Source organism: Centropristis striata, chromosome 21 (genome assembly GCF_030273125.1).
Source record: "Centropristis striata isolate RG_2023a ecotype Rhode Island chromosome 21, C.striata_1.0, whole genome shotgun sequence".
NCBI lineage: Eukaryota > Metazoa > Chordata > Actinopteri > Perciformes > Serranidae > Centropristis > Centropristis striata.
The window spans coordinates 5,842,001-5,914,089 of record NC_081537.1 but is presented as its reverse complement, the minus strand read 5'-3'; the positions used below and the strand labels follow the sequence as shown (position 1 = coordinate 5,914,089).

General features: G+C 36.1%; 4 protein-coding genes across 5 annotated transcripts; 2 read left to right on the top strand and 2 right to left on the bottom strand.

Moving 5' to 3' along the window:
- Positions 1-17: 17 nt before the first annotated feature.
- phf5a (PHD finger protein 5A) lies at positions 18-4,760 on the bottom strand. The gene is made up of 4 exons (XM_059324217.1): positions 4,591-4,760; positions 4,207-4,230; positions 1,034-1,200; positions 18-210 (listed from the first exon to the last, which is right to left on the bottom strand). Exons 1-4 carry the CDS (start codon positions 4,640-4,642, stop codon positions 121-123), a joined length of 333 nt encoding a protein of 110 aa, XP_059180200.1. The 5' UTR covers positions 4,643-4,760; the 3' UTR covers positions 18-120.
- A 1,069-nt stretch (positions 4,761-5,829) lies between these two features.
- Positions 5,830-24,309, top strand: aco2 (aconitase 2, mitochondrial). The gene is made up of 17 exons (XM_059324214.1): positions 5,830-5,881; positions 9,997-10,139; positions 12,213-12,471; positions 13,114-13,206; positions 13,974-14,132; positions 14,249-14,399; positions 14,729-14,833; positions 15,252-15,343; positions 15,931-16,036; positions 16,160-16,317; positions 16,392-16,465; positions 17,453-17,564; positions 17,653-17,931; positions 19,377-19,568; positions 20,764-20,896; positions 21,054-21,175; positions 22,312-24,309. The coding sequence occupies exons 1-17, from the start codon at positions 5,846-5,848 to the stop codon at positions 22,441-22,443; spliced, it is 2,346 nt and encodes a 781-aa protein (XP_059180197.1). The 5' UTR covers positions 5,830-5,845; the 3' UTR covers positions 22,444-24,309.
- A 3,418-nt stretch (positions 24,310-27,727) lies between these two features.
- mbtd1 (mbt domain containing 1) lies at positions 27,728-46,442 on the top strand. Of its 2 annotated transcripts, none has more exons than XM_059324693.1 (17): positions 27,728-27,881; positions 30,491-30,695; positions 32,046-32,179; positions 32,274-32,388; positions 32,473-32,555; positions 32,648-32,765; positions 33,763-33,897; positions 33,987-34,075; positions 35,226-35,460; positions 35,743-35,798; positions 37,221-37,325; positions 37,466-37,613; positions 38,945-39,027; positions 39,889-40,123; positions 41,196-41,267; positions 43,601-43,702; positions 45,149-46,442. In XM_059324693.1, the coding sequence occupies exons 1-17, from the start codon at positions 27,861-27,863 to the stop codon at positions 45,328-45,330; spliced, it is 2,118 nt and encodes a 705-aa protein (XP_059180676.1). In that variant the 5' UTR covers positions 27,728-27,860; the 3' UTR covers positions 45,331-46,442. The 2 variants fall into 2 exon arrangements, with proteins under 2 accessions (XP_059180676.1, XP_059180677.1); XM_059324694.1 differs by having other exon boundaries at positions 43,601-43,756; positions 45,212-46,442.
- A 10,194-nt stretch (positions 46,443-56,636) lies between these two features.
- Positions 56,637-63,297, bottom strand: LOC131960074 (nucleoside diphosphate kinase-like). Its single transcript, XM_059325294.1, has 5 exons — positions 63,227-63,297; positions 60,269-60,401; positions 58,523-58,624; positions 57,832-57,944; positions 56,637-57,074 (listed from the first exon to the last, which is right to left on the bottom strand). Exons 2-5 carry the CDS (start codon positions 60,395-60,397, stop codon positions 56,960-56,962), a joined length of 459 nt encoding a protein of 152 aa, XP_059181277.1. The 5' UTR covers positions 60,398-60,401; positions 63,227-63,297; the 3' UTR covers positions 56,637-56,959.
- Between the last annotated feature and the right edge of the window lie 8,792 nt (positions 63,298-72,089).

Sequence of the window (72,089 nt, the reverse complement as noted above, 5' to 3'; positions counted from 1 at the left end):
GGAAATGAACACGTAAATATAAAACAGAGTTTTATTGATTAATCAAAAAATGGTTCTTGAGGTTTGAAAACAATCTTCAAAAGCTGTAAAAACTAAAGCAGGATGGTGGCCGTGGTGTCTTCACCTTTTCTTGAAGCCGTACTTCTTCCTTTCATAGAACAGATCTGTTTTAGAGCTGCCCAAGTTCACAATCTTAGGACAGCCGTCTCGCTGTGGAGGAAACAGAAAATGCAAGATAAATAACATCTCCATGTCAAAGAAGTTAGACCAGGGGTCTCAAACTCTAATTACCTGATTTTAGTCAGGACCAAGACAATGCCCAAAACACTAAATTACTTAAAAAAAACACACAAACTTACTGGAAAAAACACTAAAATCACTTAAAAAAGACACATTAAATAAGACAAAATTATAAAAAAAGACACAATGACTGAAAAAAAACCACTTAATCACTTAAAAAAGACACAAAATGACCAAAAAAGTCACATTAAAAAAGACCAAAATTACTGAAAAAACACAATAAATTACTTTTAAAAAGACATAAAATTACAAAAAGACACAAAATTACTGAAAAAACACAAAATGACTTTAAAAAAAAAGACACAAAATGACAAAAAAGACAAAATTACTGAAAAAACACTAAATTACTTACAAAAGACACATTAAAAAAGACAAAATTATAAGAAAAGACACAAAATGACAAAAAAGACACTAAATTACTGAAAAAACACTAAATTACTTAAAGAAAAAAAACATAAAATTACCAAAAAAAGTAATTAAAGGGACCTTCCACACACAACACGGTAAAGTGCCATTCATATAAAACTCACATTAAACTTTCATATCAAGGTGGGGGCCACAAAATATCGTCATGAGGGCCGCAATTGGCCCGCAGGCAGCGAGTTTGAGACCCATGAGTTAGACAGATTATTATTTACAGTGAGGTTGAGTTGAAATTGAAGTGCTGTTAGTCTCACATACATTCAATCATCAGTGACAGATTGAATGAAGTGTTAAGTGTGAGGAGACTCACGTCTTTCTCCTGGATGGTGCACTCTTTGCAGTAGTAGGCATCAGACACTCCGGGCCCTCCGCAGATCACACAGCGGCCCTGATAGGAGCCGTAGTTACACTCATCACAGATACGCACCAGAGTACAAGGCCTCACGTAGGAGTCACAGATCACACATTTTCCATCACCTGAAAGGAGCAGGAACCAACGTTATTATAGTTAAAGAAACAAAACTAACGAAATAACAAAAACTAGAACTGAAAAAACATTTTTGTTAACTGAAATAAAAATAAAAACAAGTTTTTAAAAAACGATAACTATCTGAAACTGTATTTTCAGGTTACAAAACTAACTAAAATTATAGTGAAAATGTCCTTCGTTTTCGTCTTCGTCAACTTTTTTCATACGTTAACATTTGTAGTTGATATGAAATCTATTTCATCTATCTGGTTTTATGACCTAATAAACTTATTGGGGCTGAGATGAATCAGACAAAGGAAATAAAGGAAACATTTTATTGGCTTTTTTATACCCCATTACAAAAAAACTAAAACTAATAAAAACTAAACTAAGCATTTTCCCAAAAATAACAACTAATTAAAACTTACAAACACAATCTAAAAACTCATTAAAACTAACTGAATTTGAAAACAAAAATTGACAACGAAAACTAAAAAAAATAAAAATAAAACTAATCAGATGCCGGTTTCCTTAAACGCATATGTAAAGGTGAAATCTCTATTTCCTAATTTGTCGTTTAATAATAACAACATCATTTTAGTTACCCAGCTACTCAATGATAATGGAAAGCTGCTAAATGACACTGAATTCCTTCAAACATATGGTGTTCCTGTTACCCCAAAATAATTTTCCATTATAATTTAGTTAGGTTCTTTATTGTCCCCAAAGGGATAATTGTTCATTAATGGATGCCATTCCCTCTGGTATCCTATCTCTATTTAACTGGAAAACCAGTTTGTCCTCTGTTAGACCACTTTAACACCAGTGGGTCTTATATGCTTCTCAGTGAAATCTATTAAAAATAATAATAAGCTCATCAGGTCATTGTTTCAGACAGATATCACTACTAACTCCATCTGTTACTCAGTACTGGTCTAATACGGTTGATGATTTGAACTGGATCCATATATGGAATCTCCCAAACAAACACTTAATTAAATTAAATAATTAAAATAGTGAGAGAAATATCTTTCAAATTGATTAATAAAAACTACCCTGACAACATTATTTGTCAAAATTCAAGAAAGATTTTTGTGCTAACTGCTCTCTGTGTGAGTCTGAGCCTGAAACGGTGATACACCTCTTCTGGTAATGTAACTCTACCGCCACCTTCTGGAGAGAGGTTATAGATTTTATCAAATTGAGGATTGACTCTGTCTTTTCTTTGGAGTAGAGCAATGTGCCTTTTTGGTGTTCATGATGTAGGCGGCAGGAAACAGAAAGAATTTTAGATCATAAATTTAATAATTATTTTAGAAAACATCATATATATAAAACAAAGTTCAGTCAATCAAAACCCTGTTGTTTTTTTTAGCATTCTGAAGAGAATTTAAACATTACCTCCAAAGCATCGTGACTCAGATAACATCAAAGCTATTAAAACTTATAATTTGTGACCTGATTCTATTCCTTAAGTTGGAAAAGATAAAGTATTACATTAGAGGGTCGACCCAAAAGTTCTATGAAGCATGGGCCCCCTATTATCTTATTTTGAAAATCTTACAGCCCTCCCACAAGATTAAAAATTAAAAGAAGGCAAATAGCCTATTTGTACTTTCTTGATGTCCACTTTTTTTCTCTTATTGATTTATTTTTTATTTGCTTTTTATTTTGATTACATTTATTTTAGTTTATATTACAGTATTTTTTTTACCCTTTTTACCTTTTTATATATTTTCATGCCTGTAACTTTTTTCGTATAACATTTGAGGTGTGCTTCTCACTCACGAGTTTATTTTCATTATTTAATTTATTTTTTTCGTATTTACAGCATGATGGGGATGGGTGGGGAGGAAAGAAAATAAGAAAAACGATGTATGTTGAATATCTGTGATCAATGTTCATTTCTCCAAATAAAAAACATGTTTAAAAACGTATAATTTGTGCTCGTTATTTAATGTATTTGTTTAAATAAACCCCCTGGCTGTTGTTTGTTTTATTGTTTGTACGTTAATAACTGCCTTTGTACCCAACATTATTGACAATAAAGATTGAAAAAACAAAATGCAAAGGTGAGGAAAATTTGTCTATAAGAACAAGACTTTATTCTATGATAGATGGTTTAATAATGGTGTTATTTTGGTGAGTCAGCTCTTTAATAAAGAAGGACTTTTATACAGTTGTTTCAAGACGAACTCGTCTCTACTCCCCCTGCAATTTTCTACTGGAGTAAATTTGTCCCAAACATAGATTGGAAAAAAGTTTGGTCCCTACCCCAAAAGTTTATTTTAACTATTAAAACTAAGAAAGTGTAATTTAAACTGCTACATAGATTTTACCCCACGAAAGTGCTGTTACATAAGTTTAAAGTTGACACTGAGGTGGAATATGGTTTTTGTGATCTGCACCCTGAAACTATCTCACATTTATTTTGGTCTTGTGAATTCACAGACACACTCTGGAAGGACATGGCCTCGTTTTTTTTTAAACACAAATATTCTCACTGGTTTCACTTTGCATTATAAAGATGTCATATTTGGCTGTTTTGATCACAAAAAGAAGGATGATGATGCATATTTTCTTATAAATGTATTTTTTCTTTTTGCCAAATACCACAAACACAAATGTAAGTTTTCAAGTAAAAAAAAATCTTTTTAGTGAAGTTAGAGTTTGAACAGTATATTTCAACTCTCTCCTGTCTACAAAACAAAAAAGCTGTGAAGACTGCCAAAATATGTAATAAATATATTTAATGTCTTTAACATGTAATCTTGCGTCTGTTTATTTTATTTTTTATTTGTTTCATTCTTTCCCATTTAATCTTTCTTCTATTTTATTTTTTAAAATAGTATTTCCTTCTATTTTATTTTTTGCATTGTTTATCTTTCTATAACTCGTTTCTTCTTCTTTGTAACTGTGCATTGTATTGCTGTTTGGTATAAATAAAAAATAAATAAAATATCTGATAGTATATAGATATAATAGTGATATTAATCATAGAAGTGAATACTTGCATTTCTCGCAGAGTCTCCCGATAGCTGCAGAATAAAAACAAAGCAGTCAGTCAGTGTTGCACGGCTAGCTAACAGCTAACAGCTAACAGCTAATTCATATCACCTTGCTAGACAAAGGTAAATCACCCATTCATTCCTCATATTTTCAGTGAAACTAACTTTACACTAAAGGGATGATCTGTGAAACTGTAGCGGACTTTAAAACTTTTTTAAGCTAACACTCAACACCGCGGCTAACATCAATTCAATGAAATCCATGCTGTAACCGTTAGCTTAGCGTTAGCAGCTAACGTTTTATCGAGCTAAACAACAATAAAAGACACATGGCTGCGACAGAAATAACAGTGTTAGATTATGTGTGGAATAAAATAGTTTAGGACTTACCGACACCGGCTTGTTTTCGGCAAAAGATCAAATCAGGATGATGTTTAGCCATTGTCGGCTAACTAACGTAAGGCGAGCGCTGCTGGTTTGGGTCAACTTTCACCTTTGACCCCTAAACTTTGTTTGAGTAGTTTTATTACCGCCACCTAGCGTTCTTCGGGGAAAGAAGAAAAAAAATGATATTGCACCGTTTGACCTTTGCTCTATATATTATCTTTTTTATATACTACCGAAATACAATTTATAATTATTGATCTTCATTAAAACTGTGACAGTGCAGGAATTATATCTATATTAAAATAAGCAGAAATGAAATAAAATTGTTCTCATCCTTTTAAGTTTATAAACGTCAATGATATATTAAAATTTAATCTTGCATGGGTGGAATTTCAATTTAGGTTAAATAAAATAAAATAAAAACACAATATATAACAGTACTGATTAATCAAAATTTAAATTACATGTTGTGAAGCAGTCTAAATAAAAGTCAAACTACCATAAATACTTTGTCCTTAAAGGACCTTATCTGTATTAAAAAAAGCAGAAATAAAATAAAAATGTTCTCATCCTTTTAAGTGTATAAAAGTCAATGATATATTAAAATTTTAGTTATATCTGTATTTAAAAAAAAGCAGAAATAAGATCAAATTGTTCTCATCCTTTTAAGTTTATAAAAGTCAATGATATATTAAAATTTTTATCTTGCATGGGTTGAATTTCAATTTAATTTAAATAAAAAAAAAACCCCAATATATAACAGTACGGATGAATCAAAGTTTAAATTACATGTTGTGAAGCAGTCTAAGTAAAAGTCAAACTACCGTAAATAATATGTCCTTAAAGGACCTTATCTGTATTTAAAAAAGCAGAAAAAAGCAGGAATAAAATAAAATTGTTCTCATCCTTTGAAGTTTATAAAAGTCAATGATATATTAAAATTTTATCTTGCATGGGTTGAATTTCAATTTAATTTAAATTAAAAAAAACCCAATATCTAACAGTACGGATTAATCAAAGTTTAAATTAAATTTAAATTAAATTAAATTAAATTAAATTAAATTAAATTAAATTAAATTAAATTAAATTAAATATGTATAACAGTACTGATGAATCAAAATTTAAATTACACGTTGGTTGTGAAGCAGTCTAAAAGTCAAACTACCGTAAATACTTTGTCCTTATAGGACCTGCGAGAGCCGCGGCTATATTAACCGTGACGTCACCGCTGACGGGCACATCTTTGTCAGTGAACAAAATGGCAACCTACTGTCTCACTGTCGCCCGGCTGCAGGTAAGAGACGAAAAATGGCGAATTTTATCGTATTTATAAACCAGTTAGGGATGCCACTTGGTGGCTTACATTCTATAGATCAACTGAAATGTTATTCTGACCCTAATTAAAGCCGTTAGAGTGGTTGTCGGGGACATATAAGGCATGTAACGGTCACAGAGCGGCGGCCAGGTCATCGTGTCCTGACGGCCCTGAACGCATCCAGTGAGAAACAACTAGTTGATCTCTGGCTTAATTAAACACGACTAATGTCTCTGTTTACAGCAACTCGTTGCCTTTATAATCAGACTTTAACTGGGCATTGCCAGGTTAGCTTTATAAATGGAGTTGGGTGTTTGAAAGCAAGGTTAACCACAAGGTTAGAGCTCCCAGCAGCCACTCAGGCCAGCAGCGTGCAAAACACCTAAACCGGTCAACTAAATCACAGATAATAATACAGAAAACACACCATAACCCATTATTTTGCGGGTTGTTTCAAGAGAAAGGAAACACATCTATTGTAAAGTAAACTCAGGGTGTGTGGCATATGCCCAATAACAGCAATGTGACGTGGATATTTTAGCTAACCTCTTATTAAAATCCACGGTGTTTAAATCCAAACCCAAAGAGCTCTAATTAAGGTGCGTTCAAGTTCACTTTGACGGCTACATCAAGCTTGATGATGTGGGAGAAAAGGAGCAGAGAGGAACTCCTTCATCTAATATAGACTTTATCAACAATTAGGGCTGGGCGATATATCGATATAAAAGATATAGCGATATATTTTAAGTGTGATATGAAATTGGACTATCGATATTATTCAAATTGTGCACTTTGATCCTTGCTCCAGGCAAGCTGCAGCTTTTATTTAAGATATTTTGATTCTTAAAAAAGGTCCTCATGTTGTTATACAGTATTTATGATCACTTAAATAAACGGGTTTCAATAAAAACTAGTTGTGACATGTCATATTTGACTTTGACTGAACATTTGTTCTCACTTTGCGATAAAAATATCGGGATATATATCGTATATCAATATTTAGATATTCAGACCATTTTGGTCCATATCGCCCAGCCCTAATTCTAGTTCACTTTGACAGCTACATCGAGCTTGATGATGTGGGAGAAAAGGAGCAGAGAGGAACTCCTTCATCTAATATAGACTCTATTAACAATTAGGGCTGGGCGATATATCGATATAAAAGATATATCGATATATTTTTAAGTGTGATATGGAATTAGACTATATCTATATAGTTCAAATTGTGATCCTTGCTCCAGGCAAGCTGCAGCTTTTATTTAAGATTTTTTTTATTTATTTAAATGTGTCCTCCTGTTGTTATACAGTATTTATGATCACTTAAATTAACGGTTTCAATAAAAATACTTGTGACATGTCATATTTGGCTTTAAGTGAACAATTGCTCTTACTTTGTGATTAAAAATACCGTGATATATATTGTATATCGATATTCAGCCTAAATATATCAGGATATGAGTTTTGGTCCATATTGCCCAGCCCTAATTCAAGTTCACTTTGACGGCTACATCGAGCTTGATGATGTGGGAGAAAAGGAGCAGAGAGGAACTCCTTCATCTAATATAGACTTTATTAACAATATCTTTGCTGGCTTGGAAAATCACATCTCGTCCACGACATAGCACTGAATAACTCACTTTCATCTGACGTTATTATTGAGAAACTTGAGCCAGTAAAAGCTCCGTATTATTACTTAGGGCTGGGCGATATGGACCAAAAGTCATATTCCAATATATTTAGGCTGAATATCGATATACAATATATATCACAATATATTTATGCATTTATTACTATTACAATACAATAAATCTTTATTATCCACCATGATGGAAATTTGCCTTCGGCACACCGTAAAGATACAGAGTTTCATTAAAAACATACAGCAGTTGAGAATGCAGTTAAGACATACAATAAGAGAAGAAAAAAAAAAAAAATATATATATATATATATATATATATATATATATGCTTTTTTAGTGGCGGTAATAAAAAGGTTATATCTATTTATTGTCTTTTAAAAATGTTCTTGAAAAAGAGCTGGAAGTGCAGAATAAAAAAATAATTTGCTTTGATATGGAAAGATTTCTTCCATAACAAGAAGGTACCTTGTGAATAACAACACTGTTTTCCAGTCCACACTGACTCAAGTGTCAGATATCAGGGTGATACCAGGTTAGCATGACGCAACATCAGAGCATTCTCCAGCTGTGGGAACACTGGCTCCAGTCCTCTAGTTTAAATGTCTTTGTTGCCGATTTATAAATAGCCAGACGTGTTAGAGAAGCTAAGTTATAATTAAGCCGTCTGAGAGTTGTGTTTGCAGTAGATGACATCACAACAGGAAGAGGGACAACGACTGTAAAGGTGCCCTTGAGCTTGGCACTAAACCTATATACTCACTCCAATGAAACAGCTCGTAACTAACTGTGTTGAAATGGTTTCAATATGCACCAATAGGTGATTTATAAAGTAAGGACTTCACTGGACTTTCTCCAAATAGACAGCTTGTTCTGTTCTTTTTTTCTTTTATACGTTAACTGGCTGTCAGACAACTGAAGGTCTTCAATGAGCAGACAATGAGTGATAAAGATTAGTTGTTGTTGTTCAGTGAGAGAAGTGACAGTGAGCAGCTGAACCTACAACCATTCATCTCTTGGCTTTCTGGTGTCAGGTAGCTACTAACAAAGAGTTGCTGTCAATCAGCTAAACACCTAAGCTGAGTTAATGCATCAAATGGAAAACTAATTATGGGCTAAGACGTGAATAACAACTTAAAAATACCTACTATGGTATTTTTCTCATACAATTAAATTAAAAAAACTTTATTTGTCCCCGGGTGACAGCTTGCAAAGGGAAGTAGAGTAGAACAGTATCCCAATAAATATTTTAATTTTTATAAAGTAACTTTTATTATATTTTAGGATTGTTATTAATATGGCACATGCACTGAGAATAATAATCAAGTACTGAGCATCAATATAATATATATCTATATAAAAAAATCTCAATGTATCTCAATTTCTGCATTATAAAGTTCTAAAAAGTTTTTTAAAATCATAAAGTAATAGTTATTAAAATTCAAGGAAATGCTGTGCATATTATAATGCATAAATAATAATGATGATAATTCTTATACATGTGTACAAATATACTATAATTATTATTAGTGTAAAAATAGCTGCACAAATTATGATGATAAAATAAAAATAACAATACTTAATTTATCCCAGAGGGGAAATTCAGTTAGTCTGTTAGCTCTCCTGTAAATTATTGAAAAATAATGATAATGGTATTAGACATAATGATTTAAGAGTTAGATTGTTTTGTTTGTTTTTGTACTAAAGTAATAATAGGGCTGGGCGATATATCGATATAAAAGATATATTGATATATTTTTAAATGTGATATGGAATTAGACCATATCGTAAATATCGATATAGTTTTACATTTGTTTTCTTTTATATATAAATGCTGCCTTTACTAGGGTTTGTCATATTTAGTTCTTTTGTAATGTTCATTATTCTTTTCCCATATAAATATATCTATTTCAGAAATAGATTGGCCTATTTTATTTCGTAAACAAATTTTATTTTAAGATTTTTTTTATTTAAATGTGCACTTTATGGAGCTTTGATTTTTTTAAAAGGTACTCCTGTTATACAGTATTTATGTCCACTTAAATAAAAAGTTTCAATAAAACTACTTGTGACTTTGACTGAACATTTGCTCTCACTTTGCGATAAAAAAATATCTGGATATATATCGTATATCGATATTCAGCCTGAATATATCAGGATATGACTTTTGGTCCATATCGCCCAGCCCTATTACATCGTCAATGAAAGTTATCAAAGAATGAATGGAAATAAAATAAATTGCTATATTAATGTCAGTACTGATTGTTCAGAGTCCGTCAATTTCTGATCAATTAATTAAAACTAAAATAAATGTCTATATGACACCATTTCTAAATCACCCCCACTGTTTTCAGCATTATATGCTCAGTGAAAAAGGTTTTCAGTCTGCTCTAGATTGGTCAACAACAGCTGTGTGTCTGTGCTCATATTGTATGTTTTTGTTGCTGTCGTCTCCAGCTGGCTCTGGGCCATGGTGCACGCCGTCTGCACGTATCGGCAGCGTACAGAGCCAAGGCCAGCGTGTCTATGAGCAAATTTGAACCCACTTCCTTCGTCAACTATGAGAGGCTCCAATCCAACGTCGACATTGTGCGGAAAAGGTCAGCGTCCTCCTAATCTACTCTATGTTTACTGTGGCTCACGTCAGTGTTTTCTTCCAAACACTCTCTTATCTGTGTGACTGTTTTTGACCTTTAACACAGTTTTCATCATAGTTGGAGCCAAAACCAACTCTCATCAGTCAGCCTGACCCACATTGTCTTCTCACTAGGGAATCACATAGTTGGATTTTTTGCCGATATCCGATATGCTGATTCATTTAGCCGATTACCAATATTTTTTTCCCGCACAACTAATACCCACAATAAGGGCAAATTTGGCCAATTTCCCAATTGACATAATGGGTGATTCTCATAAACATGGTACAGCTCATAGCAAAAATCCAAGAGCATTGAATATATCTTTTCTTTGACCCTTTACAACATATACAATCTAAATTAACTGTTTAATATGAATTTATAATCTATTTAAAGAATTTTAAGGTATTTTCTGACATTTTTTGAGACACTGAGCAAAATTCATTACTGTAACACATTTTTAAATGTGAAAACAACAACAAGGTTTTTTTTTTCTTTTTCTTTGGCTAGCACTTAAATATGCTCAAGGGTAGCTGGTATCACCAAAATGTATTTTATTAAAATATACACATTTTAATGCAAACAATTCTATCATTACCGTAACATTTAACCATTTTTTCTCATCAATTTTCATTCAGACTTTGTTCTCTATACATTGTTTAAAACCATTATGTTTGATTATATTCTGTTAAATTATACATTTTTAAACAAATGTATATTTATTTTTATAAAGTTTATTAAATGTTTAAGTGTGAGGAAACCATGACATTTTTATCTGGATGCATTACGGTAATGAATTTGTGAATCAAAAATATATTTAAAAATATAGAAAATATTATTTTAACACAAAACAATGAATTGTGCCTCATTATGGCTATATTTTTCATTCATATAAAAGTGAAATATATTTAGTTTAATAAAGTATGTCCTTATAATCTTAACAGACATAACTTAGACTGGCTTCATGAGAATCACCCTAATAAGTAAACATAACCTGTGTTCACTGGGAACATGAGAAACGTGCAGCTGTACAGCAATTAAACCCAAATTGAATAAAACTACATGTACCTTACAGACTGCTGCTTAAATTCAAATTCAACTTAAAACAGGAGCCCCCTGCCTCTTCATGGATGACTGATTTAATGTCTTTTCTGTCCTTGGAAAAAATTATATATTCCTTAAGAGGCTCAGCAACCAAATTTTATAAAAGATGGCAACCTCTCATCACATATGTGAGTACCCTCACCTCCCTGGACCCCAACTGAGTCTATTTGATGCATCCAATTTTCATTTATTTTATTAAGGTGTTTTATTTATTTAATAATTTATTTTTTAATGAGCACACTCAGCATCCTGTGTTTATTTATGTATTGCTATTGTTAGTATAATTGTTAATATTTCTGTTTCTCTGCTCTTTTGCCTGCCTTTATATTATAATAACACTATGTTTTTTTTATTGAATTGTATTTATTTCTCTTTTTTTGAGGGGGTTGTCTTTTTTTGTGGTTCTTTGTTCTAATGTACCCTTTAAAAAACAAAAATGTGGAAAACAGCTGTGGAGTAACTTATGTTTTGAACTGATGCTTATGAATGCTAATTTCCAATAAAGAATATTATAAAAAAAAAAAAAACAGGAGCCCAATATGTGATGACTCAATCTGCACTGTGCAAACGAAATCACAAAAAGTAATAGCAAAAAATATAAGCAGCTTCAGTCCCTAATCAGAACATAAATCAATAGGTGGGCTCAGACTACACTGCACAATTCTCTGAGCTACAAACAACAGAGAGTTGATGTCACCCCATTATTTAATCACTTTATTATATCGGCGTGTTGGCCGATAGTTCATTTTCAAGCCAATATCGGCCGATACCGATAACGTGCCGATAATATCGTGCATCTCTACTTCTCACTTGTTTTATTGTTTAGCTACTTTTTATTGGTCATTTTTACATTGTAGCTGTATTCTCATCATCTCTTCTGTTCCCTGTTTGAAAACTTTGTCAAAAATGAAATGAATAAATGTTTTCCTCCAGACTCAACCGGCCCCTCACCCTGTCAGAGAAGATCGTGTACGGCCACCTCGATGACCCCCACTCGCAGGAGATCGACCGCGGCCGTACCTACCTGCGGCTGCGTCCCGACCGCGTGGCCATGCAGGACGCCACGGCCCAGATGGCGATGCTCCAGTTCATCAGCAGCGGCCTGCCCAAGGTGGCCGTGCCTTCAACCATCCACTGTGACCACCTGATCGAGGCCCAGACCGGAGGAGTCAAGGATCTGGCCAGAGCAAAGGTGATGGATCTTATTTCTAATTTTGCAAATGTATCAAAAAAAAAAAATGTAAACTTAAATTTTATTTCAAATTTTTGCAGCTTATACAGACATATATATATATATATATACACAAATTCATATTTAGTCTGCTGTTTTTCATTTGTGATCTGCTTAATATAGCATTAGAGTATATACATCAGGTCAAATATAAATTATATGGTTAAACAAAAGTAACACAAACAAACAATAAGTGATTAAATAATAAACTGTGTAAATGGAATTAAATCAAATTAAATGAAGTGAAATAAAGTAAAATAAAATAAAGGTAACATGAGATTAGGTTTAACAAATATATCTTTTTGAAGCCTCAAAGAGTAAGTTATTTGTTCCATGTGATAGATTTCCCAGACCTTCTCAATCCACATATTGTATGTTGGAGGGTTTTAACCATTTAACAGTAAAACATTTAATAGCTGAAATCAGTAATATTTGTAAAATATATTTTTCTCCCTTCCAGTTATGTAATTTGGTATTAGTCCAAACATTACCATCTTGGGATCTTTATTAAAACTTTTCTAGATTACTTCTCCAAGTGCATCAAAAAATGTATCAAATTTAATAACTTATTAACGCGTGTTCTTATCGCGTTTCTCATGCTAGGAAATCAACCAAGAAGTCTACAATTTCCTGTCCAGCGCTGGGGCAAAATATGGAGTTGGCTTCTGGAAACCAGGATCTGGAATCATCCATCAGGTATAATTTCTTGGAAATGACGGTTGTAAGAGCCATTTTGCTTTGATTTGTTTGTTTGCGCCTCTCACTACCGGGTGGAGAAGAACGCTCATTCTGGGTTCTGATGTCATGAGTTAATATAACCGGTGTATGACTGATTGTGGTGAGATGCCCGAGAGGCACACAGGTTTTTGACCGCAGAAATGTGATGTATTAGTTGGAAGTAGGGGTGCACCGATTGCAATTTTCTGGCCAATCGTCATTCTTTACCATTTTTTAAAAAGCCTGACCTGCCGATACCGATTTTTTTTATAACTCACAGCATACACCTTCAATGTTTGAATCTTATATTATTGAAAAACAATAACACAGCAGTATTTTTCTTTAACAAGTAAAGGAAATCACAATGGTTGAGGTAGTTAATAAAATATTGACCTTAAAATAAATACTTTCAGACCTTTGCGGAGGTAGATAAGATTGCTAGATAAAATCCGTTTCACGTAAAATAATTGGCCGATCGCAGATCCCGCAAAATTAAGGAAATCGGTGCCTAGTTGGAAGATATAACTTTATTTGTTTAAGAAGGAAGTAAACCTTTGTTTGCTATACTAAACTGAGTTAATTGATATACGGAAACTGGACATTTCATTCATGCGCGTAAAACCCGTTGAACGGGATCTCATCATACTAGCGGCATCTTGTTTGAGTAGCAATCAGGTCACTACAACGGTTATAAAAGCCTTTTGTAATTTGAGCACACCTAACGTTCAGATTTAATTCCCAAACAGATCATCCTGGAGAACTACGCCTACCCAGGAGTGATGCTGATCGGCACAGACTCCCACACACCAAACGGCGGAGGGCTCGGCGCCATCTGCATCGGCGTTGGAGGAGCCGACGCTGTGGACGTCATGGCAGGAATCGCCTGGGAGCTCAAGTGCCCCAAGGTCAGCAGAATCCATATTATTATATATATATTTTTCATTCATCCTGTTATCTGCGTCGCCTTTTGATAATTGTTTGGACTTCTTTACCACAATTAACTCCCCAATCTCTCTCGAAGGTGATTGGTGTGAAGTTGACCGGGTCCCTCTCAGGCTGGACGTCTCCTAAAGACGTCATCTTGAAGGTGGCCGGCATCCTGACAGTGAAGGGAGGCACCGGAGCCATCGTAGAGTACCACGGACCAGGGGTTGACTCCATTTCCTGCACTGGTAAGTAAAAAAAAAATTACATTTAAAACATAGGGGCCCTCATTTATCAAACGAGCATACGACAGAAAGTGAGCGTAAAGTGGGCGTACGATCACGTGGTATTTAAATTATGCATGTTTCAAGCCGCCACATTTATGAACAAACAATCATTTTTACGCTGTGATTAGCGTTTGATAAATCCCACGTGAACCCTGTCGTAAGACGAAATATACGCTCAGATCTGCGCTCGTTTCTGCGCTCGTTTGATAAATGAGGGCCACTGTGTTGCTTCCCAGCTGCTTGCACATGTGTGATCGTTGTTCAGTTGTGTGATGTTTTATTGTGTGCAGGAATGGCCACCATCTGTAACATGGGAGCAGAGATTGGAGCCACGACCTCAGTGTTCCCCTACAACCACCGCATGAGGACCTACCTGCAGAAGACCGGCCGTGGACGTATGTTTAGGGCTTTGCTCATTCAATTTTTTTATTTCTATCACTTTGCTTGATAAAGAAAGACAACCCATAACAAATAACATCAGACCGAGGACTAATCCCAATCTCCACTCTTTTAGTGTTTATCATGCATGATTTGTAATTAACAGTATATCTATACATAGATTCACATAAATGAATCCAGAACTATTTAATCTCAGAAAAAGAATATATTTACAGGTGTTTGCTTTAGATTTGAATATATAAAGCATTTCACTTTCTAACAATCAAGATGATGGAAATTAAATCCCAGAGTCCGTAGAAATGTCTGGAACGACATTCTAATGGAAATCTTTAAAGCTTTGGTGTCCTGTTAGTATCTCTTCATATCATATTAGTATCTCTATCTCTTAACACTCTTCCCTTTGTGTCTTTCCAGAGATTGCTGCCCTCTCTGATCATTACTCAGACTTGTTGGTACCAGATGAAGGCTGCGAGTACGACGAGCTCATCGAGCTCAATCTGGACGAGGTCTGTCCTTTTTACGTTTTTCAAAAGATCTTTTCATGCTTCGTTCATTGGATACTTAAAAGTGTATTGCATGAGGAAATGCATAGAGGGGGTGACATGAAGCAAAGATCATTTAACAACACTCTTGATTTATGAGATGTAGCCCAGAAACCAGCATCGCTAATCGTGCACAAAGTGTCTGGTGCTTGTTGTAAACAAACGGAGGTAGCTAAGTGAACACCTCCTGCAGCACATACACACTGTACTGCTCCAGAGCTAACTGTGTAGCCTGTTAGCACTGTGCTACTGTCCAACGCTGCTGCTGCTCTGTCACACGCCACTCTCGTCCCCTCCCACTGACCGGACTGCAATATGAAAGGGCATGAATATCACGCCTTCGCGGATCACTATGAACGCCCTAGGGCGAAAAGCCGGGACAAATCTTTCTGGCAATATAGCGGGACATTTCCGGGACGGCACTATGAAAGGAGCTATAAAAAGAACCTTTCTCAAAAAGAAAAAAGCAGAAATCAGCTTCCATAGGTAAATTATGGTTTAATCCAGCTCGTCATTAAGTAACTTGAACGTCGTGTTGTTTCTTACTCCAGCTGAAGCCCCACATTAACGGACCCTTCACCCCTGACCTGGCTCACCCAGTGTCTGAAGTAGGTGCTGTTGCTGAGAAGAACGGCTGGCCGCTGGAGGTCAAAGTTGGTAAGAACTGACGAGGATCTACAGGCTGCACACCTTCCATCATCCTCCTGCTGTGTGTGAAAACAACCAGAGTTTAGTTCTGCTGCTCTCTGAGGTTCCACCTGGCTCCTTCTCCCTCTGCAGGTCTGATCGGCAGCTGCACCAACTCCAGCTACGAGGACATGGGCCGCGCCGCCTCTGTGGCCAAGCAGGCTTTGGATAAAGGTCTGAAGTGCAAAGCTCATTTCACAGTCACCCCCGGCTCTGAGCAGATCCGTGCCACCATTGAAAGAGACGGATATGTGAGTGTTGGTGCACTGATTATTTATCTCTGGTTGATGTGATGAAGCTCTAATGTGTTTGTGTCTGCCTGCAGTCAAAGATCCTTGGTGATGTTGGAGGTGTGGTCATGGCTAACGCATGTGGACCCTGCATCGGACAGTGGGACAGGTGAGTGTTTGTCACATGACTAGCTGTGTTTCCGTTAACTTTGATCTAATTTTGAGGCAAAATTTCCAAATGTCACATTAAAGTGAATGCGAATTAGGGACGTTTCCATTAACTGGTGTAGATCGAATTAACATGCTTTGGTCAGAAGATGGCAGTGTAGTGGATTGCTAACATAGCATTAGCGACCTGTCAATCAAAGGTAGCCCCGCCCCAAATCATACGATTCTTTATCTTCTATTTTCTTCTAAATGGGGCCATTATTTACACTATTAACATCAAATTGTTTGAAGAAGATTTTTTACTAGTGATTGAGACCATAGTGTTGTCCTAAAAAAAATTCTGAGGTAATAAATCAAGTGAGAAGTTTTCTCATTTTGCATTGGAATGGATGGACAGAAATCGTTCTGCAGCCAAACTTAGCGCCCCCTGCTGGAATTTTTGGTAGAATGCAGCTTAAGGCACTTCCTGGTTTGCCTCCCTGCTCAGACCCGGAGGTTGCCGCCTGATTGCTAATCCATTGGTAAACAGTAAAAAAAAAAAAAAAAAAAAAAAAAAAAGAATTGAGCAAAAAGAGAGAAACCTATTTTAAAAAAAATAATCTGACAAGTTTGGCCACCAATGAGAGGATATGTCATCAGTAACTAGATTCAGTTGGGCAACTAATTATTTTTTATTAGTTATTTCTTGTCAGCTCGTCTTGACCAGCAGAGTGGAAACAGCTGATCAGTCATGATTTAAATGTTTATTACATCAGAAGTTATTCGACAAAAAAAAAAAAAAAACCTCAAGCGAGTGTAAAAACTTTAATGCGCATTTCAAATTTTGTTGTTTTTTTTTTGTTCAAATTTTGGTTTCCATAAAGCTTTTCTAATGCCAGTCTTTTTAAAATGCATCAAAAATTGTTGATGGAAACAGTGCTACTCCACAGAGTCCAGTTCAATTTGTGTAATCTTTAAGTTAATAATATTGTGTATGTTTTGCATTCAGGCAAGACGTGAAAAAGGGAGAGAAGAACACAATCGTCACGTCCTTCAACAGAAACTTCACTGCCAGGAATGATGCTAACCCTGCAACACACGCCTTCGTTACCTCCCCTGAGGTCAGAGCCAACGAAATCAACACTATAATGTAAAGACAGGCTTTTATTTTGAAAATTTAAACGCCATCCATCTCCTCTTCTTCCTCAGATTGTCACTGCCATGGCAATCGCAGGCACATTAAACTTCAACCCGGAGACGGATTACCTCACAGCCCCCAACGGAGAGAAGTTCATGCTGGACCCCCCCAACGGAGACGAGCTGCCTTCCAAAGACTTTGACCCGGGCCAGGACACCTACCAGCACCCGCCCCCCGACGGCAGCAGCCTCCGGGTGGACGTCAGCCCTCAGAGCAACCGGCTGCAGCTGCTGGAGCCCTTCGACAAGTGGAGCGGAGGAGATCTGGAGAATCTGAACGTCCTCATCAAGGTCAGCTGAGAGATTACACCAAAGGGCGCAATACAGCCAAAAAGAGGTTTCCCCCCCCCTAAAGTCGATTTATTAGCAAAGTGCACCGTTACAAATGACAGGAGCCAAATACACGTTTTACTTCGTGCTGACTCAAATTTGCGTACACGAGCTGAGAGCAGACTGAGATTTGATCGTTTCCCGCTCACGTCCAAATTGAAAAATGCTGAGCCTTGTGTAAAAATGACCGTACGCCCACTTTACGCTCACTTTCTGTCGTACACTCGTTTGATAAATGAGGGCCCCTATGTTTTAAAATGTAATTTTTTTTTACTTACCAGTGCAGGAATTGGCTGCTCCTTTTGTAGCAGCTGTTGGAAATAATGCAGGTTTAAGGCTGTGTTGTGTTGGGAAATAGGATTGAAGGAAACCTTTAAAATGAATTAACCCTTTGATGCACAACATATGAACACCTTTGTTTGAATAGCTTCTTTTTTATTACAGCGGATCATTATGTCCATTTTTGCTTTCATATTTTATGAAGAAAAATAGTTTTTGTACTATTACATCAAGTTTACACACATGGGTCAAAAATGAGCTTGAGCATTAAAAGCGTAGTGATAAAAAAAAAAGGGTTTTATTCAAAAAGTAAGACATGAAAACAAAAAAAGAGGACGTATGATGATCAAAAACAAGTTAATTGAGGAAAAACCTGGAATACTGAATGATGAAATTAATTTATTGCTAAGATATAAAATATAAAAACTTAGTCGGGTCACTTTAGACCCATGTTGTGCATCAAAGGGTTAATCCAACATAAAAACCTCTCACCTATTTCTCCGCGCCGATCGTTTGATGGAGAAAGCTGAGCAGGAGACGTCCGAGTTCTCAGTTTAACTTCACTTTATTACAATATGTCAAGAAATGTGCAGTTACAGAGTCTCTGGGTTCAATTTACGTTTCCCTGACAACACATAGGCTGGTCAGTTTGTTAAGTCTGAACACAGTATATTTTCCCTAAACCCTGTTTTATATCCAACAAAAGTTTACTAAGAATGTAGGTTGATCCTTATGCAGACGTTGCCTTGTTTTCTGTCTGTCTGTCTGTCAGTCATGATAACTTGTCTCTGTAGTGGCTGAAAATGTAAAAAATATTATCAGGTGGTAATAGAATCTTACTCTAAATAAGGCAGAGGAATTTTCTTACACATTGTTTGCATGCAGTAAGCAGATGGAGAAAATATATTTCGTTTTACAACTCATTTTAATATTGGCACATGAGCGATGTAGCAAAGCAGCTAACATGATTAATCAATGCACAGAGAGAGGAGTACACACACACACACACACACACACACACACACACACACACACACACACACACACACAGACAGAGACACACACACGTGATTATTCTAACAGTTAAGAATGGAAACGGTTATAATTTTCCTCTTTCCGTCTCACAGGTAAAAGGTAAATGCACCACAGATCACATCAGCGCTGCCGGGCCTTGGCTGAAGTTCCGCGGCCACCTGGACAACATCTCCAACAACATGCTGATCGGAGCAGTCAACAGCGAGAACGACGCCATCAACAAGGTGAAGAACTACCTGACGGGCGAGTACGGAGGAGTCCCTGACGTGGCCCGGCACTACAAGGTGAGACTGACCAGGAGGACGGCTGCAGCACACTGTGACTTTTAGTATCACATCTGTCTCTTTACTTTGCTCATATTTCTGTCATTGTCATTTACTCATTATAATAATCAAAGTGTTTCTATTGATTTTCATATTCAAACATCAAACATCCTATTCAAGACAAAATAGTAGGATTCAAAATATACATCACAAATACAGGTCGAAACTACAGACAAAACAACAAGACAGATCCTACTAATACCAGACATCAGACGTACTAATTAAATATATAGATAAACAAAAAGGACAACAATAGTAATAATATTTTTTCATTCATTCATTCATTCATTTATACAAAACAAAAAGGGCCAATTATGCCAATTTTGTTGGAGCAGATGAAAAGTTATGTTCAAAATAAGAAATAAAAGGCTGCCAGACCTTAGAGTATCTCTTAGTGTTGCCCTGCAAAGTAATCTAAGATGTTCTAATTGAAGGTGTGCCATCACCTCCTCTAGCCATCGTTTGTGAGTTGGCAGTGCTGCCTTTATCCAGTTAAATAAGATCAATCTCCTGGCCAACAGTGAAGAGAATGCTATTGCTTTCCTTTGTGCAATCGTTAGTTGTGTTTCATCCGGTGCCACACCAAAAATGGCTGCCAGAGAACAGGGCTCTATGTCTGCAACGTTTAAAAAATGTAGCTTCAAAATTAACTTAAACTTAAATGGAAACACGGCTAATGTATATTATTCAGGCACAACTTGCTCTTACTGAATAAACTTCTTTTATATATATTATATATAAACTTGTTTTTATGGTTAATTTAATTCATTCAGACCTGCAACAAGTAGTTGAATATTCTGTCAGTCAATCGGCAGAAAAACAATCAGCAAAACCTCTGATCACCAATTTATCATTTTATTTTTGAGCTTTCATCAAGAAATTCTGTCTTTTCTCCATTTGTTTGTTCTTATCATTATAAATTGAATATGCTTGGGTTTTGAACCTACAATTCAAAGTAAATGGAAAAACTGAACACAGTTGCTGAAGGGGATAATTAAAACAAGATACATCCAGATCTCACATGATACATCCACCTAGTGTTGAATTGTGCAGCTAAAGACTACATCAGTAGCTACACTATATGTATCTACTCCCATTAACTCCTTGCATCAAGTATAAATCTGCCTTAACACTCTCTCCATGGTGATGTGTGCAGGCCAACGGTGTGTCCTGGGTCGTGGTCGGAGACGACAACTACGGCGAGGGCTCCAGCAGAGAGCACGCTGCGCTGGAGCCCAGACATCTGGGAGGAAGAGCCATCATCGTCAAGAGCTTTGCCAGAATTCACGGTACTGCACGTTAACTGCTAAAGATGCTGTCATAACATTCAGTATGTAAAGAGAAGTCTGGCTGCCTTAAAAAAATGTTTTCCCTGAAGTAAGGACTGTGAAATCTTCTCCTTCACCATTCATTTTCTCACTTCCCACGTCTCTCTCCTGTGGTCAGAAACTAACCTGAAGAAGCAGGGCGTCCTGCCACTGACCTTCAGCAAGCCTTCAGACTACGACAAGATCCGCCCCGATGACAAGATCTCCATCAGGGGACTCAAGACCTTCGCTCCAGGAAAGGTAAAACAGCAGAGACAAATGGCTGCTTGTATTATTGTTGTCATGTGCTAACTTTTCTACAGCTACTAATAAAACGTTTCGGAAACACATGTTGAACATTAATTAGTTTCTTATTAGCATGAAAATAAGTAACATATTGGCTCTTAATTAGTCATTATTAAGTAGTTATTAATGCCTTATTCTGCATGGCCTTATCATACAACCAGTAAGACATTAACTAAGAGTTTTCCCTCAATAACCTCAGAATTAGTAGTAAGTAAGGAAGCTTTTGTATATGAGTTACACTCTTAATATGCTTTACTTTGTATGGACTTTATAAGTCTCTACATAGCAGTGAACGAAACCATGGAAACGGCAAATAGCCACCTTCTCCAGACCTTTGACGTGACTGGTGGCTCCTTTTGGATGAGAATTGGTAGATTGTCATGTCAATCATTACTCTACAAAGTGGCTCACTGGTAGACTAACATTGGTGCAATGTTACTGTATGCAAATGTAACTACTTAATGACTAATTAAGAGCCAATATGATACTTATTTGCATGCTAATAAGCAACCAATTAATGTTGAATGTGTACCCTAATATAGAGCTGGGCGATATGGACCAAAAGTCATATCTCGAGATATTTAGGCTGAATATCGATATACGATATACATCACGATATATTTATCGCCAAGTGAGAGCAAATGTTCAATCAAAGTCAAATATGACATGTGACAAGTAGTTTTATTTAAGTGAACATAAATACTGTATAACAACACGAGTACCTTTTTTAAAAAAAAAAAAAAAGCTCCATAAAGTGCACATTTAAATAAAAAAATATCGTAAATAAAAATAGCCTATGAAATAAAATAGGCCAATCTTTTTCTGAAATAAATATATTTATGTGAGCAAAGAATAATGAACATTACAAAAGAACAAAATATGAAAAACCCTAGTAAGAGCAGCATTTATATATAAAGAGAGAAAAAAATTGAACTATATTGATAAATGCGATATGTTCGAATTCCATATCACATTTAAAAATATATCGATATATCTTTTATATTGATATATCGCCCAGCCTACCCTGATATAAAGTGTTACCATAGTTTCTGTAATGAGAACCTCTTCTTCTTCCTGTCACTTCCCTGCAGCCTCTCAGCGCGCTCCTGAAGCACAGCGACGGCAGCGAGGAGGTCCTGGAGCTGCTCCACACCTTCAACGAGACGCAGATCGAATGGTTCCAGGCAGGCTCGGCCCTCAACAGGATGAAAGAGCTGCAGTGAGGAAGAGGAGCCAAGAACAAACGTGTGGAGGAGGATTTTCACAGGGGGGAAATCAGGGGGGGTGGTGAGGATCGTTTGGAAGATTGGGGGATGAAGAATGTAGATGCTGTGGATGATTGTTCCATCATCTGCATTAGCACACAGTTTGGACTGAGGAAACCTCAAAAGTTATTATATAGACTAGTTCAGATTAATGCACATGTTGATGATGGAACAGTAGCAACTGGTCTGCGGTCAGATATTTCTTCCTGTGTCAGTGCATAGCGTTCATGAAGGTACTGTAAGCTGCTATGGTTCAAAGTCGGACAGTAATAACCAGTTAGAAATCTGTTGTATAAACAAAGCTTCACCACACACACACACACATTACGCTTTGACCCGAGCCGTGACATCATACCCCACCTGCTGATGTGCTGCTGGTGTTTTTTTGCAGCTGTTCAAACACGCTGCAGAGCGGGAAGCCGCTACGCTCTGGAGCTCAGCCACATGATCACACACTTGCTTGAGGATTGTGTTGCACTCTGCATGGCATTCGTCAGTCCACCATTGTCATTCAACCCACCCCGGGGTTATTTACACTCCACCTAGAGCTGGTAAACAACTGCTGTTGGCTTCCACTCTGGGTCCATTTGTTGTTTAGTGTATTTTTTATAAGCACATGGCTTTAAAAGAACTACTCATATACTTGTAGGCAGCCTGCCTGCCCCCTAGTGGACATGAGGTGTGTCTACAAGCCACAGCAGCTACATTATTCACATTGACACCATAGACTGGATATAAAAAGGACCATACAAACACAGACTGCACAGTATGTGATTGGGCATTGGAGCCTGTTTTATAGCATCAAATAACAAATTCAAACCAAAAAACAGTTCATCATCAACATAGAGGTTTATACATCAGCCACCAGGTGGTGATCAAGATGTTTTGCTCTAATGTGTCATCTTTATATGCAGTCTATGGTTGACACAGCTAATTTTATTTGGGGTGGGTTGTTAAAGGGAAATGTATGAAACCATAAAGGGCAGTTTGGGAGCAAGTGGATTAAACACGGGTAAATCAGAGCGTGTGAAATAATATGACAAGTTGATTACTGTCTATCTAACAGAGCATTAAAGGGTCACTAAAACTGCTAAAAAACAAAATTTGTTTTTATCCGTCACTGTACATGTGTTACAACAGGTTACAGAAAACCAATGCTGACATTTCCTAACATTTCCTTTCCTAACAGAAAGTCTTGCTTTAATGCTGTCTAAGAATCGAGAAAAATCTTTAATCTGCCCTCCCAATCAATCCTTAACCTCCTTACAGGGTCAAACATTTAGTTTCCCCTCTTGTTTATTTATTTATATATTTTGTTGCAAAATGTTCAGTTCCTGCATGCCTTTCCATAAACTTCATAAACCGGTTAAACATGGACCTGTGACCTCTTCCAGCCCATGTTTTCAGTGCCCTTTTTTGTAGGGTAACGTGTCACTTTTTGTGTTACTTTAACCTCAACAAAAATAAAACTGTATAAAAGAAACAGTCAGTTTTGGAATAAAAACTGATGTTGGCTTGTAAATGACCACTTTGCTTTGATTAAGTAATGTGGCGGCTCATAAGAACCACTTACTACTATGTCAGCTGGTTTTGGATATAATTAACCAATCCTCAGCTCCCTGTACAGTCCTGTCTAACTAAATGCATCAAAAGGGTTAATCAGATGAAGGCCGAAACCACTCTCTTCCCCTCATCGACTGTATGTGAAGTGTCTGATTCCATGTACATTTTAGTGTTGTGTTATTTTTCTCCCAGATTATCTTTTCTGTATTACAGAAATGCCAATGGGTTGTAAAATAAAAATCCACAGATCTCATTTATTTACATCGGCTCCCGTGGTGTGACTTGTTGTGGCTGAAAGAAAGATTCAAGGGTTTAGTGTTTACTTATGGAATGCCGTTAAAGTCAATTCATAGACTATATAAATTATGAATGTAGTCACAAGCATCGAGTTCAGCGTTACACTCGTCGCCATCTTGTTTCCGATACGGGAAGCATGACCATATTTGGACTGTGGAGGAGGAGAGGGATCTGATCACTGAGAGAAGCCGCTAATACATGCTAGCATTAACTGGGATGTTCATTTTGGCTAGCAAAAAAAACATTAACTAAATGTATGTTACTTACCTCAGAAAAATGAGCAGCGACTCCTTGGAGTGTCTGTTAGTCCAACCAAATGCTTAACAAGACATTTTTACTGGAAGAAAAACGTTCAAATAAACTGTTATTAAGAGAAAATACAGTGAAAGGGTCAAAGTTATGAGACCAAACTGCTAAACGTCCTTTTTATATATCTATATAACGTTATATATATAACTTTATTGACACGTTGCCGTGGATACGCATTGTTCTGCTTCTCTCCTGATGACGGCTCACCTTGTTAGTGACCTGTCAATCAAAGGTAGCCACGCCCCAAATCATATGATTCTTTATCTTCTATTTTCTTCTAAATGGGGCCATTATTTACACTATTAACATCAAATTGTCTTGAAGAAGATTTTTTACTAGGTATTGAGACCATAGTGTTGTCCTAAAAAAAATTCTGAGGTAATGAATCAAGTGAGAAGTTTTTCTCATTTTGCAGCCGCCGTCAGCGCCCCCTGCTGGAATTTTTGGTAGAATGCAGCTTTAGGCACTTCCTGGTTTGCCTCCCTGCTCAGACCAGGAGGATGCTGCCGCAGACACTTATTACTCTTTCTCAAGAGTAATATTTGGTTTGGTGCAAAGATTGGTTGTCTGAACAGCCTTCATCAGTTTCGTCTACAAGTTTTCCTACATTTCCTTACATCTGTGGAGCAACATAATACCACTATGAAACACACATACTTTTTGCCTACTCAGGCCTAGGCAAATTGATTCATATTGTTGAGTCATCACTCACACTAACCCATGCCACAAGCTGCCCTAATTAGGGCAACAGGGCAATCGCACTGAGCACTGGTCCCTACAGCAATGGTGGCCCCGAGCATTATTATTTAATTCCGCTACTACAAGTTATATATCAAAACGTGCAGTTTGACTGGGATCGGTGTGCTATTACTTTTCTCTAAAGAATATGGATTTTTTGTGACGTAAGTTGCAAAAAACTGCACAAAATTTTGCAATGAAGTGAATGGGACGGCCAAAAAAAATGAGCGAAAAAGAACAATAATTTGAGATTTTCCAACGTCTACTTCTCCGGCATAATTTCACCTAGAGACTCCATTTTAACTTTAAACAGTAGACACTAGGCTTGTGTATCGGTGTATTAATTCACGTTTCGATAGGTCATATAGTTTTTTATCAATCCCTGTTCAATGACCATCATCATTTTTGGAGAAATTCTGAGATTATAATGAGTGTGTATTGCATGGAATGTTCGTGTCACAGTTTGTGACATCATCGCGTAGAGGGAGAGAAAAAGCTGTCAGAGTTATAGTTTGGGCGAAGGATGCACAGATGCACCACCAACACGCACCAACAGCCCCATTGACCCCCATATTAAAAAGGCAGGAAGATTTCTGTAGAAAAGCATATTTAACAGTTCTTCAGATCGCTCTTACAAATCTATTTCTTCATTTTTCTTCACAAAAAACATACGTAGCTGTTGAGGAAGAACTCAGGACGCTCAAAATGAAGTCAGATCAATGATGGGTATTATAGTTTTGCCAAAAATGCTTTCTGTCTGATTCCAGTCTGTCCACCTCTGGCTGCTGTCACTGTGTCGGAACATTCTACAGCTGCAGTTAATTCTGTTGATTGCTCTGCCCTGATTGGTCGACCCCAAAGCTTTTTTTTATCCTTTGATGTATCTCTCACAGAAAGAGAGAACCACACACACACACACACACGGACGGATGGACGCAAGCACGTACACACGCACACACACACACACACACACACACACACACACACACACACACAGGTCACTTTATGTGACTACAGTTACAGATACAAGCACACACACACGGTGAAGCAATTCACATGGAACCAAAAGAGGAAACAGACTGTTGAGCAGAGCATGATGTGATGTCCAACCAAGAATCACACAGAGAAGTATTACAGAAATGTAGAACTAACTCCTTCACAGACAAGAGGAAAAAAGGACACACGATAGATTTCAGCATTTTCAACTTTGTGCTGGTAACAACCTGGATAGTCTTTTTCCTGTTAAACCAGGAGGACATGACGTCCATGATTACCAAAAACAATTGGAAATGTGGCCTCATCAGACCATCAGTCCATCTCAGATGAGTTCAGGGCCCAAAGTCTGTGGGGTTTTTTAAGATGTTTTTTAAACAATATTTTTATTAAGTAAAGGATGGTTACATAAAATGTGTTACAGAAATAAAAAGCAAAACAAGTTAACAAAACAAGACAAACAAATCATAAACAAACAAAAAACAAAACATCAGCTCAGATCCATATGAATAATAATAAGACTTGGGGTTACAGTAATAATGTGTAGTATGAGCAACCAAGAAAATCCCCGCAGCATAAAAAGAGAAAATCATAACATCAATGTAAAACAGTTATTGTAGTATATTTTATGTTACAAGTGGTATATTTTATGTTACGTTTAATACAAGTGTTCTGCTTTACTAAAGAAGCTACAGTCTGGCCTTTTGTTCAGAACAGAACTGTAACAACTGGTTCAAACCAGAATAATGAACTGTAAAGATCTGGGAGTTGTCAGACAGTAGAGGCGTTGGGATTTGAATATAAACAAATATAGGTTGTATCCTGTTAAGGTTAAAAAGTAGACTTAGCAGCGTGCTCGTTCCCGTTATGTTTCGAATGGGCTGGAAAATTCAAATTAAATGATCTTACACACAGACAGAAAAGCCAGAGAGAACACGGGCATCATTGGACTCGGGACACCTTTTTTCAGCCGCCTTGAAATTGACAAAGTTCTCCTCCGCTGTACCTAGGCAGTGTAGTCTGATGTTTGATAATAAAGAAAACTAAAAAGGAACTTCGACTTGGTCTTTAATCCACTTTTCTCACTAAGAGAGGTAGTAAATTTACACCACATTATTTTTAAGTAAAATATTCCTTCTATTTATATGGGTTTGAGTTTGACAGAAGACTGATATGGGGACGTTTTACTATATCCTGTTCTAGTCAGTTTAGATGAATTCATTCATTCATTTTCTTATTGCCCAGTCCACTGTTTTGTTTCTGTGGGTCGATGACCTCCATTCTGGATCGACCAATCACAGGAAAGTAGGTTACACTCGCGCATGCGCAGACGCAGCAGAGTAATTTGTTGATATCCTGCTTGGTAGTATTCATTTTAGACTTTGGTATTTCAAAGCCAAATTTACCCCCAGCATAGGGGTTTGGTTTGCCCTGGGAAGCACAGTTAACTAGAAGATTATCTATATGAAGGGCTGATGGAAGACACAAGGGATTTGGTGAGTGGATTTGAAACATTTTAGGGCCGCTAGCCTCTGATTAGTGAGGATTAGCTTCTGCTAGCGCTGCTCCTTTGTTGTTATGTGTTTATGGTAGCTAGCTAGTGGCTCAGCTAAAAATAAATATAAGCAAGCTGTCAAAGGCAAGTATAGAAACAAAATAGCATCGCGCTTATTTTAACTACATGTGTGTAGGTGCAGGTTTGCAGCGCAAATGAGAAGCGTGGTATGCTTTAGTGGATAAAAACAGGTTTCCGCTAGCCAGCTGTGCTAACTTTAGTTAGCATTAGGCGGCCGCTGTTGTGTCTTCACTGGTTTCCAAACTAACTGGTTGCAGATTCGTCACATGTTTAATTAACAAACAGTCATGGAAAAAATAATTAGACCCTTTTTTTCTTCATTGCATTTGTTAATTTCAATGCCTGGTACAACTAAAGGTATATTTGTTTGGATAAATATAACGATATCAACCAAAAATAGCTGATCAGTTTATTAAAGAACTGATAATTAGACATTTTCCATGTTTTTATTGATTATAATCAAAGTCATTATCAAGTCAACCATGGTAAATGTCTAGATATCAGCTGTTAAATTAATCTCTTATCAGCTATTTTTGTTGTTATAATTATATTTGTCCAAACAAATGTACCTTTAGTTGTACCAGGCATTAAAATGAACAAATGCAATGAAGAAAACAAGGGTGATCTAATATTTTTTTCCATGGCTGTATTTCCAGATCGCATCTCCCATCTATTGTGGATAATACTGTTGTATAAGTGAACACTACACCACCAACCACCTATAAATAAAAATAAAGCATGAAAATATAATGTTTGCAAGATCTGTTAGAGCTGGATTCAAATTCACTAAGATAAAGTATAATTGTTCATGAACCATCACCTCTATATGTACATCTATATGTATATCTATTTTATATGTTTATTAAATATGTGGCAAAACTGCTTACTGAGGCAGAACACAGCTGCACACACCAGTGCGCCAACCAGTCAGTTTGAAACCAGTAAGGACACAAGACCGCGCTTATTTTATCTTATGAATTAGCCTTACTATTTTGCACGTTACATTCAATTTACTATGTCTTTACTGGCTAGTACACTGTGTTTTTTTTCTTAAAGCAATCTTAATGGCTCAATGATTGTGTTATTGCAGCCAGTTAGGATGTGATGCATAGAGGAGGAAGTAGACACTCTTGTTAATAGTAAACATTACAGCATTATTTTTCGGATTATGTCAATTTACAACCAATGAGTAAGACGTTACGGCACTAATTCTAATTTTAGATTTTTCTTCTAATTTTTTAGATTTCTTGCTTATTTATTTAGCTTTTTTTTCTCATCTGCTTCACACAGCCAGCTTCCTGTTTAATTTAGGGACTATTTTAATTAGACTGTAAAATATCATCTAGGAAGAAAAATGTAAATGTACAATAAGAAGAAAAAAACTTGAAAACTATATTGCCCTATAAAGTCTAACTGCAGTAACTACGCAAAGGGTAAAACTGAGAAAAACTGCTTTAAAGTTGTTGTTTTTTAACGTTTTTTTTAACTGGCCAGCCAAATTGGTTATAGGTTGGTAAGTGTAATGACGCTTATTTCTACATGTGTTGATGATATATTTTTTATGATAAAAAAAAAAATCATGAAGATGTATTTGACCTTTGACCCCAAAAATGTAGTTACTGTTCTAATAGTAATGCAAAAACAGAGTACAGTAACTACGATGTTGTCGTCTTCTTTCAGCTTTTATATTTTGTTTTCAGTTAATAAACATTTTCAAATTGACTTTATCAGTGTATTTAAAAGTGTTTTCTCTATTCAAAGATTTGCAAATTTTGGACTTAATATTATAAATTAATGGTGTTATATTATAGTCTTAGTACAATTTTATCTCACTGTTTTACTAACTCACTATGTAGATAATATTTTCTCTTTCAAAAAAACTTATAATTTCTATTATTTTTGTCTTCACTATTTAACACAGTGAGGAAATACAAGGCTACACTGTATCACATTCAAAGCAGACCATCTGCTTTGGTTTTATGTTTAAATCTGGTAAGTGAACCTACTGCTGTCTGCTTTGGTTTTACATTGGATTTTGTAGTTGCTGCAATTTTTATATCAATATTTATCTGAAATCAAGCAAATTTGAAATTTGTCACATGATAAAACAGACATCAAGGAGTTCGTTTTTAGTTGTAACATCGACCAAAAATGTAGTTACTGCAGTTATGCTTGGTAGAGCAGTATACTGGATCTGAAACAAACAAACGTGTTTGTACATTTTTTTGAGCAAAAATGACAAAAGTCACTGGTCCCCACTTCCCTCCAATGCAAATATGTGATTTCCTTTGAGTTTCTAAGTTAGTAAACTGAATGTGTTTGAGCTTTGGATGGTCACAGACACAGCAAGACCGAGATGTTACTATCGATTTTAGGAAACTGTTATAGATATTTTCTGTAGTTGCTGAAAATGTACTGACTTAACAATACATAATACAAAATTAATTGTTGAGGCACTAGTTGCTGCCCTTATATATTCCTTTCATTCAGACTCTAATGGATTTTTTTTGTAATTTTCCTCAATTCTAGGCGGAACGAACTGCACGTTCAGAGCGTAAGCGGAGAGACTCGTTCGGGATGTTTGATGGTTACGACAGCTGCAGCGAGGAGTCGACCAGCAGCTCCAGCTCAGAGGACAGTGAGGATGAGGTGGTGCCCTCCATCCCTGCCAGCCTGCCCATCATCAAGAACAATGGACAGGTCTACACTTATCCCGATGGCAAGGCTGGGATGGGTCAGTACATTGAAAAATATGTTTAAAATGTATTACATTGCACATATGTATGTGTATGTATATACAGGGTTCGTACGGGTGCTTGAAATCCTTAAAAAGTGCTTGGATTTTGGATAAAGTGCTTGTAAATGCTTGAAATTCTTACTGTATTTCTCTTGCAATCTGACTATATCCATCTATAGACTATAGATAATCACATGTCCAATGTAAAAAATAATGAGTAGCCTATCTGAAATGAAGACTGTTCCTCCTAAAAGTGTAACACCATCACTGTTGGTATGGTTCAGTGAAATCTCCCCCTTTTAGTATGTAAGTACTCATCTAAAACATGCAACTTACAACAGGTGTAAGATACTGGAAAAGCTTGAAAATTTACCTTGAAAGTCCTTAAAAAAGGCTTGAATTTGACCACTGCTAAAGTGTACGAACCCTGTACATACTGCATTTTGTCAATGCCCAGATGTATATTTACTAGGACTGGGCGATATGGACCAAAAGTCATATCCTGATATATTTAGGCTGAATATCGATATACGATATATATTTCAATATTTTTATTGCTAAGTGAGAGCAAATGTTCAGTCAAAGTCAAATATGACATGTCACAAATAGTATTATTGACACCGTTTATTTAAGTGAACATAAATACTGTATAACAATAGGAGAACCATAAATAGAATAGAATAGAATAGAATAGCCTTTATTGTCATTGTATATAATACAACGAAAACTCTGTGCACATTTAAATTAAAAAAATATCCTAAATAAAAATGGCCTATGAAATAAAATAGGCCAATCTTTTTCAGAAATAAATACATTTAAATGTGCAAAGAATAACAAACATTACATAAGAACAAAATATCACAAACCCTAGTAAGGACAGCATTTATATATAAAGAAAGACATTTAAAAAAAAAAAAATCAATATATACGATATGGTCTAATTCCATATCACATTTAAAAAATGTATATACCGGTATATATCGATATATCGCCCAGCCCTAATATATACTGTATATTTTTGTCCTTATTTAAGTTTTACTACTTGTTACCTTACTTCACTGCCACTTTCATATGGCTTCCACCACTAGTGGATGTAGTGTCTCTGGTGTTTGTTGCTGTCTTATAGTTCTATCTTTATTTTGTTCTATTCTATTTATATTCACTATCTGAATCTGTTTTACTCTGTACTTGAGCTGCTGCTACTCCCACATTTTCTCCATGGGGATCAATGAAAGAATATCTTATCTTCAGAATATCTAATCTGATTTTATGCTTTGTGTTGTGCTCTGGGATATAATATTCATGCATCCCATCAAATGTCACTGTTTTGTGATCTCTGTTTCACAGCCACCTGTGAGATGTGTGGAATGGTCGGAGTACGAGATGCTTTTTACTCAAAAACCAAGCGCTTTTGCAGTGTGTCCTGTTCTAGGAGTTATTCCTCAAATTCCAAAAAAGCTAGCATCTTGGCAAGACTCCAGGTAAGTGTTTTTTTAAGTCTACTGCAACAAATGATTTAAGATTAAAACCTTTATTATCACACAAATATTGATGTGTGCTTTTATTTTTTGCAAGGGCAAACCACCGACAAAAAAGGCAAAAGTCTTACAGAAACAGCCCCTCATGGCAAAGTTGGCTGCTTACGCCCAGTACCAAGCAAGTCAGCAGAACCAGGCCAAATCAAAAGCTGGTATGATCTCAGAAAGTAATAATTAATAAGGTGTGGATTTGTTTATATGTGATCCAGCTTTACACTGTTTCTTGTCCCTGTCAGTGGTCCCTGCAGAGAGCTTTGACTGGGGTCGGTATATCTGTAGCAATAACACAACTGGAGCTCCAGTCAGCTGTTTCAAGCATGTAAGTAAAAAAACGGGACTCGAGTTTGACGCAACCGCTAATTTGTTGCTTTCTTGATTTAATTGCTTCACTGCTTCGTTTGTGCTCTATAGGCCCCTATGGGGAAATGTTGGGGGGACATAGAAGAAGGAGTGAGAATCGAAGTGATCAACTCCGATACTAACCTCTCCACTAAGGTGTACTGGATAGCAGAAATCATTAAGCTAGCAGGTAAGAGTGTGTCGTCAGTTAGCTAAAGGCTAAAAGCTCAAATTTAGTTTAAGGACAAATCCAACCAAAAAGCCTATTCAGCTATGTTGGTAAATCTTACTTTTTCACCCTTTTTGCTTGTGAATGTCTTTTTTTAAAAGGAATATTATTAAGAATATTTTTGTGTGTTATGTATATCACAATAGTGTCGAGCTACGGCAGCTAAGCTGCAAAAAGGACAGCTTTAAGAATACTTTTTTACCTACTGCAGTTGCACTTTATAATGACTCCCCTTTTAGTAAGGACAGAAGAATATTTATTTTAACTTTAGCTTAAGCTGCTTATACTGTATGTATACATCAAACTGTATTTTTGCACCTGTATATTTGCACACTTGCTGTAACTGTTATCTATGAGTAACAGCTACTAATGCACATGGACCATCCATTCCACTTTTTCTATCCTAGGCTATGTATTGTGGGCTCATGTTCTGTATAGGTGGAATATGTATGTATAAGTGTTGTGTTGTGTGTATGTTGGCTGCTGGAACACCTAAATTTCTCTGCTGGGATGAATAAATCTTATCTTATCTTATCTTATCTTATCTTATCTTATCTTATCTTATCCTGGCTGAGTGATTTCATCCGACTTTTGTTACTGTTAGTTAGCTAACTAAAAGTAGCAAGCTGAGCAGCATGCTGGCTAACCAAGGTGCCCAAATTAGCTTTGAAGCGAGATATTTCATCCAACTTTTGTGCACTCAGTTAAACCTTATCATGCATAGTAACACACAGCATATGCACATACACACTTCATGCATCTTCATTTATGACGTCTCGTCCATATTCAGTTAAAAGTTGATGCCTAATTTATGACATGACATCTACACTTGTACAACCAAGCAAACCTTATATGATGATGAAGACCATGTGACAGAGTATAAAGTCAAGAAGAAACATATATATGGACCAGGGTCAAGGATGAGCTCTCACTGAATCATGTTTTTCTGACTTTGCAGGGTTCAAGGCTCTCTTACGGTACGAGGGCTTCGACAACGACAGCAGTAAGGACTTCTGGCGTAATCTCTGCATCCCTGAAGTGCACCCAGTGGGATGGTGCGCTTCAAGTGGCAAACCCCTTGTACCTCCAAAAAGTGAGTCTGGTGGCAAATTTGTTTTACAGTCTTGTTCTTGAATGCCTTGATGGTAAATTTCACTGTTGTTTTCATAATCTTCCTGACAGGCATTCATCACAAATACTCTAACTGGAAAGCCTTTCTTGTGAAGCGTCTCACTGGAGCTAAAACACTGCCGCCTGACTTCAATGCCAAGGTGAGAACCACTAATTCCTCACAATTTTATTGATACTGTGCCATCTTTAAAAGCAGAGCAAGCTGGTTTCTGATATTCTTTATGCTAATTAAACATCTCTAAATTTAAGAATGGTTTTGGAAATGATTTAATAGAAGTACTTGTGTCGACTCTAAAACCTTCTAGAAATCAAAACAACCGCAGTGCTTTTATTTTGAAGGCGGTTTACGTATATCTGCCTGCAAAGAAACGCGTTCCACTAAATACACTGAGTTACCTCGGTACCTTGTCAAAAACAAGTATTGCTTTTTGCATAAAGTTAATAAATTACTGGTTTACTGCATAATAATATACTATTAATATAATATTACTGCTCCATGAAAATAAAAATAAGACATTCCTTGGTCACCTTGTGAATCCACCATAAGAGCTAACAAACATTAGCATTAGCACTTGAGCTAACAAGCACTTTTACTATAGTTAAGACAACAAATATAGCCACTAATATGTATGACAGAAGAAAATAAACTTTAACAAACCTTGTTCCTGTCAGCCAGCCACTATAGAAACCTTTTTAATACTTTATATCAACTTTATATGAATTATGATGCACTCCTTATTTTTTACCGTTCGTTTTTTCATTTAACCCTTCCACCTGTTATTTCCTGTCACTACCTTTCAAAATTAAAGCACCCGTTTCACACTGGACGGCACCTTTGCAAAATAAAAGCATCACAACATTGTAAAACACCTAGAAAATTTACAAACATGAAAAACAAGCTTTATAACACAAAAACACCAATAGGAACCTTGCTAAAGGTCATTTACAGTTGTGTTTAAAATAAATGGAAAAGTGATATAGTGATTGGAGTATTTACTACTTTTTACTGCTATATTTGATTTACTCCACATTAACAGTCTTATCATATCATGTATTCTTATCAGTAGCAGCTCAAAACCAGATAATTTACTGTATTTTATAAAGCGATTAAATTAATATTGAGCAGAATTTAGTTCAGAGTTTTGCCCCTGCAAACTTCATGGTATTGGTCATGTGGCCCCTTGGGAAAATTAATTGCCCACCCCTGCTCTATAAACTACAATGAATATGGTGAATTGTTCAGAACCTCTAGTGTTGCTTTTGTTAAACCCATGTGTGATTCTACACCAGGTACAAGAAAACATGCAGTTTCCCTTTAAGAAGCTGATGCGGGTAGAGGTGGTGGATAAGAACTACCTGTGCCGGACACGGGTGGCGCTGGTGGAGCAGGTAATTGGAGGTCGCCTTAGGCTCGTCTACGAGGAGAGCCAGGACGGGTCGGATGACTTCTGGTGCCACATGTACAGCCCCCTCATCCATAATATAGGCTGGTCGCGCAGCATCGGACACCGTTTCAAACGATCTGGTTAGTTTCGAAGGATCCAGTAAGACTTCACTTTGAAGGGAACATTCACCATTTTTTATGTGGAATTCCAATCAGTGTTAATGGTATTTTGAGACCACAAAAATAAAAAATTTAAATAAATTGCCCAGTGCGTGCTATATTAACCAAGAAAGTTGAGTTCCCCTGCTTGCAGAGCTCTACTCGCTGTGCCTACATGTACCAAACCATTTCAATCTCATAGAGCTCTTTATTTTTTTTTTAGGTCAAGCAAGTAATTTTTTTTTCTGTCAATTTATTTTTCAGATGTTACAAAGAAAACTGAGGGTCAAGCTGATGCTCCAGCACCGTTCTTCCATAAGGTAATGCAGGTTTTTATTATACTGTCCTATAAAGTCTAACTGCAGTAACGACATTTTTGGTCAAAATTGAGTTATAACTAAAAATGAACTCCTTGATGTCTGTTTTATCTTGTGACAAAGTTTGATTTTTGCTTTATTTCAGAGAAATAATGACATGAAATTGTGGTAAAAACTTTAAAGCAGTTTTTCTCAGTTTTAACCTTTGGTTAGTTACTGCCGTTAGGCTTTGTAGGGCAGTATAGGTAGAGGTTTTTATATTTTTTTATATTTGCCTTTATCTTATTTATTTTCTGCCTCTTCATACCTGGATAAGACAATGAGACATGTCCCTAAATCTATTGCCCCAATGCATGCTTGGAGGGTATGTATTGAAATCACATGCTGCTATTATTTCGAAATAAGAGCACATTATTCAAGATAACTTTATCCAGCATTAACAAGTCAACTCTCAAACTGTGTTTAGAGAAATAAGATAAAATGGATGAGAATCATCAGGATTATTTTAGCCCGAACAGCATGCTAACCTGGATGAGTTACTAGCAGGGCCCTGGTATTCAATTATTGCTGTGTGTTGCTTTTCATTCTCATTTATTTGTAATTCCAGGTGGGCTTTAAGATACTAATACTGAGTGATTATTGAACCATCTATATGACTGGTTTCTACAGCCCCTTTAAAAACTTCAGACTTCCCGAGTGTCACAATTTTTAAAACATGTCCAACTGATTGCGGTTTTCTTTTTTTTTCTTTTTTAACTTTATTGCCTTTATGCACATTAACAGGCAATTGACATCACAAAGGAAAACAAATCTAAACATCTTGAGATTAAGTCTCATCTGTCACACAAATAGCACTGTAAAGGGTATTGCACATATTTTATCTGGTTCTGTATTCCGAAAAAAAAAGGGATGTTTTAGATAAAAATAGTGTATAAGAGTCTTAAGCGATATAGTCTGTAACTGGGGTCCACCTTCTCATAAAAACAGCTACTTTTAGCTGTAATTGGGCAGTCATATATTCCATCATGTAGACATGTTTTACTTTCTGTAACCACTGAGTGAGCATGAGGGGGTCTCTCTTCATCCAATTTATAGTAATAATTTTTCTTGCAATCATCAACAAAATGTGTCATATATCACATTGTTCTGTGGTAAACAGGTGGTCAGGAAACACATCTAATAAAGATAACAAAGAGTCCATTGGAAGTTACACTGCCACATTTTTTTCCAGTTCTTCTTTGACATTTTTCCAAAATGTTTGTACTTTTGTGCAGTCCCAAAATATAGGAGTATGGTCGCCGACCATGCCACAGCTCCTCCAACATTTGTTGCTGGGGTTGCAGTTTTCTAATGTACTTCCAGATTCATCTTTCTGGCTAATAAATATCCTCAATTTGCCTTTTTTTCTATCTGAATGTGTACCAGGTAAAAGACGTGGACCAGAGCGGGGAATGGTTTAAAGACGGGATGAAATTAGAAGCCATTGACCCTCTCAACCTCTCAGCTATATGTGTAGCCACTGTAAGGAAGGTAAGTCTGTTTCTGGACTCTGTGTTAATGTCGTGTATTGAAGTGTTGTTTGTCAGGAGAAACCTAAGGATTAGTTCTCATTGTTAGAGTTAAATGCTTTTCTCTAAGCTGCTCCATACTGACTCTGTGGTTCTGTGTAGGTGTTGGCAGACGGGTACCTCATGATTGGGATCGATGGATCAGAAGCAGTGGATGGATCAGACTGGTTCTGCTACCACGGCACCTCCCCCTCAATCTACCCTGTCGGCTTCTGTGAAATCAACAACATTGAACTCACACCCCCCAGAGGTACTGTTCACTGGTGTTTTTGTTTATTTGAGCCTTTTTTATAAATGTAAATTGGGATTTGATCTCACTGAAAGAACCACATATGTATGGAAGATTTAAATTGCCCAAATACAGAACATTAAACAAAGAAATAAAGTTATGTACGTCTCAAAAATCTGCTCACTCAGCGTGTCTCCATTACAAATTAGCCCCCAGAGGGATTTAGAGACTCTGGAGGTGACGTATGGTTTTCGATCGTCGCGTAATCGCTTATCGACTGTGATCCCATATGTGACAGATTAAACACGGGAGACGCAACTGTGGCCGCCGTCGCTAACTGTGCACAACATCAGCAGGTGATCATAAACAAAGCCGCATGGCTAATTATGCACAGCATCTCCGCTGATCATAAACATAGCGATCGTGAATTAACCGGCATCGCTAACTGTGCACAGAGTGTCCGGTGCTTATTGTAAACAAACAGAGATCGCTAAGTGAACACCTCCTGCAGCAGCAGCACATACACACTGTACTGCTACAGAGCTAACTGTTGGCCTGTTAGCAATTTGCAGACTGCACGCTAAGGGGTTAACATCCCCTCCGGCTCTGCAGCTGGGAGAGACTGCTGCAGGAGGACTGTGCCGCTTCGACTCTTTCTTACTCTTCATAAGTTAAGAAGAGTAAGAACGAGTCTCCAAAAGTCTCCAATAACACCAGAAAAAGTCGCTAGTTTTGTTGCTAGTCGCTTTTTTGAAAAATAGTCACTAGTGGGGACTGAAAAGTGTGTATATATATATATATAGATATATAGATATATATATATATATATATATTAGGGCTTGGTATTTAAATTACGCTTGTTTCGAGCCGCCACGTTTATCAACAGCCGATCATTTTTATGATGTGATTGGAGAGAAACAATCGTTTGATAAATCCCACGTGAACCCTGTTGTAAGACGAAATATACGCTCAGATCTGCGCTGGTTTCTACGCTCGTTTGACAAATGAGGGCCAGTATGTTCCATTTAGGATTGGTGAGTGAACTGTGACATCTACTGGTTTTGAATTTGGTTTGAGGAATGTTCTGGTGTTTGGAAAATTTGAACACAAGCCCATGAATGCGGCCCAACTTTTTCTTTTGTCTCCATCTCAAAAAAGGTGTTCCTTTGCACCTTCCCATGAAAACTAATGACTGAGTATTGTACTTTTATTTAGGTATTTCAGATCTTCCATACATTGCCTTTATACTGTACAACATTTTAATGCAGTTTATCTTTCTGTGAAGTTTTAGAAGCATTTTGTTAGTATATTCTTGTATAAAGTGAATGAATGTTCTGGTCTCTGTTCCCCAGGGTACACTAAACTGCCATTTAAATGGTTCGACTACCTCAGAGAATCGGGTTCAATAGCTGCTCCTGTCAAGCTCTTTAACAAGGTAATTTATTGAGGAATTCTTCTTTGTATTTGTGTCAAAGGTCTTATTATTCTGTGTTTTAATGTCTTGGTAATATTTTTGTTTTGTTGCAAAGGGTTTTATATGTCTCAAAAACAGAAAGCACAGCAAGTAAAAACAGCAAAAGTTTGATTAGTGATTTCAGTTGACATCTTCAAAAATGTATTTCTGTAGCTCAGGATTTTGCAGTAGCATCAACAGTATGTTTGTGAGAAAATGTGTCTTTTTTTATGTTTTCATGCAGATGTCAGTTAGGGCTGTCAGTCACCAAAACCCAAAGGATATGTTTGCCGGTTTGAAAAACAACTAGGTTGTGCTATAGAACCGAGAAAATGTGAAAACCTTTTTGGTAAAAAAAAAAAAAAAAAAAAAAAAAAATTCAGTTGATTTGAGCTTAACCCATTAGAACCCAGACCAATTTATCCTTAAAGGAAAATTATGGGGGATACACCACATAGAACACATTTATGATGTTTTTAAAAAAATACTCCCCTTAAATGTCAAAGATCTGTGATGTGACATATGTGACATATCACATTGGGCGTCTATGGTATTTATGTTTATGATATTTCTTATTTTAAAATGAATAAACTAGACACATTTTCTGCTTGCAGAAACAAATTTGCCTTTTTCTTTGCATCTCCACAACATATTTTTTCACAAAATTGTGACTTTAATAGTGCTGTTAGACAACAAATTCCATTTTAGATTTGTTTTTAAGTAACAAAATAATAATAAATCAATAATAAACCTACGCCTACGGCCTATTAATGTGTGTGTGCTTTTATTTAATGTAAATTATTAAAATATTTTTTTTGCACGGCATCTTCTTGCATCTTCCAGGAGGTTCCTAATCACGGTTTCCGGCAAGGCATGAAGCTGGAAGCTGTTGATCTCATGGAGCCACGGCTGGTGTGTGTTGCCACGGTGACAAGGATTGTGCACCGGCTACTGAGGATCCACTTCGATGGTTGGGAAGATGAGTATGACCAATGGGTGGACTGCGAGTCACCTGACCTCTACCCTGTGGGCTGGTGCCAGCTGACAGACTACCAGCTCCAACCCCCCGCCTCACAGAGTAAGAACACGATGCCGCTGAGGCTCTCATCCAAAACGTAAACTTGGCATACACAATATCTCATATTGTAGATGGAAGAATCCTACTGAAAAAAAAAATATATATATATATATGTATATGTGTGTAAGAATATCGTCACCCTGTTAAAATAATCGCCTAACTCTTTTTTTCAAGTTTTGCAGGAAACACAAAAAACTTCACGAAAAGTGTAACATATGACATTTATTGATCATTTCACTCAAAAAGGATGTAACAAAGGATGACTATTGGCATAGTAATAACACTAAATTATGTAACTTAAGAGAAATAAATGACTTAGGCAATTTTTTGTACATGCCTTTGTGACTTAAGCACGATATGGTAACACTTTATTTTGAAGGTGTCTACATAAGAGTCACACAAGCCTGTCAGAAACATGACATAACAAGTATCATGAGCATTAATGTTACTTCAAAGTGTCATTAATGTTCATGACACATCCCATGTCATGTTTATGACACGCTCATGTCACTCTTATGTAGACACCTTCAAAATAAAGTGTTACCATATCTTGCTGAAGTCGCAAAGGCATGTTCAAAAAATTACCTAAGTCACATTTTATTTTGACTTAGGCATAATAAATCAACTTAAGTCACACTTGACATAGGCCATTATCTTAAAGGGGTAAAATCACATGATCTGATCAACTGAGGATGTAGGCGATTTTACCATAGGTGGCAATGAGGAGATGATTTAGGCAACAAAAAAACAATTTTGACAAAAAATTACTTAGGTGATTATTTTAACAGTGTGACGATGTAGAATCTGTATAGGTGTGTACCGCCCTACAAAGCCTAACTGCAGTAACTACATTTTTGATCGAAATTGAGTTATAACTAAAAATGAACTCCTTGATGTCTGTTTTATCTTGTGACAAAGTTTTAGATTTTTAGATGGGAAACATTTAAGTTGCTTCCAAACTTTTGGCCTTTAGTTTATTTGTCATTAGCTTTCTTGGTTTGTTCCTCACCTTACTATATAGCTCACTGTTCACAAATGTCCCATAACTTCCTGTCTTATGATCTTCTTTCAGGTAACAGAGAAATGCCACAATCTGTACCCAAGCAGAAGAAGAAGGCCCAGCAGTACAAAGGCCAAAAGAAAAGTGAGTAATCCATCTTTCACTGTTGATTCGTTTCGCTCCGCTTCTTCCTCCGCCTTCTCCTTTTCCTCTTCCTCTTACTGTCGGTGGCTACACTAGTGCTAGAAACTCTGCTGCTGTCAGATCGGTCATCTGCCTGGTGTGTCAGGGATACTTTCATGTACCTCTGTGTCACAATCTTGGTTGTTGTTATAAGTATTTATTTTCCCTTTTGAGTGGGAGAGTTATTAACACATAGCCTGTGTGTTTGAGATACTTCAGGTATCAGGTAGCAGAAGGTGTTTTAGTGTTGCTTTCCCATCAGATCCACATTTTTTAAACGCAAAGCAGATGTAAATACTAAACTGGCACAAGTTTTGCTGAACACAAGCAGCTTATATGGAAGTCTATGGCTGCCAATATGAAAATTGAGTAATTTAATCAAATTGAAATGTATATTTCTTCCATTTGTGTGCACAATATGTATGACAAGATCCAAGTTAAATGGGTAAAATCTAATTTGCACTTTCATGTTAAAAAAAAATCATAATTACTGCCAAAATGTAATTGAAAGCTTAATTGATATAAAGTTTTGGCTTTGTCAAAGAGGTGTCTGCCCCCTGAACTGAAACTGGAAGATGGTTTCACAGGAGCTTGATAAGTGAAGGCTCTGGCTTTCAATCTACTGAGTATCTTAGTGTTTTGGGAGTGCAGTGCTCTAGTATGGTAATATGGTATTATGAGTTCTTTAAGAAATGATGGTGCCTGACCTTTAAGGGCTTTGTAAGTAAGGAGAAGGATTTTAAATAAAATTCTGGAGCGAGGCTAGAACAGGAGAAATATGATCTCCTATCTTGGTTCTTGTCAGTAAACGAGCCGCAGCATTCTGGACCAATTGAAGAATTTTAAGGGATTTTTACCTCGAAGTAACAAAAGCATAAACTACTTTTTCTGCATCCTTTTAAGACAGGATGTGTCTTATTTTTCCGTAGGTGAAAAACAGTCCTTTATGCAGTTTGTTTTATATGGGAGTTAAAGGACAAATCCTGATAAAGATACCTTATGTTAGTGCTAGGGCCAGGGTAATGCCATCAAGGGTAGTTACATTTTTAGATATTGTGTTTCAGAGGTGTTCTGGCACAATAACTTCAGTTTTATGTGAGTCTAACATCAGGAAATTGTGGATCATCCAGGGGTTTTTTAATGACTTGCATGAAATGTAGCTAGCTGAGCAGTTTCATCCGGCTTGGTTGATATAAATAATTGGGTGTCGTCAACATAACAATGAAATTTGATCAAATGTTTTCTAATGATATTTTGCTTGTATAGTGTGAATACAATTGTTCCAAGGACAGAATCCTGTGGAACACTTTGACTTGACATGATCAAACTGGGATCGATCTGATGAATAGGATTTAAAGCAGCTTAGAGCGGTTCCTTTAATGCCAATTAAATGTTCCGGTCGCTGTAACAGGATGTGATGATTAATGGTATTAAATGCAGCACTCGGATCGAAAAAGACCAGAACAGAGACAAAGTCCTTTGCCTGAAGCAATTGTAAGGTTGTTTGTGATTTTTACTAGTGCTGCTTCTGTGCTGTTATGATGCACACGAGAGATGATGTGGGGACGGGACTGATACTGAAAGGGTTGGTGCTTGTTTTGTGGTGTTTTGTTGTTTTTGAAGTGCAGTGGGGAGGGCAGCTCAATAAATTCAGTGCGTGAATGCGCGTGCATGTCTCGGAGGAGGACATGGGGGTGGGTTTTTTTACCCATAAAAAACATATACCGGTATAATCATGAATGATTTGATATGGAACACCCCTAGTTGCAATCCTGACTTTATTATAGTTAATGCCCTGATTTTGCCTGGTTTAAATTTCTTTTTAATTTAGGTTTTTCTTGTGACAACGATACGCAGAGGTATACACACACAACATTTTTTTTGTTTTTTTGCAGCAATTATGTTTTTTAAACATGAAAATCTGTTTTTAAAACTGTAGTTTTATTTTTGCCATACCACATGGGCATGCAAATGGAAAAATGAAAATTGAATGAATGTGAAATTATTCAAAATTGGCAGTCAAGACTTTTATGCATTTGTTATAGTTGCTGTAGCCTTGTTCTTGGTAGCTAACAGTGTATCTGCTTACTAGGGTCTGGCAGTCTGTTAGCTTACCAGGGGCTTATTCAGGTAACAACATGCGAGGTTAAATAAAAAAAAAAAGGTCACCTAAATCTGTAGCCTTTAAACTTTCCTTCACAATACTAAATCTAAAACTGAACTGAAGCGGTTGAACTGAACCCCTGTGTGTAATAAGCCCCTGGTAGCTTACCCGAGTCTGGCTTGGTGTTTAGAGAGGAAGATTCCGGTTGGTCGACGGCCCTTCAGTCAGGCAGGCAGGAGGAGGAGCAGCTTCTCGGGGGATGAAGAGCAGAGTCCGCCCCCTTACCCTGCCCAGGGGCCCTCTCGGCCCCGACCCCGAACCCACCTCCACCAAGCCCACAAATCAGGTAACATCACACTAACGATAAAATCAGCACAAAAGCGAGCCTCCTGAGGCTCCGAGGCATTTCTAACAGAAGACAGTCCTGCTGAGTGGCTCGCTGTGAAGCTGGATGCTGCTGATGCTTTATGTTCTGCTCTCAAACCAACCACATTGTCATTGTTCTCACATGAATATTTCCTCATGTCAGTCAAGTCTGTTTTTTGTTGTTGTTTTTCACTTTGAAGCAGTCACGAGGCATGTTTGTTTGACTTGATATTTCAGTTGTGTTGATGCTCATCATGCATGTGAAGTAGGGCTGCACGATTCTGGAAAAAAAATGTGAATCACGATTTTTTTGCGTAGAATTGAGATCACGATTCTCTGGCACAATTTTTTTCACAAAATGTAAAACAAAAAAAACAGTGCTTTGGCAAGGGCATAGTAGTAATTGTATCATTGGAAGATGAATTATTTTAACAAAACTAAAAATTGAGACATGCGGCTGATAACAACTCCCCCCTTTCATCATATGCACAACAAACTGATTTCCTTAGAACGTAGAGGCCCTGAACACAGCACTTCACAATTAGCTTAAAGATTCTTGGCCAGAAACGCAACAAGTCTGTCAACATGTTGATAATTCAGTGACGAACGGTGACATGTCACAATGTTCCCACCTGTACTGAACAGCCGTTCAGAAGGTGAGCTTGTTGCAGGAATACACAGGTATTTCCTCGCTAGCACAGACAGTCGTGGAGGTTAGTTCTGGTGGGTGAGTCTCGCCACTACCGATTGGGTTTTCGTCGCCATCCATTCAACCCTCCTTACCGCCGACTTCCTCCACTTTAACTCACTCTTTTCAAACCAGTGTTGCCAACTCCTCAGTAAGGAAAGTAGCGATTGGCCGTTCTATCCAATCAGCAACCAGGCTTTTTTCAGGGACGAAAAACAATCCTGTCAAAAGACCTCTCCGGACGTCTCATATTCAAATTAGGGGCGTTTCTGCGAGACCTACCTCATTTCGGGTATTGGGCGGTAGTGGAAACACCCTTAATAACACCAGAAAAAGTCACTAGATTTGTCGCTAGTTGCTTGTTTGAAAAAATAGTCGCTGGGGGGTTCTGAAAAGTCGCTCAGTTGGCAACACTGTTCCAAACACTCAACAGGCTTCCTTCACTGAATCACGTGTTGACGTTAAGACAGCAGCAGCAGTGCTGCGTTTGGGGGCACTTGAAAAAAATCCGTGAGGAAATAGAAGCATGTGTCAGAATCGACGTGTGTAGAAATAAGCTCACGTGTACGTGCAAATCGAGATCGCAATTTTTTACCGATTTATCGTGCAGCCCTAATGTAAAGTCAACATTAACACCTGGAACAAAGACAAAGGCTCCTCCATGATTTCCCTCAAAGTAACTGAACACAACTGGCTCATGTGTGCCGCCATTCTCTCTCTTTTATCTGTCTCTGCCCACGTCTGTAGAGTCTCTCTTGCGAATGAAGGAGGAGACGGCTGAGGTGGATGAGTTTACCTTCTCACAGGGCACCTCCGACCAGGAGAGCAACGGCTCAGGCAGCTACTACATTAAACAGGAGCCCTGAGGTCAGGACAGAGCAGGACAAGTGGGAGAGGACACACCTCTGGAAAAAACCCCCAGCAAGGATCAGGAACTAGCCTCCAGTCACACTCAGACCAACGCCACGGGCCTTCTATGGAGTCAGTACAGGAGATGTCGATGACGAGGAAAAAGGGAGTCGGTTTAAAGCTTCTGAACGATCCTGAAGGGAAGGTGAACACATTTCTAACCTTGTAGCTGTGTGCACAAAACCTGGGTTCCATAAAAGGGCATTCCCCTTCATACCAGCTACGGATGACGTCATCATCTCCCGTCTGAGACGTCCAATCAGACAAGATATTTGAACGGATATACAACAACCCTTTTTCCACAGAAATGGGAGTCCTGCAAGTCGACACCAGCCCACCCTGCCTCTGCCTCGACGTGGGCCGCACACAGAGACCTGTACAAACTGTGACAACCATTTATTGAGCCAGGTCTAGTTTTTTTTTTTTTTGTTTTTGTTTTTGTTTTCAGGTCAGAGAGTCAGCCACTGAACGGCCTGAGAAGAGAAGAAGAGGGCTGGCAGTGAAAGGAACAGAGTTGTGTATATTTTGATTTAATTTCTTCCGAACAATATTGCCAGGTGGACTTATATTTTGTTAATAGTACTTGAAGTTTTTTTTTTTTTTTTTTTTTTTTTTTTTTTTGTAATGATTTTGGAGTTGTTTTTGTCTTAATGTACCTATTTTGCATTTACATTTTTGGTGGCTGTGTGGCAAACTTAATGTGCATCGTTTCATAAATATAATTATATTCATATAGAATGTGGAGACCTATTCAAACAGAACTACAGAGTATAGATATAAAGGATTGTGATTTGAAGAGAGATCTTAGTACAGTGCTGCTCAGCATTACTGATTTTGGTCTTTTCTTTTTTTTTTTTTGATTTTGTTCCCTCTAATATTGCCCAGAAGATTTCCACAGCTGCAGTCATTTCTGATTCAACCATTACACGACCAAGATGTCTTCAAGTTCAACAATATCATTCATATTAGTGGTTCTTCAGCTCCATCAGGTCGCCAAAATAGATGCTGTAAATCCTCTAGGGCTGCATTAAAAAAAAAAATTAATACTTAATATAACAGCATTGTTATAGGTTGACATATGTGCCACCAGAAACTGAATTTGAATTATTTATCTTTGAATTTGAATTGCTTAACTTGAGTAATTGCATTAAAAAACTGAATTTGAATCACATAATTTGAATTTGTACTGTTCAATTTGAATCATTGCATTGAAAAAGTGAATCTGAATTGGAATTTGAAATTGAATTTATTAGTTTGGAACTGAACACTCAGTTCTTACAATTCAAATTCAGTTCGCAAAATTTAATTTCAATCTTCTGCGACAAACATCCGGGTAGTCGAGGCAGAGCAATCAAGCACAGATACACAGAGCGCCTCTTCGGCCAATCAGCACCTCTGTTTTCTTTTGTAACATTTGTTGGCAACTGGTTGCCATAGCGCCTCTTCGGCCAATCAGCACCTCCCTTTTTTTTTTTTTTGTAACATTTGTTGCCACCCGGTTGCCATGCCGCTTCTTCGGCCAATCAGCACATCCATTTTCTGCGTTTGATTGCTCTGCCTCAACTACCCAGATGTTCGTAGTAGAAAATTGAAATTGAATTTGGCGAACTGAATTTGAATTGTGAGAACTGAATGTTCAGTTACAAACTAATAAATTCAATTTCAAATTACAATTCAGATTCGGTTTTTCAATGCAATGATTCACATTGAACAATACAAATTCAAATTATGTGATTCAAATTCAGTTTTTTAATGCGATTATTCAAGTTAAACAAGTCAAATTCAAATATAAATAATTCAAATTCAGTTTCTGGTGGCACATATTTCAGCCCATACATTGTCTTGAAGACTGAAATTGTGCTGTAATGTTGAACAGAAATGATGAAACTGTGGAGCTAATAGCCCCCTCCCCCACCCCCAGTTACCTTGTTTAAAAGACATATTAAATGAGAAACATATTTACATAGTGTGACTGTCAGTGAGCTGCAGGGTATGTTGTATAAAAGACAAACCTTACTGGTATAATGGGCTACACTTTGATTGTCCAACCCTCTACAATATGTACTTTGACCTATACAGTTGGCTGTCCGGGACTAAACACACTGCAAAAAAAGGTCTAAGTGTCTAAAAACAAGATAAAAACACTAAATCTGAGAGAAATGATCTTGCTGCATGGACAGATAATTTCACTTGATAAGATTTCTTGAATTAAGATTGTTAAATCTAGAAAAAAAAGAATGTTGAACGCTTAAAATAAGAAATTAAGTAATAATTTAACAAATAATTTGCATTGCACTCTGCTGGGGCCAGTTCTTCACTTCTTGCAGCTTTAATTTATCTTGTTTTAAGATAATGAATGAATTTAATTTGAAAATATTCTTATTTCTTACTTCCTTCTATTGCTTGTAATCTGGACTTTTTTACAGTTATGCTCTGATTTTGCCTGGTTTTGAATTTCTTGTTAATTTAGATTTTTCTTGTGACGATATGCAGAGGTGTACACTGCAAATTATTTGTTTCTTATCAAGATAAAAAAAACTTAGATTTAAAAGTGTTAGATTATTTATCTCGGTTTAAGAGTTCATTTCTTATTTTAAGCATACAACATGCTTATTTCTAGATTTAATAATCTTAATTTAATAAATCTTCATCCATCCATCCATTCTCGTCCGCTTATCCGGGGTCGGGTTGCGGGGGCAGCAGGCTAAGTGAAATTATCTGTCCATGCAGCAAGATAATTCCCCTCAGATTTAGTGTTTTTATCTTGTTTTTATCACCTTTTTTGCAGTGCAGTCTTATCGTAGAGACAGACAGACAGCACAACTGACCAATGTCAATGTTTGGCCTCATGTTTCAGCCAAACTGTACAGCAGATTCACACATTGGTAGATGGTGACCGATGCATCACTCCCGTGATTCAGATTGCAGATGTCTATGTTGTCTTTTGGACTATGTCTGCTGTATTTATACCCTGAGGAGGGCAAAACTCCTCTCGGTCCATATGGAGTGTGGAGTATGCCATCACATTTATAGACTTATTCACTATTAGATTATAGTCAATTAATACATTTTAGGGAGAAAAAAAACAATTACATTTTCCAATTGATTTTTCTATTTCTTATTCTGCCTGTTAATGGTGAATTAATGATTGGATTTGGTAACACTTTATATTAGGGAACACATATTCAACATTAATTTGTTGCTTATTAGCATGCAAATAAGTAACATATTGGCTCTTAATTAGTCATTATTAAGTAGTTATTAATGCTTTATTCTGCATGGCTTATTATTATACAACCAGTTAGCCATTAACTAAGAGTTTTCCCTCAATAACTTCACATTTATTGCTTATTAGTAGTAAAAAGTTAACTCTTAGTTAATGTCTTACTGGTTGTATAATAAGGCCATGCAGAATAAGGCATTAATAACTACTTAATAATGACTAATTAAGAGCCAGTATTTTACTTATTTGCATGCTAATAAGCAACTTATTAATGTTGAATATGTGTTCCCTAGTATAAAGTGTTACCTTGGATTTTTAAATGCATTTTTATTTAAATAAATACAAATCCACATAGTGCCTTTATCTACTGGAGCTCGACTGGCCTGTTGCCTCTTTGTGGATTGGATCAATATTAGCTATATGTAGTTGGCACACTGGTATTCTAGTTACTTATCAGAATTAGTTATTTTAAAGATGTATAAGCAAATTAAATTCAGAAATTATTTTGCAATTTTTTTTTCATGCAATTTTACATTGATTGAATGCAAATTTAATCAATGTGTGATTGCTTTAACTCTTTGATGCACAACATATAAACACCTTTGCTTGAATATCTTTTTTTATTACAACATTATTATCATTATATCCATTTTTTCTTTCATACTTTATGAAGAAAAATAGTTTTTGTATTATTACATCAAGTTTAAACACATTGGTTAAAAAATTACCTTGTGCATTAGAAGCATAGCGATTAAAAAAAAGTGTTTTTATTCAAAAAGTAAGACATGAAAACAAAAAATTAGGACGTATGATGATCAAAAACAAGTTAATTGAGGAAAACCTGGAATAATGGATGATAAAATAAATTCATTGCAAAGATATAGAATATAAAAAGTAAGTCGGGTCACTTTAGACCCACGTTGTGCATCAAAGGGTTATAATATAGTATGTAGTATGTATTAATTGAATATAATTAAGCACTGATAATGTGGCACACTCAAGACTCCAGACTTCAGCAATTGTAGCATCAACTTTGGTTTCCGTCATTGAAAAAAAAAAAAAAAAAAAGAGGTTGGGCTCATTATCATTATCCGCTTTGTTGTCCAAATGCAAAAAAAAAAAAAAAAAAAGAATATGTTCAATATTTTATTGGGGTAATATGCAAAGCATTTGTGTGTGTTTGTTGTTTTTGTTTGGGTTATTCTCATGTCAGAGCCATATGTATGCAAGCTGTTTTATGATTCACCTGAGCCACAGAATAACAGGTTTGTTGTGAATAATGCTGAATAATGAATAATGCACTGCTTTTTCAATAGTCAATGAGGGCAGCATTCACATAACACGACAGGATCTCAAAGTTGCATAAATAAATAAATACATAGATTCTATAGATATATTCTTCAAAGCTATGATGGTATGGAGTTACAAATCCTGATTAGTCAGAAATCCATGCTTGACTCCTTTCATTCTTCTTCTTCTTCGAGCTAGATTTTTGCAGCTGTTATCTACTACCTCCTGATCTAGCCATGTTTAACTAAAACAAGAGTGGTTAAATAGACTATGGCAGTGTGTTAGCATATGCAAATGAAAATGATTACCTAAAAAAAATGATCCACTTGAAGACTAGACACCAAACATGGAAGAATTTTATCACAGCACATGAGGTAGTCTTCTAATTTGATATGCAATAATAGATCCCATATTATTTTGCTATGTTAAATAAAGGTTATAGCACCCTCAAATGTCATAATCACTACATTAATATAATTAACATATGAGATAATTTAACAAAAATGGTATTGTGTAACTGTGACTTGTGAGCAAAAGGGTTCACATACAGTATACTCACTGTATGGTCAATGGCTGTAGTGAAATGCAGAGCAGATTTAAACTTCTCAGTGACAGTAAAAGATCCATAATTTCTCTTTCTACCAGTAAGGTTCATGATTAGATTCTCAGGAAGTTTGTGTTTCTTTTTTTTTTTTTCTTTTTTTTGTTTGTTATAAGGGTAGTAAGTACAAGCTGGGTTTGAAAAGCTTGTGCATCTCTTCTGTGGAAGCAAATAAGTGCCATAATAACTGTAAACCTTTGTTTTTTTTACCGTTTGTCTGACTGTAGGAGATTTCAAGTGGTGCAATATTAAAAAAAGCAAGCGTGCCCATTCATTATTATTATTAGTGTTGGGACAATGAAGCTTCGTGAAACGTTTGCTTTATTTACGGAGCCCAATAAATGGAGCTCTTTGTTCAACAAAGGGCTGAAAACACACTCAATTACCATTTTTCACCCTTTTTTTAAAGCCAAGACCGCCATCTAGTGGTGTCCAAAAAATAAAGAAAATGCTTCATGAGGCTTCGCTTTCCCAACACTAATTATCATCTTGAACTAGATAATTATCTTGTGCCCACCAAGTGTTATGTTTAACAAAGTAGAACATGACTTTAAATAAAAGTTAATATATTCCGCCACAAGTTAAATTTCATCTTTAGGGATGCTGTTCAAAGTTCAAAAGGATTAAATTAAATTAAATTAAAATATTCTCATCCGGACTATTTCCTGTAATTTGAAAACATGAATTTTTGTTTTTTTTTGCATTTGTGACGCTTGAATTTGGACTCAAAACAACTTGAAATCATTTTTGTTTTAATTTCATCGTTTGAAATTAACCTAAAATACATTTTAAATACAAGAATTCAAATGGACGATTTTCATTTTCAGTAAAATACATTAATACTAAGTAGTGTTGGGACAACGAAGCTTCATGAGCCCAAGAGATGGCGCTCTTTTTTCAACAAAGGGCTGAAAACACACTCAATTACCATTTTTCACCTTTTTTTTTAAGCCAAGACCGCCATCTAGTGGCGTCAAATAATAAAGCAAATGCTTTGCGAAGCTTCGTTGTCCCGACACTAATTATCATCTTGAACTAGATAATTATCTTGTTATGTTTAACAAGGTAGAATTCATCTTGTTGAACATAACTTTAAACAAAAGTTTCAAAAGGAGTAAATTAAAACATTCTCATCCGGACAATTTCCTGTATTATTTCCTGTAATTTGGGGTAAACTTTGAAAGTTTAATTTAAAAAACATGAAATATATTTTTTTTGCATTTGCGACGCTTCAATTTTGACTCAAAACAACTTGAAATCACTTTTTTTTTTTAAATTGCATCATTTGAAATTAACCTAAAATAAATTTTAAATGCAAGAATTTAAATGGACGATTTTCATAGTAAAATGCATTAATACTAAGTATTTAGTAGTGGTTAAATTTCACATGTTTGCTTTCAAGATTTGACTTATTAGGGCTCTTATTAGCTTCCACACGATTCAAACAATAGAGGTCTTATCTCACTAACCATTTCATGTATTTGTGTCCATGTGTAGCTTTATAATCTATTTTCATGTAAAACATTTGAGTGATGACAAAAAACTTGTGAATGTTTTTGCTTTTTTGTAGTTTGATTTGCTTTTTGTGGCTTCCTGTTTTCTTTTGATTTTTTTTTTTCACAGGATGTTTTTTTTTTTTTTTTTTTGACCAGTTTCCTTTTTAATTCGTCTCCTGATCAGATTGGATACAAAGCTTAAGCAGAAAAGCCGAGCTTCTAAGACCAAATGAGCAATAAAACACAGTGTCTCACAATCATTTGAAGCAGACAGGTTTCAGGTTTAGATCTGTCACAGGAGTTGGAGGCAGAAAGACGCATTAAAGTACTTCATGACCAAACTGCATTAATATCTTAGTACAAAAAGAGAAAAAAACGACTGTTCTACGGACTAACTGCTGCTACCCTCCTCTAGATTAACCCCAAATAATCTAATGCACAATCAACACTGTTTTGGATCTTCTGTTTCTCTCTTTTTACCTGTAGATATCCAACTTTTTTTGTTTGAAATCTAAAAAAAAAATGGAACAAGTTTGACCTCTATCCATGGGTAGCCGTTAGTGGTGGGGCAACGAAGCTTCGGGAAGCATTTTCTTTATTTACGGAGCCCAAAAGATGGCGCTTTTTGTTCAACAAAGGGCTAAAAAACACACTCAATCAGCATTACTGAAGCCTTTTTTTAAAGCCAAGACCGCCATCTAGTGGCGTCAAATAATAAAGGAAATGCTTCATGAAGCTTCGTTGTCCCAACACTAGCCGTTAGTGGTGGGATTACGAAGCTTCGTGAAGAATTTGATTTATTTACGGAGCCCATTAGATGCCGCTTTTTGTTCAACAAAGGGCTAAAAAAACACTCAATCAGCATTACTGAAGCCTTTTTTTAAAGCCAAGACCGCCATCTAGTGGCGTCAAAAAATAAAGGAAATGGTTCGTGAAGCTTCGTTGTCCCGACAATAGTAGCCGTGCATTTTAAGTGTTTGGGCAGTAGTTGATGGAAGCAACGAGAGGGTTTATTGGGTGCACTGATCCACTGAATGCATGTAGAACAGAGCGCGTTGTGCCGATGTCGTACTGAGCTTGTTTTTTATTGTTGATGTTGTAAACGTCATTGGTTGTCTTTCAGTCCGTCTATATATTTTTTTTTTCCTCTTCCGCTGTGATCACAAAATGTATAGAAGTACATTTCTGCCAAGAAAAGAAAGTCATTTTTGGGCATGATAAAACAAAAAAAAATACTAAAAAAAAAAAAAGTTTGGTTACGCTTTATATTAAGGTCCTTGTAATAACCATTAATTAACAAGTAATAAGGCCCTTGTAAGTCCTTACAAGATGCTTATTAACATTATTGTGTGTTTATAAGCTTATATAAGTGTTAATAATGGCATTACAAACACCCATGACCCACCCATTATGTCTCTGCCATGCCTTTATTAATCTTATTTTGTTTGCTTATTGATATTAAAATATACTTTATTGCTCATCTATTATAAGTTAACTATAAGTTAACTATGCTTTTTGCAACTACCGGATCTAAAGCGAGAACAATGCCTTATTACTTGTTAATTAATGGTTATTAAGGACCTTATTATAAAGCGTTACCCAAAGTTTTAATTGGGATTTAGCAACATTTTGTCTACTTAAATTTGACTTTTGCTATTTTTTTTCACATTTCGCAATTTTGACCAAATTTTCTACCTTAACTTTGGCTTAGTAATTTTCACATAGTACCTCAGTGTTGACTCTTATTATATATCCCATAAGAGAAAACTACATTTTTGACCTATTTCATAGTACTTTTCTTTCCCTGGTGGTAATGGGCTTCCATTAAAAGGACTCTGTTGTGGTCGCAGAGTTCTTCCTTCACATGAACTGGTTCTGCCAGATGTGGGCAGTAGTGAGAACAAGCTGGATTTGGATATTTGTTTGTTTTCTTTTTTTCTTGGATACTAACACGGGTCTTTTGTATGTGATCCCCTCCCCCTCTCTGATTATATTAAACCATTATATCGTGGTGCTATACATATATATTTGATAAAAATGACTTAACGTGTTGGAGTTATTATTGTCTGAAAATAATTGTGAGTTGAGAGGGTTATGGTGCAAAATTTATTTTGGATACAAATGAGAAAAAAAAATTCTATGTTAATGATTATAAATCTATTGATATTAACACAGACCCCTGAGGTACATTATTAGATTGCAGTTTAAAAGTTTGTACATCTTTTTGATAGTGTATACCATTTTTCCTTTCATATGGTAAATTTGTGCTGTGATCAAGCTTTGATAGACTTTGTAAATAAAGCCAAATGTTTGGATCATAATATTGGTTGTTATGGATGGCTTCTTTGTTTACAAGCGTTGCAAATTGTTTCCGCATGGCTGTGAAAATTTATCTGGTGGTTTTTTGTAAGATCTGACTTTTACACTGAATAAAAAAAGGCTTATGACTTCAAACAAGTTGGAAATCCTTTGTCCTTTCAAGGGCATGCTGGCCTTTGCACAGGCAGCTCCACTAATCCAGGAAGTCACGGCCGAGGCATTAAAGGTCCAGAGGACGTCTGAGCTCTTTCATAACATCAGTTACCGGGACAACCACATCCAACATCACCCTACAGCAGTACTGACATACAAAGTCTAACTGGGTGATTCTCATGAACATGGTGCAGCTCATAGCAATAATCCAAGAGCATTGAATACATATTTTATTTGACCCTTTATAACATATACAATGTAAAGTCACTGTTTAATATGAATTTATAATCTATTTGAAAAATGTTAAGGTATTTTCTGACATTTTTAGAGACACTGAGCAAAATTCATTACCGTAACACATTTTTAAAAAAAGGGTAGCTGGTATCACCAACGTGTATTTTATTAAAATATACACATTATACATCACATTATATTACATTAAAATGTATATACACAATATACATTTTAATGCAAACAATTCTATCATTACCGTAACATTTAACCATTTATTCTCATCAATTTTCATTCAGATTTTGTTCTTTATACATTGTCAAAAACCATTATGTTTGATAATATTGTGTTAAATTATACATTTTTAAACAAATATATTTATTTTTATAAAGTTTATTAAATATTTAATGTGGGGAAACCATGATATTTTTATCTGGACGCATTACGGTAATGAATTTGTGAATTAAAAATATAGAAAATATTTTAACACAAGACAATGAATTGTGCCTCATTATGGCTATATTGGCTTCATGAGAATCACCCAGCTGCAGTAACTACACAAAGGGTAAAACTGAGAAAAGCTGCTTTAATGTTTTTTAACTGGCCAGCCAAATGGGATATAGGTAGGTCAGTGATATGACACTTATTTCTACATGTATTAATGTAATTTTTATGCTCAAAAATGACTGTTTGACCTTTAACACCAAAAATGTAGTTACTGCACTCTGGTTTTGCTGTTAAAGGTTCTAATAAATAATGCAAAACCAGAGCAGTAACTACATTGTTGTCTTCTTTCAGCTTTTATATTTTGTTTTCAATGAATAAACATTTCCAAATTGATTTTGTTATAAGTGTATTTAAAAGTGTCTATTCAAAGATTTGTGTATTTTAGACTTATTATAAAGTAATGCTTTATTTTAGTCTGAATATAATTTTACCTCACTTTTTTACTTAATTACTATCTAGATCAGGGGTCTCAAACTCGCGGCCCGCGGGCCAATTGCGGCCCTCTTAACGATATTTTGTGGCCCTCACCTTGATATGAAAGTTTAATGTCAGTTTTATATGAATGTCTCTTTACCGTGTTGTGTGTGGAAGGTCCCTTTATTGCTCCAGCTGGAGCTTTGTTTCACTTGTTTCCAGGACGTTAACAAAAAGAAAGGCAGCTGCTTTTGTAATTTTGTGTCTTTTAGTAATTTTGTTTTTCTGTCATTTTGATACTGCCTCCAGGTAATTTGAATTCAAGACCATAGACCCCTGATCTAGATACTTTCCCTATCAAATAAACTTATATTCTTGTTTTCACTATTCAACACAAGAAATACAAGGTCACACTGCTTTTGTTTTATGTTTAAATGCAAATCAGACTGTGGCAAGTAAACTGTGCTTTGGTTTTAAGTTGGATTTTGCAGTTTTTTTCTGCAATTTTATGATTTATCTGAAAACCTTTAAACTTTGTCACAAGACATCAAGGAGTTATTTAGTTATAACTCAATTTCGACCTGAAATGTAGATACTGCAGTTGGTCTTTGTAGGGCAGAGTACTCTAGCTGTAATAATCACACTGAGAATTTTTACAACACATTGCTCTGAATTTCAAGCATTTTTTTTTGTTTGGTGTCATTAGTTTGTGGTTTATTTCTTTTCTTAGAGATCCTCATTTGGGGAATACCAGTTTGCCTTGTATATATGTTTGCCCGTTTACCCTATGTTTGTTATTTACTTTGTGAATATATACCTTGAAGAAAAAAAAAAAAAAAAAAATGCAAGGTACAATATTGTAGAGAAAACGAAATTACTCATTATGTTTGTGAAAGTAAGAAGCCTTGCAATAAAGTATTAAAAAAAGAATTTCAAGCATTTACAAGCACTTTATCCAAAATCCAAGCACTTTTAAAGCAGGTCAGCAACCCATCAGGTGTACAGCAGTGTTGCAGAATAAAGAAACAGTTTGAATTGTGTGCATTTTATTGGAAAGCAGATCTTTTAACAAAACAGACAGTCAAGACAAGTCAATAACTGTACATTCAAGGAATGAAATGGAATGTTTCCAAAAGGATTTGGAGCCGAGGAATGAATTGGGACTAGACGTGGACCGGAGACCAGATCCAGATACAGTATGAGGAGGACAGAGGGAATGTGAGCACTGAGACATGAAGAACTTCACGTCGGTCCTTCTCCCTCTAGGCTATGGACAAAAACAGGAAATCTGAGGCAAAAGTTTCACTGGAATACCAAGTGGTGAGAGGACTGCTGCTGAAGGACCAGAGCGCTCAGTAGAGCCAGCTGAAGGCACAGCTAGTGTAGCTGACCAGCTCTTCTGGTTTGAACCACAGTGAAATCTCCTTTTTGGCACTTTCCACAGAGTCACTGCCGTGGATGATGTTTCTGTCAGAAGGAGAAGGACAACTTGTGAGACAAGAGCAATGAAGATTCAGAGAATTCAGTCCAAAGAAACAAACTTTAACCCATAAGAACCCACGGAAGTCTGGACACTTTAAGAAAAGGGCTTAAAACTTTTTTGTTCAGGGAGGCATTTTTAGGTTGTTCCTAGATGTTTTTATTATTTTCTCTGCAGCTTAATCTCTTAATAATGTACTTTATTACCCATGTCTTTTTTATCTACTGCCGATTTTTTTTTGTAGTTTTTTTTTTGAATTTTGTTTGGAAAAGGCATTTACAAACAGACATCAGCACAAAAACACAAAATCAATGTTTTCCATAGACTTTTCCAATTTTTATTTATTATTAATTAGTTACTTAAAAACAAATCTGAAGAAGAATTTGTTGTTCAACAGCACTATTAATGTCACAATTTTAATATATGTTGTGGAGATGCAGAGAAAAAGGCAAATTTGTGTTTCTGTAAGCAGAAAAGGTGTCGAGTATATATAAAATATAAAAATAAATACCATAAATGCCCAATGTGACATATGTCACATCACAGTTCTTTAACATTTAAATGCTACCTATTTAAAAAAAAATAAAATAAAATAAAAAAAAAATCATAAATGTGTTCTATGTGGTCCACCCCTGATAATTTTCTTTCAAGGATAAATGTCTGGGTTCTTATGGGTTAATATCCTTTTGTTGCATCTCTAAACTGGAAGGGTTTTTAGTGCCTCGAGGTTAATAAAGCACTCACTTGCTGACGTCGATGCAGAAGTCTCCTCTGATGGTTCCTGGCTTGGAGTCGGCTGGGTTTGTCTCACCCAGCATCACCCTGCCGGTCTTCACTGCACCCTTGCCCTCCCACACCTGCAACACAGCACAGAGGGATGATGCAAAAGTTAAAATTAAATTAAAGCTATTCCAAAAAAAAAAAAAAAAAAAAAAAAAAAAAAAAGAACAGAGATACTCATAATTTCTCTTACAATGTAATATAAATTGTTTAGTAATGAGATATCATCTATCTATATCTATCTATCTCTATATCTATATCTCTATATCTCTATATCTCTATATATCTCTATCTATCCATCTATATATAATATATCTATATATCTATATCTATATATATATATATATATATATATATAGATCTGTTAAGGGGTAGGACTCAATAACTTTTTAACTTCTTCCTACTCCCTTTCGAGCTTGCAGAAAGTGTCTGTTTTCTCAATTTTTTTTGTTTTGTTTTTTACTTATTCATCTATTAATATTTAAACTTGTTTTTTTTGTTGTTTTACTAGCTTGCATGTTCGAAATAAAGACAATCAAAGCAATCTTCAGTGTCATGACAAACTGTTAGTTCTTCCCAAGTTAATCCTTTCTGGTTCAAGAGACCCTTGATTGTAGGTAGGAAAGGGAAAAAAAAAAAACAACTGCCTCCTCACCATGGCAACCACTGGACCAGAGCTCATGTAGCTGATGAGGGTAGGAAAGAATGGCCTCTCCTTCAGGTCAGCGTAGTGCTCATTAAGGAGATCCTCGGAGGCCTGCAGACAGGAGACAATGTAGACAGACAGATTTTAGCACGGCTCATATGAAACTAATGTAGACAGACAAACAAGATCTGTTACGAGTCCCCATGCCTTCTCACATCTTGCTAAGTGTTGGCTACTGTCAAGACAAGAGTGTAAACATTTATGAAGTGTGTGTGTGTGTGTGTGTGTGTGTGCGCGCATGTTGGGGGGCAGCCTGTCTTGTTGAATCTTGCTTCAATGTTTCCATTTATATATCTTATATATTGTCTCTTTGCCCTGTTCTGTAATTTTACTTAATTTTCTATACTAATTTTCTATTTACTGTTCCATCAACCTGCACAATGCATATTCTCTTGTTGTACAAGATTAATGTCTTACTGTGCACAGTCAATGTTCTGAAATAAATAACACAGATCTTAGCACGGGTCATATGAAACTAATGTACATTCATTAACTGTTATTGCATGTAGACTAGCATAAACATGCTGTACAATTGTTTATACTAGTAGCTGCATTCATGTTGTCACAGGGTGCTGTCAACTAACTTCTCAAAGACAAAGAGTCAAAATCTGACAAATCCAGTGTGCAAATGATTAAGTTTAATTCTTTCTGATAAGACAAGTGAGGACATTTTGGGCTCTGGTTACTTGATTGGTATTTGACTTCATGCTTTGGTAAGAAACTAAAAACTACACCCTGAAAACAAATAATCTCTGGACATCATTTTTGTAGCCCTAAATCAGACCGTACTTTACTCCCTTTTCACTCCACTTCTGACTGCACCTACTACACTTTACTTCAGTTATCTAGTGTTGGGACAATGAAGCATTTGCTTCATCTATGGAGTTTAAGAAATGGCATTTTTTGTTCAACAAAGGGCTGAAAACACTCAATCACCATTGCTAAAGCCTTTCATTTTCATTTCAAATGCAATTCAACACATACCCATAATATTATACACTCAACAGAAGCACATAATGAATTCAACAAGCAAATGTACATTCAGAAATCATAAGATCAATAAGAATGTCTTTAAAATGAAAGGAATCAGTGTATCCAACTGAAGCTGAGACAGTAGATTATTCCATTTAAAAGGAGCGAAATAAAAAAAAAAAAAGCGAATTTCCCCACCCGTTTTAACAGCAGGGATATTAAAAGCCAGTGGGTTATGTGCACCAGTAGGATAGTTAAGAGATCTGAAGCTCAGTAGGCTCGATAAGTAGAGTGGAAGTTTTTATCGTAGTGCCTTATAAATGAATAATATTTTAAGCCAAGACCACCATCTAGTGGGGTCAAAAAATAAAGCAAATGCTTCATGAGGCTTCGTTGTCCCAACACTAGTCTTAGCTCACTGTCACATAATGCAGTTTCATAAACTTGGCACACTTTAGGGTAAAGCAGCATCCCACCCTGTCACGGATAAGATTTTCTAGGATCAGAATACATCGACTCTTAGTGCTAATCTATGCTACAGTCAGGAATAGACAAGCAGGCTAATCAGCTCACCACAAGTCTTAACTGCTACTCGACACTCACAAGATCACATGCATATACTCTAGGCTGCTATAATACAGTGTTATGAAAGCTGCTCATTTAAATCCCTTTGCCCTAAAAAAAGGTAAAGAGTCTTAGAAAGAAAAATAATTTGTTACTTACATGCTGCATCTTCATGCCCACAAGTTTGAAGCCTTTCATCTCAAACCTCTTGATGACCTCTCCGATGATTCCCCTCTGCACACCATCGGGCTTGATGGCAATAAAGGTACGCTCCTTTATCTCGGCCATGATTCTGAAAATTAGAAAAAAAAAAGGCAGAAAAAAAAAAAGTTAGAAGGAAAAAAATAAAACTGGAGGAACACGCCTGGAGGTGTTACTCACAGCTCTTGGTTGCATTTGGAACAGTTAGTGTTGGGGCCGGCTGCAGAGGGCCCCGAGCCCATTACACAGCAAACACATAAACACACTTCAGGTTGGTGTGGATCTGACCGTTGGTTAGCTGAACTGAAATACTGTGCCTGACTAAGCCCCACCCAGAGACTTATCCTCACGCTACCTCTTTGGTGCACTGACAAAGACTCATCCTCAAGGTCAGCTTCTGACATTTTACGGACTCAATGATCAACCAAGAACATAAATTTGATTCACTTTACACTTTTAATTTAACAACTAACACTTTAGGAACTATCCCACACTTTAAAAAAAAGGTATGGGATCTCATAAATGCACTTTAGATTAGATTCAACTGTATTGTCATTGAACAGAGTAACAAGTACTAGGACAGCAAAATGCAGTTTGGCATCTAACCAGAATTGCAGAGTAGTTAAGTGCAAGGGTTTGTACATATGAACAGAGTATATAAATATAGTGCATGTATGAATCAAATATGCTATAGGATATATATACAGTGAATGAATGTTAGATGCCAATTTCCTGAGGGAACCTTCCCAAGGGATTAAGAAAGTTCCTATCCATCCATCTAAAAATATATACAGTAAAGAATATACAGTATAGCAGCAGTGCAGGTAGATGAATGGATAATAGTCATAAATCATGCAACACATCTGCAAAAACATTCACATAATTAAAATATGAACCTTATACGTTAATGCCCACTCTTATTTACTGCTGTTACCCATTTTTAATCTTTTCTCCATTTAACCACTTGCGGAACAATTTGCTTCCTCCATTCCCTCCTTTCATTTCCCCTTTCAAATAAAATGGCAAATACAATATACCACCACTAGCATTTACACAACTTGCATATTACTGCACAAAACTTGTGAGAAAAGAGATATATATATATATATATATATATTATATATACACACATAGATATACACACACTGCTCTTACTGGGGGTTGTCATATTTAGTCATTTTGTAATATTTGGTATTCTTTTCATAGGCTGTAAGATATTTTCCTATTTAAATGTGGACTTTAAAAAGCTTTGATTATTATTTTTTTTATTATTATTATTTTTTTTTTAAAGGTACTCTTGTTATACAGTATTTATGTTCACTTAAATAAACCGTTTCAATAAAACTACTTTTGACATGTCATATTTGGCTTTGACTGAACATTTGCTCTCACTTTGCGATAGAAATATCAGGATATATATATATTGTATATGGATATTCAGCCTAAATATATCAGGATATTACTTTTGTTCCATATTGCCCAGCCCTACATGGAAGGGCGTGTCAGTTTTATATACTACAGTTGACATGAATTGCAGGTTTTTGTAGCGGTCGCTAGGAAAATTAGAGGCATAGCTAGATTTGCATAGCATCATAAGTCATGTCAGTTTGCCCAACTTCATATTCAAACACCCAATACTTCACACTGTAAAAATAATCACCCAAGTCATTTGTCAAAATTGTTTTTTTTGCCTAAATCATCTCCTCATGACGCCAGCCACCTATGATAAAATCACCTACATCCTCAGTTGATCAGATCATGTGATTTTACCCCTTTAAGATCATCACTCCTTTAACAATTTGCCACATTCATAGGCATCAGATAAGAACCCAGCAAAGAAGAGCCAGAGGGAGATTGTCTAATTATCAGTTTCAGTGTTTCATTGTTGACACTAATATTGGTAACACTTTATTTGAAGGTGTCTACATAACATGAGCGTGTCATAAACATGACATGGGATGTGTCATGAACATTAATGACACTTTGAAGTAACATTAATGCTCATGATACTTGTCATGTCATGTCTCTGACAGGCTTGTGTGACTCTTATGTAGACACCTTCAAAATAAAGCGTTACCATATCTTGCTTAATCCACAAAGGCATGCTCAAAAAATTGCCTAAGTCATTTATTTCTCTTAATTTCATAATTTACACACAATTACTATGCCAATAGCCATCTTTTGTTACATCCTTTTTGAGTGAAATGATCCATAAATATCATATGTTACACTTTGTGAAGTTTTGGGTGTTTCCTGCAAAACTTGAAAAAAAAAAAAAAAAATGAGTTTGGCAATTATTTTAACAGGGTGACGAATAGTTTTATCGACTTCCGGAGAAGATTACGCCGCGTCAGCTCGCTGCTGTCTGATGTCTGGCGGCTGCACTTGACAGCCGGTTTTTAACCCTAATCAAATTAAACTCCTGCCAGAAAAAAAAAAAGATTTTCACCTTCCTGAGCAGCGACCTCATTACTTGAAACTGGAAACATGCCGAAACAGCTATAGGGCGGTGATCATGCAGGAACAGGTTATAGACTGTATATAATGAGGGACAGGCCCAGGCCTCCACAGCCACATGTCGCTCTTTTGTTCAGGCTGCTGCGGAAAATCACTCCCAATGTCGGGGCCGCACTACCAGACCGCACCGCCTTAATATAACGTTAACGTCACCCCCATAGTATCAGTTATCAGCTTAGTCATGCATGCAACCACAGCATTAAGTTATACGAAGTTTCAATTTGCAAAAACTAAGTGAATTAAAACCGCAAGTGTTGGAAAAACCCGGCATCGAAAAGCGAACTGTAGCTTTAAATTGCTTTGTGTTTGGAGCTCCAATAACACGGACAACTGGAGGTTATTTATATCAATAAAGGTGGAATATGTTCGAGTAAAGGATCAATAATAGGCTGACTTTACCTTGACAGTGGCGGTGAGGTTGAGTAGTGAGTGGCTGTAACTCCGGCTGATGTGGAAGAAGACCGACTGAGGCTGCGCGGCCGCGTTTTATAGCTGGAGGCGGAGACGGACGGAAACTCACAGGAGACAAATCAAAGAGCAGCGAGAGAGAGCAGCAGCGCTTTGTGGCAAAGAGGATTATTATAGTAACCTCTCTGGGCTGTGGAGTCCCAAACGTGTCGCGAGACTATCTATTCTTTTTTTTATTTATTTAAAAAATATATATTTTTTATTGAACAATTGAAAATACAAACTCTCAACGACAATAATAATATGAGTGATAATACAAATGAAAATGGTGTACAATACAAGTGCAAAAAAAAGGGATTAGGGGATTCAAGAAACAAAAAAGACACATATTATCAGCCATTTAGTATAAAAAAACACAAGTTCACACCTATACACACACACACACATATATATATATATATATATATATATACATACACACACATATATATATATATATAGGGAAAGGGAAATTATTATCCCTATCAAATAAAGATTTGCGTATTATAGACTGGATAATATATCTGGATAATAATTTCCCTATCAAATAAACAATTTCTAATATTCTTACAAATGCACTAATATTCTTACACAATGAAGAAATACAAGACTACACTGTATCACAGTCAAAGTGAACTCTGCTTTGGTTTTGAGTTGGATTTTGTAGTTACTGCAATTTTTATGTCTATGTTTTAAACTTTGTCACAAGACAAAACAGACATCAAGACATCGAGTTCATTTTTAATTATAACTCAATTTTGCAAGAAATGTTACTGCAGTTACTGCAGTTAGGCTTTGTCAGGCAGTATATAGAGCTGATATGATATTTATGGTGCTTTTGCAATAATTGTATGAAATTTTATGAAATACTCTTTTAATTATCTGTGTAACAAAATCATCTGTGATTATAATGATATCTTTCTTCTATGCTAATTTTGTACATCTGAAATAGATGAGTGGTAAGTTTATCAGTTAAGAGAATGTTTTAATTAATCAAGTACAGTTAATAATGTTCCCTACACATTTCTGCACAATTAATGTTTGATCAAGAACAAAATCTTGACAAAAAAGGTCTTGTATATTAATAGTATATCATACTTAAAACGACTAGTTCTGACAACTGAGAATGTTTGAAGTTAAATCACTAAATATTTAGTTGAATCATTAACTATTTATCATAATAATAATAACATAACAACTTGATTTTATGAATCGAAGGACTGTTCAGTGGGACATTTAGTCAACACTGTGATGGTTCCCCAACTTAAAGTAACAGAACTCTTCAGATTGTAAACTCAGATTTGTTGCAATGGTTCAAAGTCCTCTGATTATAAATCCCGTTCCTGCTCCACCACTACTTCCATGATAAGATAGTGGCTTTGTGGTGTGCACACACATTAAAAAAAATATGCATGTACATTTGCACTTTAATCACAATCTGCAGGCTTATAGTCTATAAAAGGCAGTGTTAAGAGGTCTTAACAGTTCAAATCTGCAGCTTTATGATATGAGCTACAGTTACTGAGCACTACATGACATTAATGGAATCAGCCTTAATGTAGCCTGTGATATAAAGGCCGGAAAATGTATCTCTTAAGTAGTATTCCCACCTCACTCCATTCAATGAAGACTGAGACAGACTTCCTAGCAATATATATATATATTAGGTACTAGTGCAGTGCACATAGGAAGTATGTATTCATATAGTGGGAAACACAACATAAGAAGTGAATAAAGCTAAATCTCCACTTAGCATGCTAATCGCGAATAACAGAATTTGCACATTACATGCAGACCACTACAACGTCTGCAACTCCATAAAACATTTATTTTCCATAAGGTACCACACCATACAGCACATACACATTGAACATTGATATTTGCTGGAAACTATTTGAATATTATTGTAATATCGAACCTTGTAGCGCACTTTAAAACTCCTAAAGATAGGTAGGCTAAATAGACTTACAGATGAGATGAGTCAGGGTGGAAATCCAGAGTGAATTGTGTTATTGACCAGGTAACCCCCTAAAAGGGGGCGGAGCTCCCCTAAAAGGCGTCCGATCGGAAACAGTGCAATGCTGCAACACAGTGGTGGCTGTGGTTCAGTTGGTTACCATGGCAGCCTACATGTCGAAGTATCCTTGAAGATACTGAACCCCAAATTGCTCCCGATGCTGCGTTCATCAGTGTGTGAATGAATTCCCAATGGTGGCAGGTGGCACCAGTGTCCCCTGGTAGCCTCGGCCACCAGTATGAATGTGTGTGTGAATGAGCATAGTGTGTAGTGTAAAGCTCCTTGGATAAAAGTGCTATATAAGTGCACTCCATTTACATCCTATGTAAATAATAATATTTTGTAAAATGAATTCAAAAATCTTAAAAATCGAGGACGCAAGCAAAATCTGAGGCCAGTCCTAGAACTAGACACACACACACACACACACATACACACACTTCTTGCTTTAATAGATAGATAGATGTTGGCTTAAACCAAATCTCCCTCAGAGATTGAATCTGCTTTGAAACATAAAGTTTTTAGCCTTTGCTTCCTTGGCTGGCTGCTGGCTTTAATGAATGCTGAGGCAGCAGCAGTGAGTAAGAGCCAGATATAACGTGTATCTGAGGCTCTGCTGCCTGTGATTAACCCTGGTTCACACACACACACACACACACACATTCTTGTACTCCTATCTTTGTGGGGGCCCTCTGTTTTAACTTTGTTGTGAATTTTTGTTTTCAAATTCAGTTAATTTTTAATGAGTTTTTAGAGTGAGTTTGCTAGTTTTAGTTAAGTATTTATTTTTTTTAAATGCTTTAGTTTTAGTGTTGGTTTTAGTTTTTTTGTAATGGGGTATTTGTTGGGTGGGAGATTAAAAGAGGTCACAGTAAATTTTGCATTTATTTCCTTTGTCTTATCCATCTTCATTATCTATGAAAAAAGTTGACAAAGACGAAAATGAATAACATTTTCACTATAATTTTAGCTAGTTTTGTAACCACACAATACAGTTTCAGTTAATTATCATTATCATGTAACCTTTGACCCTTAAAACAAAGTCTGAAATCTCAAAAAAGCCTTTAAAGAAGTGAGGACTGGCCGAAATGTCCTCACTTTGCAAAAATGTCCTCACTCTGTTGGTTAAAAGCGTCTTCTGGTCCTCACTATGTAGGAAGTACAAGAACACACACACACACACACACACACACACAGCAAGGTTATACTAATTTTGGATTTTTCATTAGTTTTAATTGTGTTGTGAATTTTTGTTTTCAAATTCAGTTAGTATTAGTTCGTTTTTAGAGTGAGTTTGCTAGTTTTAGTGTAGTATTTATTTTTTTGGAAATGCTTTAGTTTTAGTTTTTTGTAATGGGATATTTGTTGAGTGGGAGATTAAAAGAGGTCACAATAATTTTTGCCTTTATTTGCCTTATCCACCTTCATTATCTATGAAAAAAGTTGACAAAGACGAAAATAAAGGACATTTTTTACTATAATTTTAGTTCGTTTCATAATACAGTTTCAGTTAATTAATTATCATCATCATGTAACCTTTAAAACTAAGTCTGAAATCTCAAAAAAGCCTTTAAAGAAGTGAGAACCGGCCGAAATGTCCTCACTTTGCAAAAATGTCCTCACTCTGTTGGTTAGAAACGTGTTCCGGTCCTCACTATGTAGGAAGTACAAGAACACGAGTTTTAATGAGTTTCTAGAGTGAGTTTGCTAGTTTTAGCTTAGTATTTATTTTTTTGAAATGCTTTAGTTTTAGTTTAGCTATTAGTTGTAGTTTTTTGTAATGGGGTATTTGTTTGGTGGGAGATTAAAAGAGGTCACAGTAAATTTTGCCTTTATTTCCTTTGTCTTATCCATCTTCATTATGTATGAAAAAAGTTGACAAAGACGAAAAATAAAGGACATTTTTTACTATAATTTTAGTTAGTTTTGTAACCACACAATACAGTTTCAGTTACTTACTTACTACATCATTATCATGTAACCTTTAACCCTTAAAACAAAGTCTGAAATCTCAAAAAAGCCTTTAAAGAAGTGTCCTCACTTTGCAAAAATGTCCTCACTCTGTTGGTTTGAAACGTGTTCCGGTCCTCACTATGTAGGAAGTACAAGAACACACACACACACACACACACACACACACACACACCTGCCTCGCTCCTCCACTTCCTTTCCTCTACTCCACTTCCTTCCTCACCTCTTGCACCTCCAGCAGCGGATGCTCTTAGAAAACAAATGGAGAGCTAATCCCCCGGCCTAATCTCCTGCGTTCTATTCCCAGTCCTATTTTTACCAGGGTTTAAGGGCAGGATTAAACTGTTTTTTTACTCTCTCGCTCACTGTGTTTTTCAGGAGGATGAAACTATTGATGGTTAAGTGCTGTTCACACCACTCCAGCAAGCTTGTTAGGTGTGTGTGTTTGTGTGTGTGTGTATTGTATGAAGGCTTTCTGGGGCGTGTTGGCACAGCACACTGAGAGCATGTGGCATAATTGGCATTACTCCAACATTGCGTGATGTTCTCTTTTCTTGTGCTTAATACAGAGGGGGCACATTCCTCACAGAAAATGTGAAGCGGGAAGCCATTTGCGCAGTAATGGACTGTAATACAGAGTCATGATTTTGCTTTTAGAGGCAGCTCTCCCAGCTTGTGAGAGTGTAAAGCTATTTTGCTGGAATTGCTCTGGATGTAAAATGGTGTTGACAAAAAATTCTCGCAGGCAAAAAGGTTGGTTTATTGCCTCAAATTGCTCCTGCACAGAGGCAAATGAGTGATTTTGGGATGTCATATTGGAGGTTTCTGGTGGCAGACGGCCAACGTTGCTGAAGATGGGTGTGCTGATGATGCTGCACACACCTGCAAGCCCCTAAACCCACATCACAATACCTGCCAGCATTATCTATCACTCCGGTCCTCGGGGTGCAGAGTTACACCAGCTCCCAGGGTTCACTGACAGAGATGGAAAAGAGTCATTTTTAGGCGGATACACTTTTATGAAGCCTATAGATCTCTGCAGCCTCTGCCTGCCCAGAGGGGATTATTACATGGCTAAGAATCATTACTGTAATATAACATGCATTGTTTTTGGATTGAGGTCATGATGAGCCCATACTGACACAGTCTATTGCCTCTGTATTAATTGTATGTCGTTTGGCAATACAATAATCCAGTTGACACGTAATTTATTGATACTTCCAGGGGCGCAGAGGGGATTTTTGAACTGGGGAGGACGAAGCTGTCAGCAAATGATTTCAACTCAATGAGTTATTTTTCCACTCCATGCCTTAACCACAATATGTTTCATTTATTTTTTAGCGAACTGTAGTGTGAACAACAACCAACATATTTACATAAATAAAAAGAAGTTTGTACATGAAATTCCCAGTGCAGCCAAACAAATGTATTGACTTGAAGCAGGACCCAAAAACATCTCTCCTCCTTTCATTACCATGAACATACTGCTGGGAAATTTCTTGTCTGTCCAGTCTGTCAAGCCTTTAGAACCAATGTTTCACACAGGATTTCCTGAGACTATGATGGGGGGACCCAAACAAAGTAGGGGGGTGCAGGAGCATGCTCCCCCGGATAAATTTCTGCCCTAAAAGCCTAAATTTGTCTTGATCCATGCATATTTTTTAATGAGTTATTGTAAAGGAGAATACGGGTTCTGTTTTATTTAAGGCATCATATTTTGACAGTCTTCTTGTAAATTCTGTAGTGGATTATGCTAACACATCCATGTGCTCTTATTTTGAAAGCTACGTGGGGGGAGGGGGGGGGGGGATCTGGGTTTAACTAAGTACATTTACTCAAGTACTGTACTTAAGTGCAATTTTGAGGTACATGTACTTTACTTGAGTATTACCATTTTATGTTACTTTATACTTCTACTCCACTTCATTTTCGAGGCAAATATTGACCTTTTTACTCCACTGCATTTAGTTGCCAGCTCAAGTTTCAACATAAAAACATGATCAATTGGAATTGACCTCAACCTCATAACAGTATATCAAGTAGTTAAAATTTGATACTTTAAAAATGGATCGTGTATGCACCTTGAATAGTGTGACATTATGCCACGATGTATGTGTGTAAGTATGTGTAAAATAATATTTGATTTTAACTGTAACACCCATGATGACATCATGTTCTTTGTACGTGTAAATAAAAAAAAAGTTTTTTAAAAAAAAGGGAAAAAAAGGATTTTTTATAATATTGACTTAAAAAAACACAACCCAGCCTGCATTAGGTTTCTCTGAAAATATCATTCTTGACAATTTTGGTGTACATGAGTTGTGATTAATTCAACCAAGTTGTCAAAGCTGAATGTGTCCAGTATTTAAAATCCCTCATCACTGTCTGCTTCATCAGTCCATTTAGCTCCACCAGTATCAAGGCTCTCTCCAGAACCACCAGTGCTAATGGACAGGATTATGTTGCTCACAGATTATGTTGGCGATCTGCATAATCTTTGAGATGACCCACAAATCTGAAAAAAAAAAAAATACATCTGTAGTTTATCATTAATGCCTTATAAATCTGAACTGATGTCTGAATGCCACAGGCAGGAACTGTGTATCCGTTATATCAGCTACATAATTGGGCACAAGGTATTTCTGTTTTGTACTATATTGCTGTTAAAGTAATTTTGAGCATTCGTTTGTAACCCAATTAATTTTGCCATGGTGATATGAGCTCTATAATTCCATGCATAAATATGCCTTTTATCAACAAAATATGCCAGGGAAGCACCAGGCAGAATCAGAGTGAAAGCATAAACATCCTGCACCATAACAAAGTGAATGGGATTGAATGGAAGAGAAAACGGCAAGTAAACTTTTATTATTAATTAGTACTCAGGATTATCAGGCAAAACTGAAAAAATAAAGGGAGGGAAATTAAAACAAATAAAATATAACTTATTTTAACATATTTGAATTAGTTTTGTTTTCAAATGTTCCTTTTCAGTTACAGTACGATTCATTCTGATTTTACATTTAAACTTTTCTCTTTTGTACTTCAGTTATATGGTGTATATATATATATATATATATATGTGTGTGTGTGTGTGTGTGTGTGTATATATATCCACACCATATATATATATATATATATATATATATATATATGGTGTATATGTATATATATATATATAGTATCATGCTCTACTTTTTTATTATTTCTTTATTGTTTTCATGTTTTTATCTAGCTTTTTAAAAAAACGTTTTATTGTTATCATTATTTACTTTTGTTTTTTATTTTATTTTATTTTATCCTAACTTACTTAATTTTTTATTTATTTTACTTAATTAATTTCTAACCTGCCTCCAGTGTTTCCTCACTGCTCGACGTTGAGATGGAGCTTCCTCAGTTTGTGCTTTGTTTATAATGGGATGGTTGGATGGAGGGTGTTTGCTGTTTGTTTCTATGTTTTATTATTATTATTATTATTATTATTATTTTCTCCTTTTTATGTGAAGCACTTTGTGTTACATTTCTATTGTATCAGGCCATACTGAAAAAATAAAGGGAGGAAAATTAAAACAAATAAAAGATAACTTATTTTAACATATTTGAATTAGTTTTGTTTTCAAATGTTCCTTTTCAGTTAATTCATTCTAAGTTTTTACATTTAAAGTTTTGTCTTTTGTACTTCAGTTATACGGTATATATATATATATATATATATATATATATATATATATTTTATATATATATATATATATAGTATCATGCTCTACTTTTTAATTATTTATTTATTGATTTCATGTTTTTTATCTAGCTTTTTAAAAACTTTTTTTATTGTTATTATTATTTACCTTTGTTTTTTTATTATATTTTATTTTATCCCAACTTACTTTATTTTTTATTTATTTTATCTAATTAATTTCTAAGCTGCCTCCAGTGTTTCCTCACTGCTCCACGTTGAGATGGAGCTTCCTCATTATGTGCTTTGTTTATAATGGGATGGAGGGTGTTTGCTTGTTTCTATGTTTTATCATTATTATTGTTATTACTATTATTATTATTGGCAAGGCAGGCAAGGCAAGTTTATTTGTATAGCACAATTCAACACAAGGTGATTCAAAGTGCTTTACATACACATTAAAACAGCAAGACACAATTGAAAACAATAAAAACAGTCAATTAAAACAGGGAAATAGAAATAAAAATATAAATAAGATAAAATAAGATAGAGCAGGATAAGAAAAGAGATAAAATAATAAAAAGCACAAGTCAAACATTGTGTAGTTAAAAAGTAAGGGCTGTAGAGTAGAGCAGATAAGTGTTAAAGTTAAGAGTACGCTGCAGTTAACAATAGTGTTTTTAGTCCTGATTTAAAGGAGTTTATTCTATTTTCTCCTTTTTATATGAAGCACTTTGTGTTACATTTCTATTGTATGCAAAGTGCTATACAAATAAAGTCTGATTGATCGATCGATTGATTGATTGAACAAAGTAACCCCAGTATTGTAGCTCCTAACTTCCACCACCAGGGGGCAGTGTGGCAGCAGTGTTCCTGAGTCAGCCTCCCTCTCTTCCTGTCAGGGACAAAAGCATGAGCAATGAGGAGCTTCCAGCACATTAACCGTCTACTGTTCTGCTAATGAATTGTTATAGTAACAGATCCACCCTGAAATGAATTTTTGTCACACTTCCTTTGTAAGTGAATCCATATCCACAGAGGTTGCAGCTCCAGCCGTGTGAGGCAGGATGAGTGATCTCTCTCATGTTCTGGTGCAGGTGGATTTCTGTTTCTGCAGAAGACACCGTGAGCTCCTCGGCCTTGTCACTGGAGCA

Bases quoted from the DNA above. Each gene is read 5' to 3' on its own strand.
- LOC131960074 (XM_059325294.1), bottom strand. From the start codon at position 60,397: ATGGCCGAGATAAAGGAGCGTACCTTTATTGCCATCAAGCCCGATGGT. The intron at 58,625-60,268 runs GTAAGTAACAAA...TCCTGTCTGCAG, and splicing joins TGGGCATGAAGATGCAGCAT to GCCTCCGAGGATCTCCTTAA. The intron at 57,075-57,831 runs GTGAGTGCTTTA...TCCTTCTGACAG, and splicing joins TTCTGCATCGACGTCAGCAA to AAACATCATCCACGGCAGTG.
- phf5a (XM_059324217.1), bottom strand. From the start codon at position 4,642: ATGGCTAAACATCATCCTGATTTGATCTTTTGCCGAAAACAAGCCGGT. The intron at 4,231-4,590 runs GTAAGTCCTAAA...TTTATTCTGCAG, and splicing joins CCGAAAACAAGCCGGTGTCG to CTATCGGGAGACTCTGCGAG. The intron at 211-1,033 runs GTGAGTCTCCTC...TTTCCTCCACAG, and splicing joins GCACCATCCAGGAGAAAGAC to CGAGACGGCTGTCCTAAGAT.
- mbtd1 (XM_059324693.1), top strand. From the start codon at position 27,861: ATGGAAGACACAAGGGATTTG. The intron at 32,556-32,647 runs GTAAGTAAAAAA...TGTGCTCTATAG, and splicing joins CAGTCAGCTGTTTCAAGCAT to GCCCCTATGGGGAAATGTTG. The intron at 34,076-35,225 runs GTGAGAACCACT...ATTCTACACCAG, and splicing joins CGCCTGACTTCAATGCCAAG to GTACAAGAAAACATGCAGTT.
- aco2 (XM_059324214.1), top strand. From the start codon at position 5,846: ATGGCAACCTACTGTCTCACTGTCGCCCGGCTGCAG. The intron at 16,037-16,159 runs GTAAGAACTGAC...CTCCCTCTGCAG, and splicing joins GCCGCTGGAGGTCAAAGTTG to GTCTGATCGGCAGCTGCACC. The intron at 16,466-17,452 runs GTGAGTGTTTGT...TTTTGCATTCAG, and splicing joins TGCATCGGACAGTGGGACAG to GCAAGACGTGAAAAAGGGAG.